General features: G+C 53.5%; 5 protein-coding genes across 5 annotated transcripts; 4 read left to right on the top strand and 1 right to left on the bottom strand.

Moving 5' to 3' along the window:
• Positions 1-4226: 4226 nt before the first annotated feature.
• Positions 4227-5802, top strand: NKG7 (natural killer cell granule protein 7). Its single transcript, XM_052656570.1, has 4 exons — positions 4227-4531; positions 4609-4755; positions 4857-4991; positions 5153-5802. Exons 1-4 carry the CDS (start codon positions 4375-4377, stop codon positions 5209-5211), a joined length of 498 nt encoding a protein of 165 aa, XP_052512530.1. The 5' UTR covers positions 4227-4374; the 3' UTR covers positions 5212-5802.
• A 2156-nt stretch (positions 5803-7958) lies between these two features.
• CLDND2 (claudin domain containing 2) lies at positions 7959-9217 on the top strand. Its single transcript, XM_052656967.1, has 4 exons — positions 7959-8127; positions 8465-8602; positions 8815-8934; positions 9144-9217. Exons 1-4 carry the CDS (start codon positions 7959-7961, stop codon positions 9215-9217), a joined length of 501 nt encoding a protein of 166 aa, XP_052512927.1.
• A 739-nt stretch (positions 9218-9956) lies between these two features.
• On the top strand, positions 9957-22645 carry ETFB (electron transfer flavoprotein subunit beta). The gene is made up of 6 exons (XM_052656146.1): positions 9957-10080; positions 15611-15769; positions 15932-16090; positions 16830-16892; positions 18530-18688; positions 22432-22645. The coding sequence occupies exons 1-6, from the start codon at positions 10024-10026 to the stop codon at positions 22600-22602; spliced, it is 768 nt and encodes a 255-aa protein (XP_052512106.1). The 5' UTR covers positions 9957-10023; the 3' UTR covers positions 22603-22645.
• A 2742-nt stretch (positions 22646-25387) lies between these two features.
• On the top strand, positions 25388-37782 carry VSIG10L (V-set and immunoglobulin domain containing 10 like). The gene is made up of 10 exons (XM_052656628.1): positions 25388-25476; positions 25557-26390; positions 26794-27087; positions 27237-27521; positions 28705-28959; positions 29358-29636; positions 30047-30340; positions 36737-36850; positions 37031-37185; positions 37701-37782. Exons 1-10 carry the CDS (start codon positions 25437-25439, stop codon positions 37758-37760), a joined length of 2610 nt encoding a protein of 869 aa, XP_052512588.1. The 5' UTR covers positions 25388-25436; the 3' UTR covers positions 37761-37782.
• Positions 37783-41457: 3675 nt separating this feature from the next.
• Positions 41458-55915, bottom strand: IGLON5 (IgLON family member 5). The gene is made up of 8 exons (XM_052655982.1): positions 55837-55915; positions 47687-47765; positions 46553-46785; positions 44896-45015; positions 43541-43675; positions 43184-43304; positions 42427-42581; positions 41458-41546 (listed from the first exon to the last, which is right to left on the bottom strand). Exons 1-8 carry the CDS (start codon positions 55913-55915, stop codon positions 41458-41460), a joined length of 1011 nt encoding a protein of 336 aa, XP_052511942.1.
• Positions 55916-67891: the final 11976 nt, after the last annotated feature.

The following is a 67891-nucleotide window of genomic DNA, read 5'->3' as shown; positions in this document are numbered from 1 at the left end:
ATTATGATTGAGAACATCATTGGCCATTGGTGACTGAGTTCAATCTCCAACTTCTCTTTCCTCCCAGGAGGTCAGGTGTTGGGACTGCAAGTTCTGACCCTCTACCGGAGTGCTTGGTCCCCCTGGCAACCAGCTCCCTCCCTTTGGTTAAGGAGGGGTGGTCCCAAAGTCAGCACATTAATACAACATGAGACATCTTGATTGCCCTCAAAATTTAGGAAATTTTAGACTTTAAACATCTGGATGCCAGAAAGTTGAAAGTGAAAGTGTTAGTCGCTCATTGGTACTCGACTCTTTGTCACCCCATGGACTGTAGCTCGCCAGACTCCTCTGTCCATGGGATTTCCCAGGCAAGAATACTGGAGTGGGTAGCCATTCGCTTCTCCAGGGAATCTTCCCAACCCAGAGGCTGAACCCAGGTCTCCCACATTGCAGGCAGATTCTTTACCATCTGAGCCACCAGAACTTACCTCTTTTTTCTGGATGCCAGAAGTGGGGACAAAGACCCCACTTATATATACTTTATATACTTATAAATCACAATATCACAAGAGGATAATAGGATAAATGACAACAGCTGTGGGACTTTCCTGGTGGTGCAGTGGTTAAGACTCTGAGCTTCCAATGCAGGGGGCCTGAGTTCAATCCCTGGTGGGGGAACTAAGATCCCACATGCTGCATAGCATAGCCAAAAAAAAAAAAAAAAAAATCTGTGAAAAAAACAATTTCCTTGCCTACTCATGCCATCTCCAGTTGGTTCTCCCAACTTCCTGTCTCTCCCTGGATGAGCCCCTCCAAGAATAAACACTAGAAGTCTGACCTGCACCTCCTCCTGCAGCTGCCTCTTCATCCATCTTTCATGACCTTGACCTTAACCTTCTCTTCATTCACTCATTCGTTAGTTCACTCAACAAACTCATGCCTACTGCCATGAGATTTACTAATGCTTATCATAAAACAATAAGACTGTTTACAGAGCTAGTTCCAATAATAAGAATATTTATTGCAGCCTATGTTAGGAACTGTTATATTAATAGAGGCTTACTCTCTAGACATATTTATTAGGCCCTCCTCAAATAACAATAATACTGTATTTATAGAGGCTTCCTCTAGTAATTATAGCAATTGAAGTCTTCCTCTTTTCCTCTTTAGAATATATGCTGCCAAAGCAAGCACAAAGTCTTCTTTAGTTATAATTTATTGAAGCCTATTTAAGTAGAAATATTTACTGAGACTTACTCCAGGAATTTATAGGGGCTGAAAGCTATGGTTTTTCCAATAGTTGTGTACGGATGTGAGAGCTGGACCAGAAAGAAAACTAAGTGCTGAAGAATTGATGCTTTCCAACTGTGGTGCTGGAGAAGGCTCTTGAGAGTCCCTTGGACTGCAAGATCAAACCAGTCCATCCTAAAGGAAACCAACCCTGAATATTCATTCGAAAGACTGATGATGAAGCTGAAGCTCCAATACTCTGGCCACCTAATTCTAAGAGCTGACTTATTGGAAAAGATCCTGATGCTGGGAAAGATTGAGGGCAAAAGGAGAAGGAGGGCAACAGTGGATGAGATGGTTAGATGGCATCACTGACTCAATGGACATGAGTTTGAATAAACTCTGGGAGTTGGCGATGGACAGGGAAACCTGGTGTGCAGCAGTTCATGGGGTCACAAAGAGTTGGACATGAGTTAGCAACTGAACAACGACGACTCTAGTAATAACAATAATGTTATAATGTCAGACTTACAGCTCCAACTACTACTTGCCCAACATTCCCACTTGAAGAAGCATGTCAATTTTCACATGTTGGTCTAAAGCTGAGCTCCTGATCTCTCTCACACCCCACATCTGCTCCTACCAACATCTCCCCAAACGAGTGCAGGCTCAGTACACATGGACTTAGTTGCTCCGTGACACATGGGATCTTCCCAGACCAGGGATTGAACTCACATCCCCCACACTGGCAGGTGGATTCCCATTCACTGTGCCACCAGGGTAGTCCTATTTTTAGTCTTTTGAGGAACCTCCATACTGTTCTCCATAGTGGGTGTACCAATTTACATTCCCACCAACAGTGTAAGGGGGTTCCTTTTTCTCTGCACCTTCTGCAGCTTTGTTTTTAGACTTTTAAAGGAATTTTTATTAAAACATGATTCATATCTTGTCCCTGTTGTGCTCTAAGTCCTCCAGTGGCTTGGACCTGGAGGTAGGATGAAGGTAAAAATGGAAGAGTGTGTGGATTGAGGTAGGAATTACTGGGGTTGGGGAGAGGAATGAAGAAGGAAGTAGGGGTGGAACCAGTGTAGGTATAGAAACGAGAAGAGGGTTAAATGTGAGGATGGATTTGGGTTTGGGGATGGGGTTGAGATTGGGGTTGGGTTTGAGATTAAGAAAGTGGTTAGATGGGAGGAGAGGGTTGGGGTTAAACTCAGGGGTTTAATATGGGTTGTGTTTGGGCATCAGGTTGAATGTAGAGTTGGGTTTGGGAACAGGAATGGGGTTATGTTTGGGGTTTGAGATGGGGTTGAATTTGGGGTTGGAGTGGAAATTTGGGATTGAAACTGGGGTTAAGGATGGGATTGAGGGAATTTCCTGGTGGTCCAGTGGTTAGGATTCAGGGACCTGGGTTCAGTCCCTGGTCAGGGAACTAAGATCCTGCAACCCTCAGGGTGCAGCCAAAAAGAAAAGATGAGTTTGGGGTTGGGTTTGGGAATGAGAATGGTGTTGGAGGATAGGAATGGGGCTCAAAATGGGATTGGAGCTGTGGTCAGGATGAGGTTGGGCTTGGGATGGGGTCGAGATCACAGAGGAGGACATTTCCCTGGTGGTCCAGTGGTTAGGACTCTACTCTCACTGCCAGGGGCCCGGGTTCAGTCCCTGATTGGGGAACTAAGATCCCACAAACCATTTAGTGAGGCCAAAAGAGAAAATAGGAGAGAGGTGGTGGGGAGAAAAAGGAAAAACAGAAGATCACAGATGGGTTCCGAGCATGTGATCATCACATGCCCTCAGCCCAGACTTCCTGAAGCCTGTCCAGCTGCTCCTCACAGGAGCCAGGTCCATCACCGCTTTCGAGATGGTGCCCCAGCTGTCCATGACCAGGATCTTCTTCCAGGAGCCTGTCCTCCCAAGCGTGTTCTCAGGAGTGACCAGTTGCCCAAGTGGTGAGGATCTAGATGGGGGCCAAACTCTGCAAACTGGAGTCTCCAGCCAAGGAAGAGGACCGGCCTCCTGCAGCCACTCTCGTTCTCCCCTTCGCCGGCTGTCCTGGGACTGTCGCTCAGTTCCTCTTCGGGACAGCAGTCCTGTTCCAGGTCACTCCTGCTTCACAGAGATAGGGTTAGGGTCTGCGCCTCCCCGCTGGGCCGTGACACCTTCCCCTTGTGCCTGAGGTGGGGCCCTGAGCCTGACGCTGGTTGAGGTGAGGAGAGCCGGAAAGTCTTGCCCTGACATTCTTTACCCATCCCCCCTCTCCCCCTGACCACAGAAACCCCGATCCCGGCGATGAAGCCCACCAGGCTGAACGCCTTACCCTCGGCCGAGCTGTTTGTGAACTCATTTGTATCAGGATGTGGGCACATCTTCCCCTCTGCAAACTTTCAGAACTGTGGTCACTGTCTACCTTCTCCCCCCGGCATAAGCTCCAAGCAAGGAGCCGGGAGTCTGAGTTCAGCACCTGGAGTCTAGGCTTCTAGCACCTTCCTCATGCAGCGCCCAGCATCCTTGCCAACTGCCCCCTCTCTTTTTTCAGAGACCCTAGAATTAGGGGCCCCCACCTCCCAGAACGGAAAATTGCAGAATTACAGGAAAGCATGATGCATTCCCCCCAACTGTCTCGCTCTAGTCACACCTCCCCTCCCATCTAACTCACACCCCAGCCTCACTCACCGCATGCCCCCTCTGCTCACTCCTCTACCCACCCCCCATCTCTTCCTCTCACCTTTTCCAGGAAGCCCCTCTGGTGCGGAGGCCCCCAAGGGCAGCATGTAGAGAGGCTTCTGTGGAGACAGACAAGTTCCAAACCAGTGACAATGCGACATCTTCAGGGCCAACCCCCGCCGCCACCGTCCAGGGCGAGGGAAACCTCAGAGAGGGGCGGGGTTGGGGGGACGGGTGTCGATGCAAGCCAGGAAGGCAGGGTGTGTCACACAGAGCAGCTGCCCGGGACAGGCTGAGACCAAACGGGCCTGACGTTGAGGAGCAAAGACCACCCCCCAGCCGCCCCTAGCTCTTGCTGGTTTCTCTTTCTTGAGACCAGAGGACCCAGGAGTCTGGGGCGGAGGGGGAACAGACTTCCTCCTCTCTCAGAGACCCAGGAGGCTAGATCACCAGCCTTGTCATTGCCACCCGGGACCCAGGAACCCAGACTTCACCCCCATGGAGCCCTGCCGGTCCCTGGCCCTCCTCACCAGCTCCCTGGGCCTGGTGTCCCTCTTAGTGGCTCTGAGCACGAATTTCTGGTTTGCAGCCCAGGGGCCCAAGTCTACATCTCACTCAGGCCTCTGGCCCAGCAAGGATCAAGTCTCAGTAGCAGGTAAGGGCTGGGGGTGTGGTCTTGGTGCGGGGAAAAGCCTGCAGGGACGGGCAGTCAGAGGTCCCATTTCCGAGCAGGCTACATCCACGTGACGCAGAGCTTCTGCATCCTGGCCGTCCTGTGGGGCCTGATCTCCACGGCCTTTCTGGTCATGTCTTGCATCCCTTCGCTGTCTGCCCCCGGACGCGGCCCCATTGTCTCCACCTTCATGGCCTTTGCTGGAGGTGAGGACTCCGTGCTGGGCTTGGGGGGCGGGGAGGAGGGGTGCTGAGGAGGGGGAGCTGCTGCAGGGGGGCTGAGCCGACCCTCATGTCTCCATCCCCAGCCCTGTCCCTGATAGTGGCCATGACGGTCTACACCATTGAGCGGTGGAACCAGCCTGGAAACTCCCAGGTCCAGAGCTTCTTCTCATGGTCCTTCTACCTGGGCTGGGTTTCAACACTCCTCTTTCTCTGTACAGGTGATTGTGATTGCTGCCTGGGGAGTTCTGGGGCTGGCTTGAGGGGCTGGCTGGGGCTGGGGTGGGGGCTGGCTGGGGGAGGGGCGCTGGGGATGGGGCTGGCTGGGGGCTCTGAGGGAGCAGGAGAGGAGCAAGTATCTAACTTCTCTCTGCTACCCCAGGTGGCCTGAGCCTGGGCGCTCACTGCACGACCCACCGGCCTGGCTACGAGGCCATGTGAACCGCAGGATGGCTTTACAGCTCTGTTCTCTGAAGGCATCATCAGGAATCCTGAAAGCAACAGCTGGCTCTCCTTCCAGCCAGCCTGCCCTGACTCCCAGCCTCCACAAGCTTCTTCCTTTGTAGCTTCATTCATTCAACAAAAATTTGCCGGGATCTGGTTATTCAAAGGGTCACGCAGCTACGACATAAACTGATGACATGCCAGCTCCATGGTGGGTGACGCTGGGCACCCAGAGGGGAGTCAGTCCTGCCACCTGCCCTGCCCTTCAGGAGCTCCTACCCAGTGTGGGGACCAGTCTAGGCTCGGACATGGCCCTAGGGCCCTTGTTGTCTCTCTTCTTTGTCCTTCCATCTCTTTTCTTCCCTGTGTCTTTTATTTTTTTTCCTCTTTGGCTGCATGGCATGCAAACTTCCTGGACCAGGGATTGAACCTGCTCCCCCTGGAGTGGAAGCACAGAGTCTTAACCCCTGGGCCAACAGGGAAGTCTTCCTTGTACCTTCCTCCTTTTAGTTCTTGTCTTTTGGCTCCCTCTCTGATTTAGTCACCCTGGCATTCATCCTTAGTCCTTGTTCATTTCACTAATAAATTCACTCCTTCGGCTGGCTTTTCCTGAGTGCATCCTTTCTGCTGGGCCTTCCACCGTAGATGCCGAGGTGAGTCAAACTGGGCCCTGCCTGCCAGGGGCTCCAAGTCCCACGGGGGCAGGCAGAGCCCAGGGCTGGTATTGCAGGAGGACTGGCTGTGTCTGGGGGAGAGGTGGGATGTGGGGGTGAGCTTTCTGGGGAGAATGTGTTTAGGAACTTCTCCAGGGCCGAGGAAAGGTAATGCAGGCAGAGGGACCCCAAAGTGGAGGCGTGGAGAGGCTGGGAGTTCTCACAAGATGGGGAACAGCACTTTGTGGTCCACTGTCGAATGTGAGGGGGTGACAAGAAATGAGGATGGGTGAGAAGTAGCACCTCTAACCCCGCAACTGACTCTCTTGAGGGTGATGGGGAGCTAAGGGTGGAGCAGGGGAGGGACGGCAGCTGGTTTGGGTGCCAGAAAGCCCCCCACTCTGCACCCTCTGGAGGCCAGAAGGGGAGAGAAAAAAGACTGCAATCCAACAGGAGGGACACGAGACATTACAAGGTTGCACTGGGGCCAGGGCATGAGAAGGAAAGGAGGAGCCAGAAAGATTCAGGGTGGGGGGAGGGACTTTCCTGGTGGAGAAGTGGACAGGAATCCGCCTGCCAGTATAGGGGACACAGGTTCGATCCCTGGTCCAGGAAGATTCTACGTGCCTTGGAGCAACTGGGCCCATGAGCCACAAGTACTGAGCCTGCACGCTGTTACTACTGAAGCCCTTGTGCTTAGAATCTGTGCTCTGCTACAAGAGGAGTCACCGCAATGAGAAGCCAGGACACCGCATCAAAGAGTAGCCCCTGCTCGCGACAACTAGAGAAAGACTGAGTATAGCAACAAAGACCCAGTGCAACAGAGAAGTAAATAAATAAATAAAATTATTAAAAAAAAAAAAAGATTCGGAGGCAGGGCAGGAGGAACTGGACTCAGGGATCCAAGGACTTTGTAGGGCAAGGAGCAGGAAGGGGACAAGGATAGTGCCCAAGGGTGTGGTCCAACTAACTGGGTGGGATGCCAGGGGCCTCCCTGGTTTGGTGGAAGATGCTGAGCTCAATTGGGCTTCCCAGGTTGCTCAGTGGTAAAAAAAAAAAAAAAAAAATCTGCCTGCCAGCGCAGGACATGCAGGAAGCTCTGGTTCTTTCCCTGGGTGGGGAAGATCCCCCTGGAGGAGGAAATGGCAACCCACTCCAGTATTCTTGCCTGGAAAGTCCCACGGACAGAGGAGCCTGATGGGCTACAGTCCACGCGCTCAGAGAGAGTCAGATATGACTGAGCCACAGCATGGTCACATGCCAAGCTCAGTGGGGATGTGGTTGAGGGTCAGGGTCTGAGAGATGGTCAGAAGCAGATGAGGACCCAGACTGGAGATAGGGTTTGGGATGCTCTCAGAGCATCAGACATCCCTGGAGCTCACCTGGTAAGAAGATGCAGAATGGAGTTCTCCAGGAGAACTGGCCCTGAGAAGCAGACGGAGGAGGAGGGGCAGGTGGCTGCCTGGGGGCTTGGGAGGGCACAAAGAACTGAGGACCAGGAGAGCTTATGGGGGTCAAGAGAAGGGAAGTTTCTAGAAGGACATGGGCTACCATGTCAAGGCCCTCAGACTCCCTCGGACTTGCCACCTAACACTGACTCTGTCACTTTGCCAGAAGAGCTGCTCCTGTGTGTGTGTGTGTGTACAGCTGGGTGAGTGGTTATCTCTTTAAATGGCTGCTAGGAGAGGGGGGGTTCTGGAATTCTGCCGCATAGAGACATAGTCTCCCTTCTCTCACACCTCTGGGCCCTGTCCAAGGGCCCCGGAGGAGCTGGGGGTGAGTCATTTAGGTGAGTGTGCACAGAGGTGGGGTGTTAGGAAGGCACACCCACTAGAGAACAGAGGTCTCTGGACAGAAGGGAGGTTCCTAAGCTGTGGTGCCTGAGGGGAAGGTGGTCAGTCTTAGGTCTGGGTGGGGCCTGCGAGGGGTCCCCAGAATGAGAAGCCCCAGGCAGGGGTGGAGGAGTAGCCATCTGATGGCTACTCCGTAGCATGATACGGAGGGACATGCAGGAGGGGGTCCCAGGGACCTGGCAGTGAGCAGAGCATGGGTCAGTCTTGCAGGCGTGATCCTTGGCAGCAGTCCCCTGGCATGGGGGTGAAGCGGAGCCTTCAGAGCGGGGGCACCATGCTGGGCTTCTTGGCCAACTCCTTCATCATTCTGTCCACTGCCTCCAACTACTGGATCCGCTACTCCGGGGGCCACAGTGGCCTTTGGCAGGAGTGTAACAAGGGCGTCTGCTCCAACATCCCCTGCGATAGTGAGGCCCGGGGGCCCAGCTGTCAGACCCCAGCCCTCCCACCCCCCGTGAACAGACAGCCCCCAGCATTGACCACAGCTGTCCCCTCACCTGACACCACATCCTGCAGCGCCCCCACCCCCCTGCTCTTTCCACTTCGGCTCCTCCGTGACCGAGGCCACCACGAACCCCCACTTTGGGACCTGCTTCTCTGTTGCAACATTAACCTCCCCTCATGATGTAACTTCCGAGTCCCCATCCAAACCCCTGACTCGGCTCCCAGCCCGGAACCGGCGGTTGGGGGTGATGGGCAGGAGCGGCGCCAGCGGAGGTTGTTGACGAGGTCCTTTCTCCCCAGACACGCTGGCGGTGACCGGGGCGTGCATCGTGCTGGCGGCGGGCTGCGGCATCATGGGCTTGGTGATGGGGCTGCGGCTTCTGTGCAGTGAGGGCTACTCCCGGGGTCAGACCACGTGTGCCGTCTTCCTTATCTCGGGTGAGATGGCATAGGGTGGGCCTGGAAGAGAAAGCCCAGGAGCGGAGCAGGGCTCCGGAGGACAGGCTTCGAGGGGGAGGGGCCAAGGGCGGGGGCGGGATGAAGGGGGCCGGAGGGTGGGCGAGAAGGGCGTGGCCAGGGCGGTGGGCGCGGTCAGGGTGGGGCCTGGGTGCCTCCTGGCCACGCTCACCTAGCGGCGGGGTGGGGCCCAGGCCTGCTTCTGCTGATCGCCCTGACAGTCTACACAGTGAAGAATGCATGGAAAGACGACGTCTTCTATTCCTGGTCCTATTTTTTTGGGTGGCTGGCTTTACCCTTCTCTATTATCGCGGGTAACCTGGACAGCGGAAGAGGGTGGAGAGACTTCCCCGAGGGCCCCGCCCCGCTTCTCGCAGCGTCTTCCCAGCTGCCCTCCCAGGGACTTCCTAACACCCTCCACTCTGGGCCCTTGGAGTCCCAAACCCCAGTCCCCGGGGTCCTCCTGGTCATCTGCGCCAGGACCCACCCTGCTCCACCCGCCCTTCGTTCCCCTTTCTGCCAGGCTTCTGCTTTCTGCTGGCGGACATGATCATGCAGAGCACGGATGCCATCAGTGGTTTCCCCGTGTGCTTATGACCGCAGCTGCCTGGGGACAGAATAAAGGATCGGCTCCCACTGCCAGCCGGCCTCACATGACTTTCTGGGGGACCCGAGGATGCGCACACGGGGGTACTTGGAGGCTCGGGGAGGAAGTAAGGACGCGAACCTACAGGGAAAGTGGAGACTTGGGGGACGCAGAGAGATTCCGACGTGGGTAGGACCAAGGACATGGGTTTTGATGGGAACAGGGACACGGGGGTTGTGGAATCAGGAGGGGACAAGGGGGGGCGTGGAGAGGAGGTAGGGACGCAAACTTGCGCGGAAAGTGGAGGCGGGGGCGGGGGAGGACGGAACGGAGGGAACGCAGAGGTGCGATCGTGGAGGGGATGAGGAATACGAGCGTGGAGAGATCGGAGGGGCCTGCAGACTCAGAGGCTCGGGGACACGAGCACTTCCGCTCTCACCACTCTAGAGAGGGAGAGTAAGAGGTGGGGACCTCAGGGAGGGGCCGACCCCCGAGGGCTTCGGGGGAAAAAAGTTTGGGACACCTCCCTCCCCCTCAAGACCTTTACCCCAGTTCCCGGCCACGCCCCCTTCCTGAAGCTCCTGTCCCTTCCCCTCCGGGTTCCGCCTCCCTCCTCAGGGGCCGCTCCCCATTGGCCCACGTCTGCTGGAGACTCTGCCTCCCGGCCTCCCGATTGGTCCTCTGTCGGGGCGGGGAGGCGGGCGCCGCAGCGGTTGGCGGCGCGTGGCGCAGGCGCAGAGGAGGGCAGAGGGGGCGGGGCGAGCGGTCAGGGAGGCAGAAGGTGAGTTCGGACCCGGCGGGTCGCCGTGGCGGGAAGATGGCGGAGCTGCGCGCGCTCGTGGCTGTCAAGAGAGTCATCGACTTCGCGGTGAAGGTGACCGCCCCCCCCTCCTCTCCCTCCTCCCTGAACCCTGCGGTCGTGTACTTCCGGGGTCACGAGCGCCCACCGTATGAGGGTCTTCTGGTACCTCCCGTGTCTGCCGCTCTCCCAAACGTCCGAGTCACATCTGAGGGCGGAGATCACCGAACGGAGAGGTTCTTAGGTTCCCGTCCTGGTTCATTTAAACCCAGCCCTTCTGGGGTCATGACTCCGTCCCCCTTCCGCCACTCCTATACTCAGTGTCTTGAGAACTGCGTGTGGGCCGAGTTACCGTCTCTGTTTCTTACCTCCTGGAAGAGCCGTGGCCTCTAACGCATGAAGAAACTGAGTCACAGAGAGGCCACTCGGCTGAGAAGGGGCTGAGCCGGGATTCTTAGCCAGGTCCCGCTGACTCCTCACCTCAATTAGTGCCTTTGAACACGAGCCAGGATTTCACTCACTCGGCTGCGCTGCACACTCAAAGGACTGTTGGGCACAGGCAATGTGCTATAATGGAAGTCCTCTGGGAACCCAGAAGCTATCCAGCCCCAGGGCGAGCGAGGAGGCTGTAGCTCGGAAGGAGAAAGGTTTGCTAAAGATGAAAGCCAATCTGACAAGCTGATGGAAATAGCTTACAGCCTCCACGAGATGGGGTAGAGGGCAGGGTCCCTGAGGACCGGGCTTGTCCCCGGGGAAGCTGGTCTGGACAGAGGTAAATCAGACAGACTCCCTCAGACAAAAGCCACTTTGTCTCAATAGTTGGCTTGAACCAGACTGAAGGCAGTGACTGTCCATCCATGTCTGTCCCCACCTCCCCACTCCCGTCAGTACACCTGAGTACACCTCTGTGTCCCCAGCATTGCCCAACACAGGGCCTGGAAGCCTGTCTGCGCATGAAAACTTCTGTGATTGTTGACAGCTCACATTAAGTGGGTCCTTGGTGTGCACTAGACAGGGAGATGAATTGGTTCAGTCCTTTCAATACCGTCTAGATATGAATCCCATTGGACAGGTGGGGACACTGAGGCCCATGGAGGTTCTGTTGGTTGTCGGATCACCTGGCAGGGCAGCAGCAGTCAGGATCTAAAGGTAGCCAGGGCCTCCTCTCATTTCTACCTGACAACCATTTGGCCTAATGACAGCTCTGGCACCATGTGACAGGGGAGTTGCCTCCAACATTTGGGGGGCAAGCTTATTTTGGGGTCCTGCGACCCAATTCTCCTGGTGTGCTCCCTCCTCTGACTGTCCTTTTGGGCTCCCATAGCCTCCCCCAGCGCTAGTCCTAGTCACTGGCCTGAGATACCTGTCTCATCCATCAGACAGGCTCACATTTGACTCAGCTCTAGGTCTCAGCTTGGGCTTCCCTGGTGGCTCAGAAGGTGAAGAATCTGTCTGCAGTGCTAGAGACCCGGGTTCGATCACTGAGTTGGGAAGATCCCCTGGAGAAGGGAATGGCTACCCACTGCAGTATTCTTGCCTGGAGAACTCCATGGACAGAGGAGCCTGGCAGGCTACAGTCCATGGGGTTGCAGAGTCGGACGCGACTGAGTGACTAATGTTTTCTTTGGTCCCAGCACAGGACCTGACACCAGGACATGGGGGCCTCTGGTGTTTGTGCCGAATGCCAAAGTGTAAATTCCTCATATGAATTTCTGTCCTTCCCACCCCGTTCCCCCCCCCCCCACCAAGTGTTGGCTCTGCCTGCCCCTCCCACAGTGCCCCAGGGTGTCTCCCTGGATGTGTTTGTTAATGTTCCTTGTTCAGAAAAAAAGTGATTTAAACAGTGCCAACTCCCTAATCACCCAGCCAAACCTGGAGCACCACCCCAGCTTCCTTCCTTCACCTCCGCAGTCTGTCAGTTCTCAGCCCGGTGCCTTCTGCTCTCTCCATCTCTCTGCCCTGCTCCCTCTTCTCCGGCGGTTCAGGCCTCCTCTTCTACCTGAACCCTCAGTGTCGTCTCCTCCCCAGTTCCCCAGTCTCTCCCCTCCAGTTCATCCCTTCCCAGCCTCGGAGTTGGAGGGGGCTTCGTACACCCAGGGCTGACCCTGTGCCCCCACCATCATCCCAGTTTTCCCAAGCTCCCGGAGGACAAAGTCCCAGTCCCTCAGCCTGGGGCTCAGGCCTCTCAGTGGTCCAGCCCTGGCTCCCTGGCCTTCCATCACCCCTCCTTGGTGCCTCCGCGGCTCCAAGCTGCTCAGACTTTCCCAACAGACCAGACTGCTGGTTGCCTTGTGCCTTTGCCCCTGCTGTGCCTTCTGCCTGGGTGCCTTTCCAGCTCCACCCTCCCACCTCTGCTTCTTATCCCTCCCTAGTCCTGCCTAATTCCCATCTCATCTATTGCAATAGGGCTAAGGGATTCTGTGGTGTCACAACCTCCCGGAAATCCCCCCTCCCCCACCGCCTCATCCCTTTAGGCTACTCTGATGTGTCCTTGGGCCCTCCCACAGCCCCTTGGGCTTGGTCTCAGCCCTTCCCACACTGGATTAATTAAGATCCTCTGTTTGCCCAGATGTCCACACCCCGCCCCCAGATTGGCAGCTTTTGGGGGGGGGGGGGCGTGTGCAAGGCCTGACGCAACTCTGTTTCCAGCATCGCCCTAGCCTCTGAGGCCTTCTGTGGTCACCTGCTCGGCCTCCCTGTGCCTCGGTTGCCCCATCTAGCAAGTGGGGATGGCAGTGGCAGTAACCAGCCTCCTGGGCTCTTTGGATGGTTAAACGAGTTAAGGCTTATAAAGCCCTTGGAAGCTTTGCCTGCCTGTTTCTGTTGAGGGTTAATTTGTTGCACCTTAAAGAGAAAGCCTGGATGCTTCACTGAATCATCTCCCTCAATTTATAAAAACATCTTTATTCAAAAAAAGACCATACAGAGTTTGCAGGCCAACCATTGTTTCCCGACTTAAGTAATTTAAGTAAGCAGTGTTTCTGAAGCCTGGAAACAACTCAAGCTTCAAAGGTCTTCCCTGGAGATGAGCTGGCACAGGTCCCCGCTACCAGAGAACTCACATCTATTTCTCCCTGGGAGTTGGGAGTCTGGGGCTGGGCGTCTTGCCAGGGCTGGAACAGGCTGGGGTGCTCCCTTGGCCCCCGCTGACTCCCCCCAGTGAGGCCTTGTACTGATTTGGGGGGCCACTTTCCTGTTTATAAAGGGGAGACTCCTATGTTGAATTTTTTTTTTTTTTAATGAAAGAAAGGGCTTTGGTGTTTTAGTTTCCATGCTGTTTAGTAAGTGACTGATCAGCGGACAGGTGCCCTTGTGAGCAGGCTGTCATTTAGTCATCCGACAAATACTTACAATGCATTCACCATGTGCCAGGCACTGTGCTAGGCCCAGGGGATATAGACATGACCAAAATGCACATAAATTCCTGTCTTCGTGGAGTTGACATTTTGCTGGAGAGAAGACAGGTCTGACATATGTCATGTGGCAGGGGGTTGGTCATTGTGACAGAAAGAGAAAGATGAGACAGGGAGAGTTGAGAGGGTTGCAGTTTGAGGAAGATGGCCAGGGAAGGCAGAAGGAGGTGAGGGATGGAGCCAACGGCATGTCTGGGGAAATCTTGTGTGATCCACCCAGTAGAGATTCTAGTAGGAAAAGAAGAACAAAATGTGGACTCAGTGCATGGTGTTTGCTCCATGGCTTTTTCTGTAAAGTTAATTGATTAAGTTCTAGAGTCTGTGCCCTATTGTTGGTGCCAAGATGACTTTTCCAAAACTGGGATAGGGTTGTTCTTTTTCTCTTTCTCCCCCTCCTCCTTTTAATGTTACCAGTCCCTGAGGCACAGGCAGACTGGGAGACCCCTTCCCAAATCCCACACTCCCATCTCAGTTCTGTCCTGTGAATGGGAGGAACAGCCACACCTCCGCCAGGCCCAGAGAAACCGGTGCAGGGAAATAGTAAGAGAGAGAATCCCAGTGTCCCCCACTGGGCCATGCTGTCACCCTGGATCTGCTCTGTTCAAGGAAAAGAGAGAGGGAGGTCCTGAGCCAGGTTATGTAGGCTCCCAAGCCAGGCTCCCCTGGGCATCTCTCTCTCAGGCTGGAGCCCAATTCAGTGTCCCCCTCTCTGCTAATGTACCCACTGGAAACCTGAGAGTCCACTCGACTCTTCCCTCTCACCACTCCCCTCCTCCACCCCGGCACTCCGTCAGTTTCACCTCCAAAGACCTCCAGTGCATCCAGTTCCCCATCAGCCCTGTCATGGCTGTCCAAAGCAGTCATTTCTGATTTCAGTGACCGATAGCCACCCAGTCCCCACTTCCGTTCTTGCCATTTTTCCAGTTTTCTCCACCAAGGATCCAGAATGACCTGGTGCAGACTTAAGTTAGATGCACTCACCTCTTTATGCTGTTCTTTGGATCAAGGCCCAGCCCCCTGGCGGGGCCTGCTGGGCCCTGGACAGTCATATTCCTTTCCTGTTGCTCCTGAAACTAGTTACCATAAACTTGTGTGACTCCCAACAACCCAGATTCCTTCTCTTCCAGTTCTGGAGGTCAGATGTCTGCAGTGAGTGGACTGGATTAAGTTCAAGGTGTCAGCAGGGCTGTGTGCCTTCCAGAGGCTCCTGGAGAGAATCTGTCTCTTGCCTTTGCCAGCTCCTAGAGGCCCCCTGCATCCCTTGGCTTGTGGCCCCTTTCTCTGTCTTCAGTCAGTAGCATAGCATTTTCAGTCTCTCTTGGACCCTGACACTCCCTCCCCTCCCTCTTTCACTTATAAGGAATGCTGTGACTCGTTTGGGCCCACCTGGTTCATACCAAGTAACCTCTCTCAGAATCCTGAACGTAAGCACTTTTGCATAAGTCCCTTTTACCACATAGGCTACAGTCACCATGCAGGCGACAGTCACAGGGTTAGGATGTGGGCATCTTGAGGATCATGCCGGTTCAGCCCTTGCCAGCCTCTGCAAGAGCACACTGCATTCCTCTGGCCACACCAGCTCCCTGGGACTCCTCAAACCCCAGGGCCTTTGCACGTGCTCCTCCCACCCCTGACACTTTCCCACACACTTTACCCCCTCAATGCCAGTTCCCCTTCAGGTTCAGCTCAACTGCCACTGACTGAGGGAATCCTCCCCTGATAGCCTCCAACATCAGCCTGGGCTGGGCCCCCCTCGTCCTATCTTACAGCTCCCTGACTCCTCCTCTAGGATTGTCAGGTGGTACAGAAGGAGACTAGAGTGCTTGGGGCCCAGGGCACTGCCGACTGACCACATGACTGTGGGACAGTTATTTCCATTCGGGGCCTTCCCTGGTGGCTCAGGATAAAGAATCCGCCTGCCAAGCAGGAGACACAGGTTCGATCCCTGGATCGGGAAGATTCCCTGGAGAAGGAAACAGCAACCTCCTCCAGTATTCTTGCCTGGAGAATCCCACGGACAAAGGAGCCTGGTGGGCTACAGGCCATAGGGTCGCAAAGAGTTGGACAAGACCGAAGCGATTTAGCAGGCACGCACGCGGTCCCCATCCAGCCTGGGTGGAGCTTGGTGTCTCAGCCCCTGCCTCCTCACCTGCTTCCCTCTGACCTTGCCCCTTCCCCTCCTGGCTGAGCAGATCCGGGTGAAGCCCGACAAGACGGGTGTGGTCACGGATGGCGTGAAGCATTCCATGAACCCCTTCTGTGAAATCGCAGTGGAGGAGGCCGTGCGGCTCAAGGAGAAGAAGCTAGTGAAGGAAATCATTGCCGTCAGCTGCGGGCCTGCCCAGTGCCAGGTGCTCTGGGCCTAGGGAGGGGCTGGGGCCCCACGTCCTGCGTCAGAGGGAGGAGGGGCCAGGGGCTGGACCCCTGGGTCTGAGAGAGGAGGGGCTGGGGGCCTGTGCTCCTGGGTCCCCTTCGGGCTAGAAGCCAAGTCAAGCCCCTTCTTTGCCTGGCAGGAGACAATCCGCACCGCTCTGGCCATGGGTGCAGACCGGGGCATCCACGTGGAGGTGCCTGCTGCAGAAGCGAATCACCTGGGTCCCCTGCAGGTGGCTCGGGTCCTGGCCAAGCTGGCAGAGAAGGAGAAGGTGGACCTGGTGCTGCTGGGAAAGCAGGTAGGTGGCAGAATCATGATTCAAACTGGCTGAAGCCAAAAAGCAAACTTACTAGTTCATGTGAGGAAGCTTCAGGCACAGCTTGATCTAGGTCCCACACGCTATAATCTGTAACTCTGTGTTAGCTTTACTCTCTGTAGCTCCAGGCTCACATCCCAGCAGCCTGAGAACCCCAGCAGAAAGGCAGGAACCTCTATTACAAGGAGTCCAGCAGAACTTTCAGAGCTGACTCTTCATTGGTCTAGCTGAAGTCACGTGCCCGTCCTTGAACTAATCACTGGGGTCGGAGATGAAGCGTTCCCACTGGCCCAGATGCCATCCGTGTGGTTGCTCTGTGTGACCAGAACGGGTGTGCCTAGAGTGACACCACTGGAATATTTAGAGAAGGGGCAAAGACATACCAGGGCCCCTCATGTGCTCCTCAAAAACTAACTGCCTCTCTCGGGGCCTGAGTGAGGGGAAGGGAGCATTGTGGACCAGGAGTCAGCAAATTGGTCCATGGCCACCACTGATTTTATAAATAAAGTTTTACTGAAATGCTACCACATGTGTTTATGTAGACACCTATTGTCTATGGCTGCTTGTGCTCTATAGGGGCAAAGCTGAGTGATCATAAGAGTGTTTATATTTTTTACCTGGCCTGTTATAGAAACGTCTGCCAGCCTCCTTTCTAGAACAAAAGCCCAAATGGTACCTGAGAAACCCCATCATTGTACAATCTTCTCTCTTCTCCACTCAGGCCATCGATGATGACTGTAACCAGACAGGGCAGATGACAGCCGGATTTCTGGACTGGCCACAGGTGAGGCCAGAGTGGGGACCATCTGCTGAAGGCCAGGCCTGGGGGCTCAGAACACAGCCACCTGATCTCTGCCCTTCTGGAGGGAGGCAGGTGTGAAGCTGGACGCCTGCTCCAGTGGGCAGAAGTGGGGTCGCATATGCAAGACTCCAGGCCTCCTCTGGGCCTTCACGTGCTCCTTCCCCGTCCTGCTGCTCCTCAGCCACACCCAGCTTAGCCCTACCCCAGGGCCTTTGCACCTGCTGTTCCCTCAGCCTGGAACGGGGTTCTCTCAGATCACCTCAAGGCTTTTGACTCACCTCCAGATTTCTCCTCAGGTTTCACCTCTTCCGAAAGGCCTACTTGCTCACAATCTATGAAATACGCCCCCTCTCCAACCCCATGAGCCCCATTCCTGCCTAACTGAAATGCAAATGACAGGAGTCATGTAAAATTTTCACGGCCACTTTCAAGAAGTAAAAAAGGCCAGATTTATTTCAAGGTTATTTTAGTTCACATATCAAAAATACTATTCTAACATGTCACAGAGAAAAAATATTGGGCTATTTTACATTCTTTTGGTTTTTGGTATGAGGTTTTTGAAATCCAGTGTGTATTTTATATTTACAGAGTATTTCAATTCAGATGCTCAGTTTCTATCAGAAATATTCAGATTCCTAAAACTCATTGTTGAAAAAGTAGATTCATATGCCCAAGTTGTTCCAAACAGGCTTAAATAACTATCAAATATCCTGCACATATATAGAGTGTACAATTAAGTGAACTTTGATACATGTTACACATACATTACACACCCGTGAAACCATCCCCACAGTTATGATAATGGATCTTGCTTATTGGTCTTAAAATTTAACGAAATAAAATGAAAAATTCCATCCACACCTCAGTGGAACTAACCACATTTCACGTGCTCAGCAGCCACCTGTGGCCAGTGGCCACTGTGTGTTTACTTGGTTACCAGTGGTCTTCACTGCAGGATAAATGCCCCCAAAGCCGGAACCTTATCAGTTATGTTCATGGTGTATCTCCAAGAGCAGGCTCATGGGACATTCCGGGTGAGACCTGAAAGATTTGTCCAGTGAATAAGTGACACAATAGAGAGAACAGATTGGTTAGACAGAGGGTGTAGGTCACATCTGGAAATGGTGATTCAGGACCGAAGGACCCAAGAGCCCTGGGCCACAGGGTGGGCACTATGTGAAGGAGGTGGGGCCCCAGAGGATGTTTTGAGGATCAAGGTACACTTGAGCTTCTGTTGTCAACAGGCCTCAAAGGAGCTCTTGGGGACAGAAAGATGGGTAAATGAGACCATGACACGAGCCTGAACCAGCCTGGACATGTTTTTGAGCCTCTCTCTCTGCCTCAGTTTTCCTCATCTGTAAAGTGGGATAATAGCACTTCCCTCATAGAGTTCTTAGGAGGATCTGATGACTTGATACATTTCAGTCACTTGGAACAGTGTCCCATACTCAACATGTGTTCGTTATCATTGAGAAAGGGAGATCCAGTGGGTAGGTTTAAGATATTAGGAACTATACCCTGAGTCCCATGAAAGACACCCTCCCCTGGATTTTTGAGATCCCTCTCTGTGACTTCCTTAGTTAACCTCCCCTGTGTCCCCCCACGCCGTCCTTCCCCAGGGCACATTCGCCTCCCAGGTGACACTGGAAGGGGACAAGATCAAAGTAGAGCGGGAGATTGATGGGGGCCTGGAGACTCTGCGCTTGAAGTTGCCTGCTGTGGTGACTGCTGACCTGCGGCTCAATGAGCCCCGCTATGCAACATTGCCCAATATCATGGTGAGTACTTAGCAGAGGGGCCACTGGGGGGCTGGGAAGGGGTGGGTGCTGCAGGCCCCATGCCTTACTGGTGGTCAGGTGGGAGGAGAGCAGACCCAGGGGACGTCTCCAAAGGAAGGGGCCACCTGGTGAGTCTGGCTGACAGAGGGTTCAGTTCAGTTCAGTTCAGTTCAGTCGCTCAGTTGTGTCCGACTCTGCAACCCCATAAATTGCAGCACGCCAGGCCTCCCTGTCCATCACCAACTCCCAGAGTTCACTCAAACTCAAGTCCATCGAGTCGGTGATGCCATCCAGTCATGTCATCCTCTGTCGTCCCCTTCTCCTCCTGCCCCCAATCCCTCCCAGCATCAGAGTCTTTTCCAATGAGTCAGCTCTTCGCATGAGGTGGCCAAAGTACTGGAGTTTCAGCTTTAGCATCTTTCCTTCCAAAGAACACCCAGGACTGATCTCCTTTAGGATGGACTGGTTGGATCTCCTTGCAGTCCAAGGGACTCTCAAGAGTCTTTTCCCACACCACAGTTCAAAAGCATCAATTTTTTGGTGCTCAGCTTTCTTCACAGTCCAACTCTCACATCCAAACATGACTACTGGAAAAACCATAGCCTTGACTAGATGGGCCTTTGTTGGCAAAGTAATGTCTCTGCAATCTTGATTCCAGCTTGTGCTTCTTCCAGCCCAGCGTTTCTCATGATGTACTCTGCATATAAGTTAAATAAGCAAGGTGACAATATACAGCCTTGACGTACTCCTTTTCCTATTTGGAACCAGTCTGTTGGTCCATGTCCAGTTCTAACTGTTGCTTCATGACCTGTATACAGGTTTCTCAAGAGGCTAGTCAGGTGGTCTGGTATTCCCATCTCTTTCAGAATTTTCCACAGTTTTTTGTGATCCACACAAAGGCTTTGGCATAGTCAATAAAGCAGAAATAGATGTTTTTCTGGAACTCTCTCGGGGAAGGCAATGGCACCCCACTCCAGTACTCTTGCCTGGAAAATCCCATGGACGGAGGAGGCTGGTACGCTGCAGTCCATGGGCTTGCGAAGAGTCGGACACGACTGAGCGACTTCACTTTCACTTTTCACTTTCATGCATTGGAGAAGGAAATGGCAACCCACTCCAGTGTTCTTGCCTGGAGAATCCCAGGGACGGGGGAGCCTGGTGGGCTGCCGTCTCTGGGGTCGCACAGAATCGGACACGACTGAAGCGACTTAGCAGCAGCAGCAGCAGCAGTAGCAGCTGGAACTCTCTTGCTTTTTCAATGATCCAGCGGGTGTTGGCAATTTGATCTCTGGTTCCTCTGCCTTTTCTTAATCCAGCTTGAACATCTAGAAGTTCACGGTTCATGTATTGCTGAAGCCTGGCTTGGAGAATTTTGAGCATTACTTTACTAGCGTGTGACATGAGTGCAATTGTGTGGTAGTTTGTGCATTCTTTGGCATTGCCTTTCTTTTGGATTGGAATGAAAACTGACCTTTTCCAGTCCTGTGGCCACTGCTGAGTTTTGCAAATTTGCTGGCATATTGAGTGCAGCACTTTCACAGCATCATCTTTCAGGATTTGAAACAGCTCAACTGGAATTCCATCACCTCCACTAGCTTTGTTTGTAGTGATGCTTTCTAAGGCCCACTTGACTTCACATTCCAGGATGTCTGGCTCTAGATTAGTGATCACATCATCATGATTATCCAGGTCGTGAAGATCTTTTTTGTACAGTTCTTCTGTGTATTCTTGCCACCTCTTCTTAATATCTTCTGTTTCTGTTAGGTCCATACCATTTTGTCCTTTATCGAGCCCATCTTTGCATGAAATGTTCCCTTAGTATCTCTAATTTTCTTGAAGAGATCTCTAGTCTTTCCCATTCTGTTGTTTTCCTCTATTTGTTTGCCTTGATCACTGAGGAAGGCTTTCTTATCTCTTCTTGCTATTCTTTGAAACTCTGAATTCAGATGCTTATATCTTTCCATTTCTCCTTTGTTTTTCGCTTCTCTTCTTTTCACAGCTATTTGTAAGGCCTCCTCAGACAGCCATTTTCTTTTTTGCATTTCTTTCCATGGGGATGGTCTTGATCCCTGTCTCCTGTACAATGTCATGAACCTCAATCCATAGTTCATCAGGCACTCTATCTATCAGATCTAGGCCCTTAAATCTATTTCCCACTTCCACTGTATAATCATAAGGAATTTGATTTAGGTCATACCTGAATGGTCTAGTGGTTTTCCCTACTTTCTTCAATTGAAGCCTGAATTTGGCAATAAGGAGTTCATGATCTGAGCCACAGTCAGCTCCTGGTCTTGTTTTTGCTGACTGTATAGAGCTTCTCCATCTTTGGTTGCAAAGAATATAATCAGTCTGATTTCGCTGTTGACCGTCTGGTGATGTCCATGTGTAGAGTCTTCTCTTGTGTTGTTGGAAGAGGGTGTTTGCTATGACCAGTGCGTTTTCTTGGCAGAACTCTATTAGTCTTTGCCCTACTTCATTCTGCATTCCAAGGCCAAATTTGCCTGTTACTCCAGGTGTTTCTTGACTTCCTACTTTTGCGTTCCAGTCCCCTATAATGAAAAGGACATCTTTTTTGGGTGTTAGTTCTTAAAGGTCTTGTAGGTCTTCATAGAACCATTCAACTTCAGCTTCTTCAGTGTTACTGGTTGGGGCATAGACTTGGATAACTGTGATACTGAATGGTTTGCCTTGGAGATGAACAGAGATCATTCTGTCGTTTTTGAGATTGCATCCAAGTACTGCATTTTGGACTCTTTTGTTGACCATGATGGCTACTCCATTTCTTCTAAGGGATTCCTGCCCTTAGACAGAGGGTTCACTGAATCATTTCTGCCAATAGTGAGAGTTCCAGGAGAGGGTGCTGTTTTGGTGAATGGAGCAGGTTTTTGGTCACCTCAGCCAGCAGAAAGGCTTCACTGGCCAATAGGAAGGTTTACCCGTCATTCCAACATATAGGAAAAGTTGATTGTGTAATCTTAGCCAGTTAAATCATCTTGGTTCATCAAGGAGGGTTCCGCTGGTAATCGTTACCAACAGGAAAGAATCATTTAGGCCATCTAGGCCTAACTAGGAAAAGTTCATGGGGTCTCTTGGCAAACATGGTGAAATCACTGTTCATCTAGATTCTAGCATGTGGAGAACATTGTGGGCCATCTCAGCCAATAGGGTGCGTTCAGTGAACCATCTCAGCCAATAGGGAGAGTTCATTGTGTTTTCCCAGCCAAACAGTTCTCCTGTTTGTCATTTACCCAACAAGGAAGGTTCATTGACTCATCATAGCCAATAGGTGAGTTCAGTGAGTTATCTCAGCCAATAGGAAGGTATCAGTGTGTCATCCCAGCCAGTAGAGAGTGTTTCGTAGGTCATTTCATTTAACAGGGAGGGTTCACTGAGTCATCCCAACGAGGGGAGTACAATTGGTCATCTTGGCCAAAGGTCCATTGAGTTATTATTGCCAGAGGATGACTTTTCCCACCCTTTGCAGCCAGTGAAGGACTTCCCATGGTGGTTAACTAAAGGGGGGCTTCCACAATAGGAGGGCTCCCCAGGGCACCCCAGCCAGCAGGAGTTGTCCACACCAAGTGTGGCCCTGTAAGAGGTCACATGTGCCCTGGCCAGTGGGCAGATCCAGAGGGTTCAGCCGATGGGAGTGGTTCTGCAGGTGTGGCACACATGCAAAGGGGCTGCAAGAGGGTGGGCAGGGGTCAGGGCAGCCCTGTGAAATTGTGGCCTCCTGAGTGCAGAAAGCCAAGAAGAAGAAGCTCGAGGTGATTAAGGCAGGGGACCTGGGCGTGGACCTGACCTCCAAGCTCTCCGTGATTAGCGTGGAAGACCCGCCCCAGCGCACGGCTGGTGTCAAGGTGGAGACCACAGAGGACCTGGTGGCCAAACTGAAGGAGATTGGGCGCATCTGAGCCCCTTCCCTGAAACCCAGCAATAAAACCATGACTCTTCCGACGTCTGTCTCCATTAACTCATTCCCCGGGAATCCCTTCTTTGATTCATTCAATGAACATTTATTCACGTCTCCCATGTGCCAGGTCCTGTGCTGGGCAACACTGGGGACCCAAGTGAGTTTTGTCAAGTCCCTGCCTTTGAGGAGCTTCCGTGTTGAAGGAGGGACAGACATGGGTGCCTGGCCTTTGCTGAGACTTGGGTCACCAGAGGGAATGATGCCGGAAGCTCTGGTCCTGGTTGGGCAGACAGGCAAGCAACTGACAATCCAAACCTAGGGTGGGGATGAAGAGCTGAGCTCTGGAGTCAGAGATGGTGATTTTAGAGCCTCACTCTCATACTTACCAGTTGTGAGATCTTGAGTGAGTTACTTCCTGTCTCTGATGTTCAGTTTCCTCATTTGGACAATCAAAACAGGAAGAGCTTGGTACAGTGGTTAAGGGCCTGGTTAACCCAGGTTCAGCTCCCAGCCTGTCCAGTCCCTGGCTCTGGGAGGACCTTTGGCAGACTCCTATTCTCTGAGCCTGGGCTTCTTCCTCCATCAAGTGGAGTCAGTAATGATACCTGTTTTCTGCTTGTTTGTTATGGTATAAGGTGCGTGCCAAGTCGCTTCAGTATTGTCTGACTCTTTGCAACACCATGGACTGTAGCCTGCCAGTCTCTTCTGTCCATGGGATTTCCCAGGCAAGAATACTAGAGTAGGTTGCCATGACCTCCTCCAGGGGATCTCGAACCAGGGATTGAACCCGTCTCCTGCATTGCAGGCGGGTTCTTTGCCACTGAGACACCAGGAAAAACCATCACAGCGTAACAAACCTCTCTAAAACTTGGTGGCATAAACCTACAATTACTTTGCTCATAAATCTGAAGTTTGGGCAGGGTTTGGCAGGGACAGCTTGCCTCTTCACGCAACATCTGTTTGGGTGGCTCTAATGGGAAGTCCTAGATGCCGCAGTCACGTGCCTGGAGCTGTTGGCTTGAGCTGGCTGTTGGCCATGATACCTCTCCATGGGGGTGATTGAGCTTCCTCGCAGCATGGCAGCTGACTCCCAAGAGGGGGTGCCCCACAGGACAGAGAGTGGACAGTGCCAGTCTCAGGGCCTAGATACAGAAACGCCCAGGGCCACTTGCGCTGTATCCTCTCTTGGTCCAGCAGTCCCAGAGCCCACCCAGATCCAAGGGAACGGGGCATAGACTCTATTTCTTAATAGAAGAAGTGTGGCGTTTTTTGCCATTTTGAAGCTACAAAACCTACCCCATGGGATTTTGAAGGGTTAATTGCAATAGCACCATACCATGATGTGCAGAAACCATACCTGATGTGCAGAAAACGCTCACTCTGCATTATGGCCATTATTATCATTAGCATGGGGTTGGGGGGAAGCTCTCAGGAGGAGTGAGCAGCCTGACCGTCACAGACTAAGCTCTTCCCTCTGCCTGGGCAACCTCCAGCAGGTCCCCTCACATCTCTGAGCCACAGTATCCTGGTTCATAAACACTCAGCTCATAGAGCGATTAGAAGGGGCTCTAGCCGGTAATGCCGGAGAAGCATTTTGCACAGTTCCTGGCCCATGATAAGTGGGTAATTATTATTTTGGTTCCTCATAAGGTGAGACTTGAGGGACAAGTTGTGGTTTAGCTAGGTGGGAGGGGGTAGGGGACTGAGCCAGAACATTCCAGGCAGAGGAAACTGTCCAGGCCAAGGCTGGGAGGGAAGAGATGGGCTGAAGAATGGCGGAGTGTTCAAAGAGTAAGTGCTGGAGGGGAAAAGGAGTGGGTGGCTCTACGTGATGCAGGCCCTGGATGTTTGGATGAGGAACTTGGTTGTCTTCCCAGGGCAGGTGCTGGGGAGCTATAGGAGGGCTGTGAGGGTTGGCCGAGGGGCGGGGGGGAGCAGCTCTGGGGTTAGACTCGACCATCTGGGGATCCATGGGTTGGAGGGAGGAGGTTAGGCAAGGGGTTAGAGAGAGGAGTCAGGGCCTGTGCTGGGGTCATGCCAGTAGAAAGGAAGGGATGGAGCAGAGAGATTCAGGGGGCCAAGGGGGTGGTATGGGATCTGGAGATTGACACCAGTGAGGGGAAGAGAGGCAGGAGGAAGGCTTCCAGCATCCCTCTAGAAGGTGGAGCTGAATGGAGATGGAGAACGCCGGAGGGTGGGGTTAGAGGAAAGATCCTAAGTTTAGTGGGACAGAGAGTGTGACTAGGGGTCTAGGGGTCAAGGAGACACAGCTCTGGGTGGGTCTCAGGAGATTTGATTGGGTGGAAAACAGCAAAAAGGGCAAAAAGGGACCAGGGAGAGCAGAGGAGGAGCAGGATCAGACCAGGGGTATTTGAGGCCTGGCAGGACAGAGTGGACTGGAGGCCAGGAGGCTGCAGGGGAAGAAGACCACAGCCATTAAGAGGGGGGCTCTCTGAAAGCACACCTCACCCTCCTCCAGGCAGTCTTCCTGGCTTCACCTCCCCTACTCCTCTCCACAAGCTTGCTACTAAGTTACCAGCTGGGATTCCACTCTCACCATCTACCCTGCCCCAACCCCCAAGCCCCGGCAAGTGGGGAGTGCAGGGGTCAGGTTAGGCACCCCGCCCCAAGCTGGGGGCTAGTTGATGAGGACAAATTGGGTGGGGTCGGTGGCTCAGCCACCAGATCTGGGTGGGGGATCCTGGCACCTCCCACTACATCTGTCTTTCTTCCCCGCCCAGGAAGCTACCAGTCCTGTCAGACTTGTCCAGCCCCAGAGGGATCAGTGCAGGCCCTGGGTCTTGCTCCAGTATCCTTGCGGGTGCGGCCAGCACCATGGACACCTCACAGGCTCTGCAGCTCCTCCTGCTCCTGGGTAAGCCCCCAGCTCAGCCAGTTCCCCACCAGCCCCCTTTTCTGCAGCCCAGCAACACCCTCCCCTTTTCTCCTCTGCAGCCTCCGGAGTAGAGGTCCTTGCCTTCCAAGCCTCTTCTGAAATTCAGAGAACCAGTCTCTCCTCAGACCCAGAAAGCTCTTCCCAGGGCCCGGGTGTGAAAGTTCCTTCCACCAATCTCCCCAGCTGGAAATTCCCAGATCAGACGACAGGCTCAAAAGTCTCCACGGATACCCCACTTTCCGAATGGTCTCCCAAGGGGCTGAATTTGAACGATTCCTTTGAGTCCAATATTTCTGCTCAGAGGGAAAATCTGAATCTGGAACCCTTCTCTGGAATCCCTAGTTCCAATGTATCTCTTGACACTTCGGGTTTGGAAGTTGCTGCCCCAAGCCGGGAGCCTTCCTTGTCTGTTAAAACCCCAGCTTCCGGCATTTCTGCTCACTTCCCTGATACTAAAGTCTCTGTGGAGGCCCCAGCTTCAAAATACTCCCCTAAGGATGGGGATCTTGAGTTCTCTGCCCAGAGCCTGGGTTCTAAAGTGTCCTCAGAGGCCCATGCGGGGACAAGCTTCCCCCCTCAGGCAGGGGAGCCTCTTGCAGTCCTGGTGGGGAGCACCATCCAGCTCCGGCTGGTTCCAGTCCCCAGCCCTGGCCCCTCACCCCCTCTGGTGGTTTGGCGCCGAGGTTCCAAGGTGTTAGCAGCGGGGGCCCTGGGAGCAGGGGCCCCTCTGACTAGCCTGGACCCCACTTACCGAGACCGCCTACGATTTGACCAGGCCCAAGGGGGCCTGGAGCTCACCTCTGCTCAGCTGAAGGATGCTGGGGTCTACACAGCGGAGGTCATCCGGGCTGGGGTCTCCCGGCAGATCCGGGAGTTCACGGTGGGTGTATATGGTAAGTGGGCTCTGAACTCCAGATTGCTGACTGCAGGGGCCTGCTGGTGGGCAGGTTACCACTGTTCTGCGGCTGTGTCCTCCGTAGAGCAGGGGGTTCCTAGACAAGCGAGAGGACTCCTGGGCTGGGAAGAGGCAGAAGAGGAGCTGGGGGTCAAGGCTGATGCTTGAGGGAAGCTGGACCTGGGGACCAAAACTCCTGGGGGCCACTGACTCCTGAGTTCCGGAGAGGAGAGAGTTGGGCACTCAGTCTGTGAGAAGAGGATTCCTGCGGCTAAGAGGAGGGCTTAGATGGGGACTGAGCTGGGCCAGGTCCTGGGTGTAAGAGGTGGCAGGGACCGGGTCTCAGACCTAAGGGCAGCAGGGGCTGAGAGCCTAGTCCTGAGCCTGTGCCCCCTCCCCAGAACCCCTGCCCAAGCTGTCCATGCAGCCCAAGGCTCCGGAGACCCAGGAAGGAGCAGCGGAGCTCCGGCTGCGCTGCATGGGGTGGGGACCGGGTCGCGGGGAGCTGAGCTGGACACGAGACGGACACGCCCTGGATACAGTGGAGTCTGCGGGAGCAGAGCCACTGCGGATCCGCGCAGAGGGTGACCAGCTTCTCATCGAGCGTCCGGTGCGCAGCGACCACGCCCGGTACACCTGCCGCGTCCACAGCCCCTTCGGCCACACAGAGGCCGCGGCCGACGTCAGTGTTTTCTGTGAGTAGGGGGACGGCCTCCAGTCGGGGACACGGATCTGAGGGCTTAGGCTCCTGGAGTCCCTAGGGAGGATGTCCCGTCTTCGGAAATCCTGGAGCGGCCCCAGATGACCCTGACCTTCGCGGTTTCAACCCCCTTCCTCTGCCTAGATGGCCCGGATGTGCCGGTCATCACTGTTTCCTCGAACCGCGATGCCAACCCCGCCCAGTATGTCACCGCGGGCAGCAACGTGACCCTGAGCTGCACCGCCGCCTCGCGGCCACCGGCCGACATCACCTGGAGTCTGGCCGACCCCACCGAAGCCGCCGTGCCCGCCGGCCCGCGCCTCCTGCTGCCCGCGGTCCAGCCCGGCCACGCCGGCGCCTACGCCTGTATCGCCAGGAACCCGCGCACCAGCAGCCGCCGCCGCTCGCTGCTGAATCTCACGGTGGCGGGTGAGCAAGGCTGAGCAGGATGCGGGGGCGGGGCCACCATGGAGGGGCGGGGATGCCCGGGAGAAGGGGCGGTACCAGCGAGCGGGGCCGGCAGGGAGGGGCGGAGATCTCTGTAGAGGAGCAGGGGTGCCCAGCAGAAGGAGAGGAGAAAGGATGGCGAGGAGAAGGGCCTGGGTCATCACCGAGAGGGCGGGGACTTCTGGGCAAGGGGCAATCTACAAATCAAGCAGCGGATGTAAATCGCAAAAGACCCTGATGCTGGAAAAGGTTGAAGGTAGGAGGAGAAGGGAGCAACAGAGGATGAGATGGTTGGATGGCATCACCGACTCAATGGACATGAGTTTGAACAAACTCCGGGAGATAGTGAAGGACAGGAAAGCCTGGTGAGCCGCGGTGCATGGGCCCGCAAAGAGTCGGACACGACTGAGCGACTGAACAACAAAGTAAATGACAAAAAGCAGTACTCTCGCCTGGAAAATCCCATGGACGGAGGAGCCTGGTGGGCCGCAGTCCATGGGGTCGCGAAGAGTCTGACACGACTGAGCGACTTCACTTTCACTTTTCACTTTAGTGCATTGGAGAAGGAAATGGCAGCCCACTCCAGTGTTCTTGCCTGGAGAATCCCAGGGACAGGGAAGCCTGGTGGGCTGCCGTCTATGGGGTCGCACAGTCAGACACAACTGAAGCGACTTAGTAGCAGCACCAGCAGGAGATAGGAAAGGGCCTAAGTTGCTTGGGCCAGTAACTCGGATCAGGAAAAGAAGTTACCTGGGAAAGGGGACGGAGTCACAAGAGGAAGGGGCGAATTCATTCTAGAAAGGGACAGGATCATTTTAGAAAAGGGACAGGGCCCAGTAGGAAGGGCAGGGGTGTCAACAAAAGGGAAGGGTCAAAGAGGGGGCCGAGACCCAGGTGGAAGCGGTGGAGCTAGAAAAGGGGGCGGGGCTACGAGCGGAAGGAAAAGAATCAGAGTGGCAAGATGAAGCTTCCTTAGGAAATCCGGGACAGGTAGTGGGGCTATCCACTTAGCCCTGGAGTTGCCGGAAAGCGAGAGGGGTTTACAGGAGAATGGGCGGGGTCAGTGCCTACTGGGCGGGGTCAGGTGAAGAAGAGGAGTGAAGGGGCTGGGGGCAGAACGGACACAGAGCCGACTGACCCCTTGATCTCTCCCTTTCCTCCACAGATCTGCCCCCTGGGTCCCCTCAGTGCTCAGTCGAAGGGGGTCCTGGCGATCGCAGCCTCCGCTTCCGATGCTCGTGGCCCGGCGGGGCCCCTGCCGCCTCCCTGAAGTTCCAGGGTCTCCCGGAAGGCGTCCAGGAGGGACTGGCGTCCTCTGTGCTCCAGGCAGTGGTCCCCGCCCACCCCCGGCTCAGCGGCGTCTCCGTCACCTGCCTTGCTCGCCACCTGGTGACCACGCGCACGTGCACTGTCACCCCGGGTGAGAGCCTGTGGGATTGCCTTACTGTTTCCCCCGAGGAGGAGCGGGTACTGCTTTGGTCCTTCAGGACTCAAGGGAGGGGGATTTCCTCTGTTTTTAACCCTACAGATGTTCGAAGGTTTTCTCTATACCTCAAGCAGGGGCCGGTCCAAAATATCTTTCCTGGACCCACCAAGAGAACTGACACTTTCCCACGTGTTCAGAGCAACAAATGGTTGAGAATAATATGACCTGGTCTGTTGCACGTACTTCATAAGTCCTCGTTAAGAAAGACGAATGAATGAGGGAGAGAGTGAAAGGGCAGATCTTCCTCTTGTGGCTAAGGTACCCTATTAGATTCACCAACAGGCGCAGGACTCCTTCTTTGACTTTCTTACTCGGGTTTCTTCCGCCTGCAGAGGCCCCCCGAAAGGTCCTGCTTCACCCGATCGTAGAGGAGACACGGTCCGGAGGGGCACAGGTAGCGCTGCAGGCGTCTGGCTGTCCCCCACCTTCCCGAGCATCCTGGGCCCGGGAAGGGCGGCCCCTGGCCCCAGGAGGCGGGGGACGCCTGCGGCTCACCGAGGATGGGCGGAGACTTCTCATTGGCAACTTCAGCCTGGATCGGGACCTGGGAAATTACTCCGTGTTGTGCAGTGGGGCGCTGGGTGCTGGGGCCGACAAGATCACCCTCATTGGTGAGTCCCACCTTTTCCCAGAACCTCTCTTCTCCCAAACCCAGGAGACTGGGATTCCAGCCAGTTCCTCCCTCAGACCTAGGGCTCCAGACCCCCAGCCCCTCCTCCCTCAGACACAGAAATCTTGGTCCTGGGCCTCCTCCAACCCCAGACCCTAGGATTCCCACCCCCATTTCCCTGATCCCTCAGGGAATCATGGACCCCAGTCACTTCTTCCAGGGAACCCTCAGACGCTTGCTTCTTCAGACCCAAGAGTCCAGGCCCCCAGTCTCTTCCTTTCTTAGGTCCAGGAGTTGGGGTCTCCAGACCCTCTGCTTCTAGGACTTAGGAGTCCAGGTCTGTGATCCCTGTTCCTCTCCCTCTTGGACCGGTGGATCCAGCTTCCACCTTGACCCCCCTCACCCCCCCAGGACCGTCCATCTCCTCGTGGAGGCTGCAGAGAACCCGGGACGCAGCAGTGCTGACTTGGGATGTGGAGCGCGGGGCCCTGATCAGCCGTTTCCAGATCCAGGCACAGGTGGAGGGCCCTGACCCGGGCAGAGCCATTGCCTCGGACTGGGTCTCCCTGCTCATCCTGGGGCCTCGGGAACGTTCAGCTGTGGTGCCCCTCCCTCTTCAGAATCCCAGGACCTGGGTCTTTCGTATCCTGCCCACCCTGGGGGGCCAGCCAGGGATGCCCTCCCAAAGCCAGATCTACCGGGCCGGTGAGTTGGAGCCTTTCTCCTGGACTTCCCCATCTCAAGTCTCTTTAAGTTGGATCTTCCTTCTTTCTCTGAGTTAGTTTCCTGGGGTTGCCATGATTAGGTACCTTGAATTGTGTGGCTGGAAACAACAGAAATGTATTCTCTGCCAACTCTGGAAGCCAGGAGTCTGTGCAGGGTCAGGCTGCCTCTGAGATTGTTGAGTTGTTTTTTGTTTTTGTTTTTCCTGTACTGTGTTCCTTGCGGTGCATGGGCTTCTCTTGTGGAACCTGGGCTCTAGAGCGTGTGTGCTTTTCTTTAGTTGTGACCCACAGAGCTTAGCTGCCTGTGGCCTGTAGAATCTTATCTCCTCTGACCAGGGATCGAACCGCACATCCGATCTGAATAAGGCAGATTCTTTTTTTTAATTAATTTTAAAATTTTGACTGCACTGGGGCTTCATTGAAGCCCACAGGCTTAGTTGCCCCAAAGCACGTTGTATCTTAGTTCCCCAGTGAGGGAGCAAACCCACATCCCATGCATTGGAAGGCAGATTCTTAACCGCAGGACCCCAGGGAAGTCCCTGCCTCTGAGATTCTACGAAGAATCCTCACTTGCCTCCTTCTAGCTTCTGATATGGAGAAGGCAATGGCACCCCACTCCAGTACTCTTGCCTGGAAAATCCCATGGACGGAGGAGGCTGGTGGGCTGCAGTCCATGGTGTCACTAAGAGTTGGACACCACTGAGCGACTTCACTTTCACTTTTCACTTTCATGCATTGGAGAAGGAAATGGCAACCCACTCCACTATTCTTGCCTGGAGAATCCCAGGGATGGGGGAGCCTGGTGGGCTGCTGTCTCTGTGGTCACACAGAGTTGGACACGACTGAAGCGACTTAGCAGCAGCAGCAGCAGCAGCAGCTTCTGATAAAGCGAAAGTGAAAGTCCCTCAGTCATGTCCGACTCTTTGCGACCCCATGGACTATATACTCCATGGAATTTTCCAGGCCAGAATACTGGAGTGGGTACCATTCCCTTCGCCAGGGGATCTTCCCAACCCAGAGATCAGACCCAGGTCTCCCGTATTGCCAGCAGATTCTTTACCAGCTGAGCCACCAGGGACCCTCTATCTTCTGATAGTGACTCTTAATCCTTGACATTACTCCAGCCTCTGCTTCTAGCCTCTCACAGTCTCTTCCTCCTCCCTGTATGTGTCTCTGTCTTCCTGTAAGGACACAAGTCATATACGATGAGGACCCACCCTCATGATCTCATCTTGACTTGATTGGTTGAATTGTGCTCCCCCCTGCAAAAGATACAGTAGCCCCTTTATCCTCAGTTTTTATTTCCAAAGTTTCAGTTACCAGGGGTCAGCCGTGGTCTTAAAGTATTCAATGGAAAATCTCAGAAATAAATGATTCATAATAGGTTTCTCAAGAGGCAGGTCAGGTAGTCTGGTATTCCCATCTGTTTCAGAATTTTCCACAGTTTATTGTGATCCACACAGTCAAAGGCTTTGGCACAGTCAATAAAGCAGAAATAGATGTTTTTCTGGAACTCTCTTGCTTTTTCCATGATCCAGCGGGTGTTGGCAATTTGATCTCTGGGTCCTCTGCCTTTTCTAAAACCAGCTTGAGCATCTTGAAGTTCATGGTTCACATATTGCTGAAGCCTGGCTTGGAGAATTTTGAGCATTACTTTACTAGCATGTGAGATGAGTGCAATTGTGCAGTAGTTTGAGCATTCTTTGGCATTGCCTTTCTTTGGGATTCGAATGAAAACTGTCCTTTTCCAGTCCTGTGGCCACTGCTGAGTTTTCCAAATTTGCTGGCATATTGAGTGCAGCACTTTCACAGAATCATCTTTCAGGATTTGAAATAGCTCAACTGGAATTCCATCATCTCCACTAGCTTTGTTCATAGTGATGCTTTCTAAGGCCCATTTGACTTCACATTCCAGGATGTCTGGCTCTAGGTGAGTGATCACACCTTCGTGATTATCTTGGTCGTGAAGATCTTTTTTGTACAGTTCTTCTGTGTATTCTTGCCACCTCTTCTTAATATTTTCTGCTTCTATTAGGTCCATACCATTTCTGTCCTTTATCAAGCCCATCTTTGCATGAAATGTTGCCTTAGTATCCTTAATTTTCTTGAAGAGATCTCTAGTCTTTCCCATTCTGTTGTTTTCCTCTATTTGTTTGCCTTGATCACTGAGGAAGGCTTTCTTATCTCTCCTTGCTATTCTTTGGAACTCTGCATTCAGATGTTTATATCTTTCCTTTTCTCCTTTGCTTTTCTCTTCTCTTCTTTTCACAGCTATTTGTAAGGCCTCCCCAGACAGCCATTTTGCTTTTTTGCATTTCTTTCCATGGGGATGGTCTTGATCCCTGTCTCCTGTACAGTGTCACGAACCTCAATCCATAGTTCATCAGGCACTCTGTCTGTCAGATCTAGTCCCTTAAATCTATTTCCCACTTCCACTGTATAATCATAAGGAATTTGATTTAGGTCATACCTGAATGGTCTAGTGGTTTTCCCTACTTTCTTCAATTTAAGTCTGAATTTGGCAATGAGGAGTTCATGATCTGAGCCACAGTCAGCTCCTGGTCTTGTTTTTGCTGACTGTATAGAGCTTCTCCATCTTTGGTTGCAAAGAATATAATCAGTCTGATTTCAGTTTTGACCATCTGGTGATGTCCATGTGTAGAGTCTTCTCTTGTGTTGTTGGAAGAGGGTGTTTGCTATGACCAGCGTGTTCTCTTGGTAAAACTCTATTAGTCTTTGCCCTACTTCATTCTGCATTCCAAGGCCAAATTTGCCTGTTACCCCAGGTGTTTCTTGGATTCTGAAAGAGATGGGAATACCAGACCACCTGACCTGCCTCTTGAGAAACCTATATGCAGGTCAGGAAGCAACAGTTAGAACTGGACATGGAACAACAGACTGGTTCCAAATAAGAAAAGGAGTACGTCAAGGCTATATATTATCACCCTGCTTATTTAACTTATATGCAGAGTACATCATGAGAAACACTGAGCTGGATGAAGCACAAGCTGGAATCAAGATTGCTGGGAGAAATATCAATGACCTCAGATATGCAGATGACACCACCCTTATGGCAGAAAGTGAAGAGGAACTAAAAAACCTCTTGATGAAAGTGAAAGAGGAGAGTGAAAAAGTTGGCTTCAAGCTCAACATTCAGAAAATGAAGATCATGGCATCTGGTCCCATCACTTTATTGGAAATAGATGGGGAAATAGTGGAAACAGTGTCAGACTTTATCTTTTTGGGCTCCAAAATTACTGCAGATGGTGACTGCAGCCATGAAATTAAAAGACACTTACTCCTTGGAAGGAAAGTTATGACCAACCTAGATAGCATATTGAAAAGCAGAAACATTACTTTGCCAACAAAGGTCCATCTAGTCAAGGCTATGGTTTTTCCAGTGGTCATGTATGGATGTGGGAGTGGGACTGTGAAGAAAGCTGAGCGCCAAAGAATTGATGCTTTTGAACTGTGGTGTGGGAAAAGACTCTTGAGAGTCCCTTGGACTGCAAGGAGATCCAACCAGTCCATTCTAAAGATCAGTCCTGGGTGTTCTTTGGGAGGACTGATGCTAAAGCTGAAGCTCCAATATTTTGGCCACTTCATGCTAAGAGTTGACTCACTGGAAAAGACTTTGATACTGGGAGGGATTGGGGGCAGGAGGAGAAGGGGACAACAGAGGATGAGATGGCTGGATGGCATCACCGACTCGATGGACATGAGTTTGAGTGAACTCTGGGAGGTGGTGATGGACAGAGAGGCCTGGCGCTGCAGCAATTCATGGGGTCGCAAAGAGTTGGACACAATTGAGCGACTGAACTGAACTGAACTGAAGTTTTAAATTGCATGCCTGAGTAGCGCGATGAGATCTCACGCCGTCCACTCCATCTCACCTGGGAAGTGAGTCATCCCTTTGTCCAGCTTATCCTGCCTGTTAGTTACTTTGAAACTGTCTCAGTTGTCAGATCAGCTGTCAAGGTATGTCAGGGCTTGTGTTCAGGAAACCCTTATTTCACTTATTAATGACCCCAAAGGGCCAGAGTAGTGATGCTGGGAAAAATGTAGATACATAGCTGTGTGACCTTATTTGGAAATGAAGTCTTTGCATATTCAAGATGTTGACTTGATTACATCCGCAAAGACTGTATTTCCAAGTAAAGTCACGTTCACGGGTACTATTATCTTTTGGGGGAGGAGACAATTAATAACACTCTCCAACTTCCTTTTCAAAATTTTTATTGATTTAGTTAGCTGCATCAGTCTTAGTTGCAACACACGGGACCTTCTTTGCATTGTGCAGGATCTTTCATGGCAGTGCGCAGACTCTCTAGCTGTGAAGCGTGGGGGTTTCAGTAGTTGCAAATACTCTGAGCTTCTAAGTACTGGATGCGTCCTTCCTTAGCTCTCTTCTCCACCTATATTTCTCCCCAGTGTGGCCTTTCCACTCTCACTGCCTTAAATATCATCAATACTCAGATGACGCTCAAATATCTGATCTCCAGCCCAGACCTCTGAACTGCAGACTTGAAAAGCCACCTCCCTACTTGTCATCTTCACTTTGAATGTCCAACTGACATTTCAGACTTTACATGTCCAAAATAAACCTCTTGATGTTTCTCCAAACTATACCCTGCCCACCCAGCTCCTGTCAACTCTCCAGTCTTTCTGTCCTGGAAAATGGTACCACCCACATGCTGACATCACCTGTAATATCCCAAATATCTCCAGAGTCCCATCACTTCCTTCCAAAATGCTTTTTTTTTTTGAGTTTTAAATTTTTTATTTTTTAAACCATGAAAGTATAATAATACCTTTACAGGAGACTTCGAAAATACAGAACAAAGTTACACGTAGTTCAACTGTATGTTGCAATTATTTTCTAAGTAGATAAATTAAGATATTTAGCTGAACTTTCAATATCACACTCAAAAATTAATAGAATGTATAGACAGAAAAGTAGAAGGATATAGAGGATCTGAAAAGCACTATGAGCCAATCCAACATAATTAAAATTTATACAATTTTCACACAAGAGCAGGGTACAAATTCTATTCCAAAATGCTTTCTTAATCATCTGCTTCTTTCCATCTTCACTTCTACACTCTGGTCAGGCACCACAGTCCTCTCTTGCCTGGACTGCAGTAGCCATTTTCTTGGTGTCTTTATGCCCCCTCTTGCCAGCCTACAACCCATCCTCCAAGTAGATGCCAAAGTTATGCAAATCAGACCATGTTGCTGCTGCCGTGCTTAAAAGCCTTTCATGCCCAGGCTCTGGCCCCTCTTAATCCCTCTAACCTCAACCCTTACCTCTTCCACCTTCATTCCATATCCTCCACCCACACTGGCCTTCATTGAACACAGATAACTCTTTCCTGCTTCTGAGTCTGCATTTTCTGTTCCCTCTGCTTGGAACACCCTTGTCCCCCTGTTTAGCATGCCTGGCTCCCTATTCCCCAGGTCTTTGCTCAAATGTTACTTCCTCGAGGACCTTCCCTCACCAACTTTTCTAAATGTCACCTCCTCTTCCATTAGTTCTATCTTTTGTTGTTGTTCAGTGGCTAAGTCATGTCTGACGCAACAGCATGGACTACAGCATGCCAGACTCCCATCCTTCACTATCCCCAGGAGTTTGCTCAAGTTCATGTCCATTGTATTGGTTGATGCCATCCATCCATCTCATCCTCTGCCACCCCCTTCTCCTTTTGCCTTCAATCTTTCCCAGTATCAGGGTCTTTCCCGATGAGTAGGCTCTTCGTATCAGGTAGCCAAAGGATTAGCACTTTAGTTTCAGCAGCAGTCCTTCCAATGCATAGTCAGTGTTGATTTCCTTTAGAATTGACTGGTTTGATCTCCTTGAAGTACAAGGGACTCTCAAGAGTCTTCTCTAGCACAATTTAGAAGCATCAATGCTTTGGCACTCAGCCTTCTTTCTGGTCCAGTTCTCACATCTGTGCATGACAACTAGAAAAACCAGAGCTTTGACTGTAGGGACCTTTGCCAGCAAAATGATGTGTCTGCTTTTGCTCCGGAAAGCAGAGACATCAAAAGCAAATTTCCCTCATAGCACATTTATTTTTTCTTCTGAACACAATCTGTAATTATGTTATCTGTTTACACATTTGTTTCTGATTTCCCTCCTAATATTAATATCAACCCACAGGAAAGCGGGTATCTTGGTTTGCTCACCAATGGATCTTCACCACCTGACAGAATGCCAGACACACTACAGTCATTCAGGAAACGTTTAGTGAACTGAGGGTGTAAGGGGTCTTAGATTCCTGGGTTCTGATGAGCGGAGGGTTGAGGCAGAAGGCTCAGGAAACAGGTCCAGCTTTGGTTCCTTTCCCCTTACTCCCTTTCTCTTGGTTTCTTCCAGGTCCCACCCTGGGCCCCGGGGCCATCGCTGGCATCGTTCTGGGGTCCCTACTAGGCCTGGCACTCCTGGCAGCTCTTCTCCTCCTGTGCATCTGCTGTCTGTGCCGCTTTCGAAGTAAGTGGGGAACCCACCCCTGGAAAGAGTCCCACTGGTTCAGCCTCTGAACCAATCAGCAGCAGTTACCTCCAGTCCATTTAATCCACCTTCAGCCCAGCTTCCTTTGCCATTGACTGAATGGGCATGTGGGTACAGCCAATCAAGTGTTCCTATTTCTCTTCCTCTTCCCTTGCCCAGGAGAGGTGCATAAGAAAAAGAAGCAACCCGGCACCTGGACCCCTGTAGTCCCGCAACCGGAAAAGAAGGTGCAGAGCTTGACCCCAGTGCACACCCCACAGCCTCTGCCCCTCAAAGTACCACTGGAGAACCCTAGCCCAATCAGGGCCCACCCAGTGAGTATGGGTGCCCCAGGGTCCTAGAATGGGGGTGAAAATTTTTATGTTTTAGTCAGGCAGAGGAGATGGTCAGAATTCTCTTCCTCCAGCTTTTTTTGTTGGTTCAGAAAGTTGATAGATTTTCCCTCTTTTTTTTTTTTGATACACAGAAGTTGGACAGGACTTTCCATTATATATATATATATATATATATATATATATATATATATATATGCATATATATATATATATGCATGAAATTCCAATTTTCCCAAAATGCCTTCATTCATTTCCATAAAAATTGGGAAACTTCCATTTTCTCTCTGAAGTGGGATAGAACATCTCTTCCCCATAAACTTTGAGTTGTTGTACGCCTTATTTCTCCCAAGGGTGACTAGACCTTTTTCCCCCCTTGCAAATGGAGGGAACTCAGCTAATTTTGGAATGGTGCGAGCTAGCACTGGGAAAGGGTGAGTTATGTCACATCCAGGGTAACTCTTGTGGTTGTTCCCCGTCCCTCTTCTTTCTTCTAGGCCACCGGCATGCCTCCAGGTGGGGACCCCAAAACCGTTCGGACGGCTACACAGGTGTGAGCCGGCCCAGTGGCTCGCTCTGTGCAGGACTTTGGGGGCGGGACTTCCTGTTTCGCATTCGTAGCAGTCAGGGACTTCCTGTCCCACTGTGATTGATGGTTTGACCTGGAAAATGGGACTTCCCGTCTCCCTCTCTCAGCGCCCAGGAAGATTCTCCCTGTATTCATGCAACTAAGGAGATGGGACTCCACGGCTGGGAGGGACTCCTGCTAACCGAACAGTGTGGTTTGTACATCCTTCAAGCGGGCAAGGATCTGTGGCGGCCGGGCAGGGCGTGCTGTGCGGCTGGGAGCTGGAGAGGGTGCCCTGCCTCATTCTCTGGAAAGGTCTTCCTATATCGATGTTTGCCTCCTCCAGGCTACGCCCCATCCAGTTCCCAGAATCTTCATCTCAAATCAGATCACATACCTCTTCTCGTTAAGCCCTTCTAGGGCTGCCCATTGCCCTTCAGATATTGTCCAAGCTCCTCATTGGGACCTTTGAAGCCTTGTGGTATGGCCTCTGTTGGCCTCTCTAACCTCCCCTTCCAGAAATTTCACCCCTGCTTCTCTTCTTCATACTTTAGTTTGCCTCCAGGCCTTTGCTTCTAGAGTTTACTGCACCTGGAGCAGGATTCTTTGCTCTGCATCATTAATATTTCAAGTATAAAGGGAAATGTTACCATCTTAGAGGACCCTTCTCTAACCCGTGACCCAAACCTGTCTTGGCTATGAATTAGGTCCTAGAGGCTCTGAACTTCCTGCTTCTTGTATGTAAATATGTAGTTACTTGTTTAACCTCTGACTTCCTCTCTAAACTGAGAGTTACACAAAGGTAGAGACCATGTCGTTATCACCAGCATTTAACACAGAGTTTGGCACAAAAACATCCATAAGTATTTGTCATCTGATCAAATGTCTGGGGCCAGTGAAATTCAGGGCTTGTTGCTGCTCTCCCCAGCAGGATGACTTCCTTTTCCAATTGAGTTTCTCACTGGAAATGTAAAGAGTGCATCAATGAAGATTATTTTGGCTATAAGTAATAAAGTAAATGAGGGAAAGAAATATGGAGGTAGGTAGTTTCAGTGTGGCTCAACAACTCAGTGACATCATCAAGTATTTGGTTTCTTTGTGTCCTTCTGCTTTGCCACCCTCAGTGTGTTAGCATATTGTCTCAAGTAACAAGATGGCTGCTGCAGCTCCAGGCATCACATCTTCACACAACTGTATCTAATGACAAAAGGAAGGGAGCAGGGTTCCTTTCCTCACATGAATGAGGTGAAAATTTCCTGGAAGCCTGATAGCAAACTTCCCTTAAGTCTCATTGACCAAAAGCTGGCCATATCACTGTGAGGGAGGCTGGGAAACCAAGTGTCTCAGTCTGTGTCATGGAAGGTGGGCAAAGATGAAATTGTAAACAAATAAATTAAAGCATAGGCAACAATATCTGTCTCAGGGGAAGAAAGGATGTGAGCCATTCTGGCTAAAGTTTGGTGTGAAAGAGGCCTTGGGAAAATAGAGACCTTGGAGCTTTTTAGAAAGGTGATGGCTGGAGTCCTGGAACCTCTACATCTCTTCTGTGTCAGTGAGAATTTTCATTTCTTTTGTAATCACTAGAAATTGAAAACCTAACTTGAGTTGGTTTAAACATACATTGGACTGTATTGCTTATGTAAGTGAAGGTAGGCACCAGGTAAATTTTGATCCAGTTGTTCAAATGATGTCATCAAGGACTCAGTTTCTCTAGACTTTCCACTCTGCATTCCATGGTGTTTCTATCACTCGCAGGCTCCATGTATTGTCTTCCCCACCAGTGCTATCCCCATAGACCCAAGATCTCTCCATGTGATGGAGAATGGACATCCTGCAGATCTTGACTTCATACCATTGAGCCACATTATCCCAACAGAAGAGCAGCTCTTCCTGGGAAATCCACACTGCTCTGGTGTTCCTTCTCTCATTAGCCTGGCTGGGCCATGTGCCCACCTCTGAACCAGTCACAGTAGGAAACGGGCTATGCCCAGTAGCTTCAGCCAATCAGGGGCCACCTCTGTAAATAGGTCAATTCCAAATCTACCAAAGAGAAAGGGGAGGGCGGAAGTGACGCTGGGGAGGCACCACCAATGACCAGGAGTCTGCACTCCACTCACCCATATGCTTACTGACGTTGACACTAGCAGGCGGAGACTTTGGAAAAAGGCGTTTATTGGTGTGGCGGTCTCAACACTCCCCATGAATCGGAACACACGGCTCCCAGGGCCCCCCCGCCCCCCTCCCTGGCACCCTCCCCCTCCCCTCCCTGTCCCCTGGACCCTGGGAATGGAAGACAATGTGGGATGGGGCCCCCATCTGAGGTACAGTCACTGCCCCTTGCCCCCCCTGCCCCTGCTCTGCCCTCTCTCGTCCTCCCAAGCTCCTGCTGGGTGGTATAGTTTGGGGTGGGTGTTCATAAGAGGGTCTCCCGGGAGCTGGAGTTGGTAACATCTCGGTCTGGGCTGGGGACGTCTGTGTGATGCCGCTCTCTTCCCCCACTTTGTGGGATGTGGTGTGCCAGCGTGGGGTATGCCTACAATCCAAGCTGAAGTTACAGCCTTGGAGCGCCTTTCTGACATAATTGCTCATCTTCGGGGGAACCACAGCTGGTCACCGGCTACAGGACAGCTGGAGCCAGGGGGCTATTGCTGGTCACAGTCGCTGGTGTGTGTGTGTGTGTGTGTGTGTGTGTGTGAGGGTGGTCAGGTCAGCCTTTGGGAGGGTCAGTTGGTGGAGAGGCCAGGCAGTGGTGGACGAGCAAGCTCACACCTGTGGGCCGGCCGTAGGGGCGCTGCAGGCGGCCGAAGGGAGTGGGGGAGGGCTAGGGCAAAGCACTGAGACAGGCAGGTGACAGCAGGCACCGGCCTGACAGTTGGATGGAAGCACCGATCGGCCCGGGAGAGGGCCAGAAAGTCCAGGGCGGGGAGGGACAGGGGAAGCGGGAAGGTCTCAGGCCGCTGAGCCGGTGATGGGGCCTCTGGCTCCAGGCAGGTGGTTGGTTGACAGCAGGGAGGCCCAGAGCCAAAGTGGAGATCCCGCACCTGCTCGCAGAGGTTGAGTGACAGCTTGCCAGGCAAGTCTGATGCCCCTCCCACTTCCAACCTGCCCGGGAGACAGCCTTTCAGCAGGGAGGGGAGGGGGCGGGGTACGTGCATATACTGGGAAAGCGGGAGCCTGGAAAACCTCCCCTCACAGCTTCCAGCACGAAGACCCCATACCTACCTCCAGCCAGAGGTGAGAGACAGCGGGGATGGGGGCAGTGGATGTCGGTGGGGGGGGGGGGGGGGTGCCCAGGAGGGAAGAGTGCTGAGCCCCCTTCCCCACCCACCCACCCGTCATCCATACACACACACACACACATGCACACACACGCTCACACCTACCACACACGCGCGATCCAGTTGACAGCCTGAGCTAAGAGAGGGGTGTGGGGGTGGCCAGGGGTGGGTCAATCGGAAAGGTGAACGGTGGCGAGAATGGCTGTAGAAAGATGCATAATTTTGCGTTATCCCTCACAGTGATGGGTTCTCTATAGATCTTCCCTCCTCCTCTTCCTTTTCCTCTTCTTCCTCAGCGGCCGAGAGCTCCTCCGCCCCTCGAGACCCACGGCGCTTGCTCCCCCTGCTCCTCTCGCTCTCGGCCTCAGCCTCCCCTCGCAGGGGGACACCAGCGGCACTGAGTTCTTCCTACATCCTCCACCACAGCCAGCCCAGGGCGGAGAGGAGGGTCAGGGGCCCTGGGGGCCTCGGGGCCGAGTTTTCCAGGGATCCTGGGCCTGGGGAAAGAGAGAGGGTCAAGGGAGGAGGCCTGGAGTGGGAAGACCCCAAGCGTGTGTCTCCTGGGTGTCTTGCTTCTGAGGGTCTTGTCTGAGGCCGCCTCCTAAGGGCCTTTCTGGGTTTTCACTCAGGGACCCTGCCCACCCCACACTGTTTTAATCTAATCATCTGGCTCATCTCTGTCCCCGCACCCGCTCCCCCAGCCCACCCCACTGCAAAGCTCCTTGGTAGATCTTGGCAGGGCTAGATTCTTTTGACCATTCAGGTCTCATTTCAAAGGTTGCTTCCTCCAGAAAGCCTTCTCTGATGCATTTGTCTACTGCTACCATCCCCAGTTCTATTGTTTATTTTCTTGATAGTCCTTATCAATATGCAAAATTGTTTTTTGCTTATGTATTTGTTGACTTTTCATTTTATTTGTGTACTTTATTGCTTTACTACTACTGCTACTAGCTGTACCAGTCCCTAGACAAAAGTGAAGGTGTTAGTCGCTCAGTTGTGTCCGACTCTTTGCTGTCCCATGGACTGCAGCCCGCCAGGCTCCTCTGTACATGGGATTTCCTAGCCAAGAACACTGGAGTGGGTAGCCATTCCCTTCTCCAGGGGAATCTTCCCAACCCAGGGATCGAACCCAGGTCTCCTGCATTGCAGGCATATTCTTTATCGTCTGAGCCACCAGACCTTGCCTCTTTTGTGCCTTGTCCCCAGCATCCAGTTCCCTCCCTTAGTGGGTACTCAATGAACACCGGTCTTGGGCTCTTTCCTAAGCTAGGGGTCAGTCGAGGGGCGGTTCTGCATCTCTACCTCCCTGGCCACGCCCATTCAGGTCGGCCCCGCCCAAGCCCCGGCCCCGCCCCTTCCGCTCCTCGGGGGACGCACGCAGGAGCCGCATGGAGGCGCTGGATGTTCCCAGCCGGTTGGCTGCGCGGCACGTGTAGTTGCCGTAATGCCGGGCGCTCACGTTGGCGAAGAGAAGCATTGAGCGGGTGCGCTCCGTCTGTACCTTCAGGCCCTCGGCCGTGCCACTGCTCAGCCTGCCGGGGATCCGGGTCAGGGACCAGACCGCAGGACCCTGGGCCGGGACCCCCTCCGGACAAAAAGCCCAGCCCCCTGACTATGAGACTCCCCGATTCCCTGTAGATCCTACATTCTGTCCCCCATCCCAGCGACCCCTAGCCTCTGGTTCTAACTCCCTGTGGAACCCGGGCCACTCCCACCGATGCCCCTCTCCAGGCACCCAGACCCTCACCTCCAACCTCTAGGGATTCCCAGGCCCTGCTAAACCTCAGATCCAGTGGTCCCCTAACCCTAAAGCTGGTGGGGTCCCCTAAAACCCTGATGCTGACAAGTCTCAGCATCACCCCCACCCCAGATCTTCTTCCTGAATAGTCGGAGGAGGCCAGGTTCCATCATTCATTATCCCAGGACCTAAATTTCCAGTAAGCCACTGCAGTTGCCCTGGGGCCCAGAGGTCCCCAACACCTAGAACCCGGACACCACCCCCAACACCCCCTAGTTCCCAGGACCCAGAACTCTGCTCCCTCTGCCCCCTCCCCGAGTCCCAAAGGACCGAGGACCCCACCACCACCACCACCACCACCACCACCACCACGGCCCGCCCCAGTGCCATCCTCACAGTCTGTCATCCTTGTACCACTGGAAATCCGCAGGAGGCACCGCCATGGCTTCGCAGCGGAGGAGGGCGGCCCGGCCCACGGCCGTGCGGGCGCTGGTCACGTCGGTGATGGTTGGAGGATCTGGCGAGGGACAGGGTCAGCGAATTTTCCCTGCCCGTGCGGACGAAAGGGTCTCACCCCCCAGCCCCTCCTTCCTCCTTCCTGGGAGTTCTCGAGCCCCCTCCTCTTAGACCCCTTCCTCCCTCAGACCCTCCCCCTTCCTCCTCTCGCACACTCTTCATCCCCAGGGACCCAGGGCCCGCCCCACTTTTGTGCCCCGTGCCGGCGGGGTGGAGGGGGAGTGGGGGGCGGCTCACAGTTGACTGTGACCAGCACGCGGCGGCTATCCGGTGCAGAGTTAACCCCGTTGTGAGTCACGCACTCGTATTCCCCAGCCTGGCCCCGCTGGATGTCGGAAATCTCCAGGATCTCGCCTTCGGAGGTGAAACCGTCTGTGGGGGAAGGGGAGGGGAGGGGGCGGGGCCGGACACAAACACTTAACACGGGACAACACGGGCACAACACGGACAAACATCAGCGGGGCGGACAGGCGCAGGGCCTGGAGTGCTGGGGTCAGTGCGGGGTGGGGGTTGCTGCGGTGGGACAGGGAGTGAGGAGCTGGGACTTAGTAACTAGAACCCAGTGGGGAGGGTGCCAGGAGCTCCTGGGGCTCAGAAAGATCCAGAAAACAGACCCAGCGAGGGAGGATCCAGGATTCTGGGGTCTAGTCCTTGGGGCCCAGGGAATCAGGAGCTGGTGACTGGAATCAGCAATCCAGGTATTGGGGGTCTTAGAACAGCGCGCCCGCTCAGAAGACCCTTTGGGACTCACAGCGTTCGGGGATCCAGGAACTCAAGACCAGAACTGTGGGGCTCAGATGAAGTGGCAGGGGAGGATCCAGGGATCCGAGACCTAGTTATTGCGTTCTGGGGTCCCAAGAAATCTAGGGGCTGGCATATTTGGTCTCCCAAGACCCAGTGAGTGAGGATCTAGGGGTCTGGGAAATGGTGGTGGAAATCCAAGTAAAGGGGACAGTGTGCAATGTCTAGGATCTGGAATTTCCCATTCAGATCCCTCTGGGGGCTGCCGTGCTTCTCAGCTGTACCTTGGGATCACTTGAAGGGCTTGTTAGGACAGATTGTGGTGGTGATAGGGGGAGGGGTGGTTCTGACTCATGCCTTTCTGGCAAGTCTCCAGGTGATGCTCCTGCTGTGAGTCTGGGGACCATACTAAGAGAACCGCTGGCCTGAGGCATCCGGCAGAGATTCAGTAATGTGAACAGGAGACGGGAACGTGGGCAGGGGCTGTGGCGCTAACCTGGCTCCGGTCATCTAGTGGATGGGAGTCTGAGTCCAGGAGAATCCTGTGAGCTGGTAGGGAAGAGACTGGGGCTGCTGGAGTCGGGGATGGGGGGCAAGCTGGGATCTAGCAGGTGGGTGGAGGAAACAGCCCCAGCCAGGGAGGGCACGTGGGTAGGCCCTAAGGCTCTGGGGTCCGTTGGAGAAATAACAGGACCAAGTAGGAGGGGTAAATCCGGTCATGACAAAGCTTCTGGGGGGATCAAAGGAGGTGGGAGTGGGAGGTTCTGGGTATCTAGCTAGGAACATGAGGAGCTTTGGGCCCAGCCTGTGGAGTGGGGGAAGGGACTTTCAGCCAGGGGTGGGGTCCTCACCTCGGAGCTGCCTCCAGGTGACCGTGGGCTCCGGCCGCCCCACAGCCAGGCAAAGCAGGTTCACGTTGCTCCCCTCATTCACTGTCACGGGCGAAGAGATATTCACGATGCGGGCAGGGACTGCAGACCGGAGGGAAGGTCAGTGAGAGGCCCTGTGGGTTCCCAGGACCCAGGATCTAGGCCTGGTCCCTCCTCCCTCAGACCAGGAGTCCAGACCCCTAGCCCCTCCTCCCTCAGACCCAGGGGTTCAGCTGATATTCCTGTCTCTCTGTAAGAATTCCTCTGTTTCCACTCCCCTCTGGATCTGGCCCCTTCTCCAGTCGCTGGTCTTGTGTCTTCCTCACTTACTCAGTCTCTCTCCACCTTCCTTCTCACGTGGTTTCTATCTTCTATCTTTGGGTCTGAATTCCTCCCTTCCCATCTCTATTTGTATTGATTAGTACTATTATTCTCAGCTAATTTGTTTAGCTAATGCTTGTATGGTGCCTACTGAGTGTAAGCTTACCCTGTTTTAAGTATTTCACAAATATGAACCCATGAAACCCTCACTACTCCCCTCTGGGTGCATGCATTCTTGCTCAGTCGCTTCAGTCCTGTCTGACTCTTTGTGACCCCGTGGACTGTAGCCCGCCAGGCTCCTCTGCCCAGGGAATTGTCCAGGCAAGAATGCTGGAGTAGGTTGCCATGCCCTCCTCCAGGGGATCTTCCTGACCCAGGGATCGAACTCGACTCCCTCATCGCAGGCGAATTCTTTACCAACGGAGCCACCACGGAAGCCAGATGTTGCTCTGTTCATCAATTCTAACACATGGGGGCGTTCCCCGCCTCGACCCCGCCCCCTATGAACATTTCTCCAATCAGGGTGGCCTTATGAAGGACTCCAGTGTTTAACTGGCAGGTTACCCTCCCACCCCGTTTCTAGCAAGCAGAATAAAGTAAAGGTGTCCCTTCCAAAGGATGACGTCTTGAATTTGATATATGACAGCGTCATCTCGGTTTTGCAGATGAGGAGTCTGAACGTCCGGCTCGCTTTGGGTGCCTCAGCCCCTGGGTGGCAGCGGCAAGGTTGGAACCGGAGGATTTGGGTCCCAGGTCAGGGCTTGTCAAGAGCAGGGCTGAGCCGTCCCTGGCTTCCTGTCTCTCCACGTGCTCGCTGCCTTCCAGACCACCTCTGATGCCATGGGTCTCTCCAGCCTCCCGTCCCCCGCCATGGGTCTCTCCACCCCCACCTCTCCCGCTCTGAGCATCCAGCCTCCGCACGTGCTGTTCTTTTTCCTGAAGGTCTCAGCTCAGACGTGATGTCTGGGAAACTGCCTCTCCTCGGAAAGACACCTCCAGAAGGGCAGGGCCAGCCTGCCTGGCTCCTCTCTGTCCCTGGCCTGTGGAGCAGTGCCTGCACGCAGCAGGTGCTCAAGAAACAGGGCTGAGCCAACGAACGCGGGGTTTTCCTTCAAGTGCCCCCCAGCCCGCGTATCTCTCCTGCCCTGGAGGTTGTCTCTGACTTTCTCTCCCTCTGCCTGGCTGGAATCCGTGAGGGCAGGGAGTGTGTCTGTCTTCCCTGGATGTCCCTGGGATTGACGAGGACACGAGTGTCCCCTCTCCCCAGCGCCCATCCCCGGCTCCCCCTCCCCCGCCAGGGCCCCGGCGGAAGGCTCACCGTGGACGATGAGGTAGACCTGAGTGGTGTACGGCTGGTGGCGGGTCTGGAAGGAGCAGGTGTAGAGGCCCTCGTCGCCCAGCCCCACCTGGGTGATGAGGATGGAGAACTCCTCGGGAGTGTTGGTGAGCAGCCGCACCCTCGGGTCGCTGGTCCAGCGGTCGTTGCCCGCATACAGGATGTTGGAGCGGTTCAGCCAGGCTACTCGGGTCACATGCTCATCAATGAAGCAGCTGGAGGGGAGGACGAGGGGAGGGCAGTTCTTCTCTCCCCCATCCTCGCCTGGCCCTCCAGGGTCCCCCCTGTCAAGGGGGCTTGGAGGTGGAGAGAGGAAGGCTCGCTGCATCTCCAGTTCCCACAGCAGTCCTGGGAGGCAGCTGTGACTGTGCCCACTTTACAGGTGGGCAAACAGCCTCAGAGAGGGATAGTTGTGAGCCCAAGTGCACAATGGGATGACAGCTGATGTTTACTGAGTGACTGCTGTGTGTCAGAGACCCAAAAAGAGGGGGACAGACACCCCGGGGGAGAGGGACAGAGATACAGAATGACAAGGGACCCAGAGAGAGGGGGACAGACACTCAGAGAGAGCGACAGATGGGGGGACAGACCCACAGGAGGGCAGAGAGCTGGGGGAGGGTAACACCAGTTCTGATTAAACAGTCAGTGTGCTAAGCTCTCTAAGCTCAGCGTGTGGTGTTGTTGTTTAGTTCCTAAGTGGTGTCTGACTTTTTCGTGACTTTATGGACTGCAGCCTGCCAGGCTCTTCCATCCGTGGAATTTCCCAGGTAAGAATACTGGAGCAGGTTGCCATTCCCTTCTCCAGGGGATCTTCCAGACCCAGGGATTGAACCCGGGTCTCCTGAATTGGCAGGTGGTTTCTTTACCACTGAGCCACCAGGGAAGCCCCCAGGGTGTATGTACAGACTCTTGCATCCTCCAACAACCCAGGTGGTGGTCACCGCTGCTCCACCCATTTGACAGATGGGCATACGGAGGCCCAGGGTGGAGTCGGGCCCAGAGTCTGGGCCCTGATGGCCTCTGTCCCGAGGAGGGGGGAGGTATGGGTGGAGCCTGCGGGTCAGGACAGTTCCCCTCTAAGGAGGGCGAAGGGGCAGCACTTCTGCGTCCCCCTACCTGAGTGTGGCGTTGTCACCTTCACACACCGTGTAGTTGTCAGCAGGAGAGCTGAACTCCAGACTCTGAGACAGCAGTCCTGCGGAAGGGAGGGTAGCTCAGCTGGGCAGGACCGTGCACATGTGTACACACACACACACACACACACAGACACACACACACACACCCTGGCAGACACACACTTCCCACACCCACTGGCACACACATTCATTGATGTTTCCAGAGACACTCACCACAGACACACGCAACGTACCTTCCGACATGCCCATGCTGACCCAGACAGGCTGGGACACACAAACCTACACACCTCCCAAGACACTGGGACAACACAATCACAGCACATAAACACATGTATATGCACACAGACACAGGTACATCAAAGCTCAAGTATACACTCACAGATGCTGTGTACAGATGTGTGCACACACAGAGACACATGCACACTCATAAACACAGAAATGCACATGTGCAGGTAGAGACACACAAAGCTGTGCACACACACACAGAGACATGTGTAAACACGGCACACACATACATGTTCAAGTGAACACACACAGATTCAAGAGTATACACACACATATCCACATACACAGAGGCACATACATATTCACAGACCCACAAGTACACACTCATATACACAGATGTATGTACAGATGTAACAGACAGGTACACACATGTACACACATTAACTCAGAAATACATGGAAAGACAGGCTGCAGGCAGACACTCAACACCCACACGTGTGCACACAGACACCCAGACACACAAACGCCAGCACACACACAAACACGGGTGTGTGCGAATATCCACGGGCACACATCTATCACAGACACCCAGGACACCCTCTGGCGTGGTGTAGCGATCCCCGTGTGCACACAGACTGCCCCGTGTGCCCGGGCCCAGCGGGGCACTCTGGCAGGCGCATGCCCACTCCTGCCTGCCCGCTCCAGTGCCCCGGTGCTTGGCAGAACCCCCGCCCCCACCCATTCATCTCTCCGTGGACTGTGGCCAGAGGCTGGACCGGGGCCAGGGAGTGGGGGCTGGGCCCGCGGAGGCAGCGGATGGAGACAGCACCAGGCGGGGGAGAGGAAGAGGCCGGGTGACCTTGGACGCCAGGGGAGGCTCTACCCAGCTCAGGGCTGCCCCGGCACCCGCCCCGGAATGAGGAACTGATTAATCTGATGAATTAATTGCCCGCACCACCCTGATGACTCCCGGAGGCCCTCTCCATCTGCAGCCCCTCTGGACGCAGCTGGGGCAGAGCCAGGGTGGTGGGCTCACCAGGCCCCGGGATTTGGGGCCTGGGTCCTGCAGCCCTCACCCCCAGCTCACCCGCGCTTGAGCTGCTCTGGTCATTTGGTGAGCCCTGGAGAGAGGGAAGGGACTCACCAGCCCTGAGCCTGGCGGAGAGGATGTGCAAGGATAGCCCTAGGAAGAGGAAGGGGCAGCCAGGGGACAGACAGACAGACACACACAGTCACCAGGGCCCCGGGAAAGAGTCAGCCCCAGGGACAGGAAAAAGTCCCACCCACGACAAGCGGGTCCACTGAGGGACAGAGGCATACACACTTAGGCTGAGGCACACAGCCTGGGACACTCCCCCGGGAGAAGGTCAGTTAGAAGAGACAGCTCTTTCCCAGAAGCACGCCAGTCGGCCATCAGCCATGACACCCTGACCAGCCCCCCCAGACATAACCAGATGCACATGGTTACACACATGTAGCCCAACACACGCAGGTGCCAAGTCTACACACAGTTACAGCCCTGCCCAAAGACTCTCTCTCTCTCCCTCTCTCTCTCTCTCTCTCTCTCTCTCACACACACACACACACACACACACACAGGCTTCATCGGTCACAGTGACCTCCCAGCTGGAGGGCTATGCTCATCCCCACCCCCGACCCTGGACAGTCGTGCATGAAGCTACAGCCTGAAACAGCGACACACGGATGGAGGCTCTCAAATACAAAGCAACTGCCCTGGGCCAAGAATTGGGCACATGCAGCCATGCTGTCACCTACAATCAGATCACACACAGCCATGCACACACACACGCGCATATGCACACCCCATAGATCTGTCACACTCCTGGGCACACACATCCCAGACCAAGCTTGTGCCATTTCAGCACCGTTGACATCGGGGGCCGGATGATTCTTCATCATGGGGCTGTCCTATGCAGTGTAGAATGTTTGAGGGCATCCCGGCTTTGACCCCCCAGATGCCAGGAGCTCCCTCACCCTAACCAAAAATGCTGGCGTCGTTAGATGCCTCCTGGGAGCCAAAATCACCCTGCCCTCCCCGCCGGCCACTTCCCCAGCCCTCTGATAGCAACTGTCCCAGGTTCAAGGAGGCCTGCCCCAGGCCCGGGGGGAATTGAAGAAGGAGCTGTCCAAGGTGCCCCCGAAGCCTCAGGGTAGAACCAAGGGCTTCTGAGCTCAGCCTCAGGCCCTGGGGTAGGGTGCGGACCTCACAGGAGAGGGCAGGATCTTAATCACATATCCCAGGAGACAAATAGACAGACAGACAGACACACACTGTTTGCCAGAGGGATCTTTCCAACACTCAGAGGGCCTCCAGGACGAAGTCCCCGCCCCTCAGCCTGGCATCCAGGGCCCTGACATCTCTGTCTCCTGCCTCCTTTCCCCTAGTGCGACCCAAGTCTGCATTCCCCATTTTTCTTCCCCCTCTCTCCCTCCCACTATTCCCCATCAAAACACTTCTCCTTCTCCAGGCACCTGGTATATGGGGCCTCTCGGAGGAGAGACGGCCCATCCGAGCCCACACAGCCTCTAGCTCTTTTCCCAGGGCTCCGTGTATCAGAGGCGTCTGCCTCCCCCACCTGCTCCTCCAGGGCAAGGCCCGGCTCAGACCATCTGCGTCCCCAGCACGCCCAGCTGGGCCCTGGCTGAGGGCAGTCTCAGGAGATGAGTGATGAAGTTATCTCAAGTGGGTCTTGTATGCCTGGTCTGTGTGTCTATAAATTTGGATGTCTGCCCGTCTGTCTCTTGCAGTTCCCAGACTCCAGGCTCAGGAGGACCCTGTGTGCTGTGTGACCTTGAGTAAGTCCCTTCCCCTCTCTGTGTGTCAGTAAATGGAGGAGAGGGTCAGGTTAGCCATCCCACCACCCTGTCTGTCACTGGGCCCAGCCCCACCATCTGTCTGAGTCCCATTCACTGTCCCTCCCTCTTAGTCTCAATCACTTGGACTGTCTCGCTCTGCTTTTCTCACCAGATGGGAGCCTCTCAGGGTGGGGCCTGGGCTCCTCACCTGCAGCATCACCCTATGCACAGTCTGACCCATAGGTGGCCTCAAGACATGTTTAATAGCTAAATAAATAAGCCAGTGCACATGAGGTCCCCTTTGTAGGAATTCTGCTTGGAAAACACTGAATCCCTACTCTTTCTAGTCCTCTTTTGTTTTCCCACAATGCCTGCACTACCTCCCTTAGAGCTCAGATCACACTGTGGTGACTGTCTGTGTCTCTCTCCCCTATCAGACTATAAGTTTCTTGAGGGCAGAGCCTGAGTCTGACTCAGGTTTGTGTCCCCAGGATCTCCCAGCACCAGGCCTGGCCTGGAAGGCCTTGGGAAAAATTTGTTGAATGAGTGAATGTAAATGGATGCCTGCAACATGCTGTGCCAACTCTTGAACTCTTATGCATTCTTCAAAACCCCAGCTCAAATGCCCCCTCCTCCAGAAGTACTTCCCTGACTGTACAAGGTGGACAGTTCCCACTGTCTCTATTGAGTACCCTCTGATTCAGCTGTTACAGCATCCACGTGTTTTCCCTTCCTGACCAGGAGTTCTCTGAAGGCCTCCCCCGAATTGGACTTAGAGAACTGTTGGTAGGGGGGCTGGATATCTCTAGAGATTGGATAAGAAAGCCCTGAGGAGCCTGGGCTGATAGATCAAATGTCTGTCCCATCATTTCCTGACTGGATGACCCCCGGCCAGTCTGAGCCTCAGTTTCCTCAACTGTAGAAAGGAGAAAAATGGTATTTCTTCCCTCAGCAGGCTTTTTGTCAGGGATTCCATGAGAACATGCAAGCAAAATGTTTAACTCAGCGCTTAGCAGGCAGAAATGCTTGCTGCTCTTAACAGCACCTTCTTTTTAAAGAAACATCTACTGCTATCCCAGGTTTGGTGTCGGTCCCCTGGGGGTGGGGGAAGGGCAGGGCGGTTATAGGTTGTAGGTTGCTCTATGCCCAGCACCCACCCTTGAGTCTGGGACTCAGCATCTGTTCTGCTACTACTAAGCAAGCATAACCAGCCTGCTAAATGAATGGACTGGGGAGCCTGGCTGCCTAGGTTCAAATCCCAGCTGCACCACCGAGCTGCACAAGTTACTTCCTATACCAGGGACTCAGTTTTCCCACCTCTAAATGGGGCCCATCAGGGACCATCATCATGCCTCACTCACTGGCTTGAGGGGGAGAGGATGAAAGGTCACCCAAGCAGGTTCCTGTTAGTTAAGCACCTGCAAACAGCTCTACTTGTGTTGGCTGGTGGGATGGTTATGGGGCAGGGAGCAGCCTGGCGGTGGATCCAATTGTGATGGGAGGGACCATGTGGGTCTCTGCCATTCCAGACAGGTGACTCTCATGTGCTGTGCTGTGCTGTGCTAGGTCACTTCAGTCATGTCCAACTCTTTGCAACCCTAGGGACTGTAGCCCGCCGGGCTCCTCTGTCCATGGGATTCTCCAGGCAAGAATACTGCAGTGGATAGCCATGCCTTCCTCCAGGGAATCTTCCCGAACCAGGGATTGAACCAGTGTTTCTTAAGTGTCCCGCATTGGCAGGTGGGTTCTTTACCCACTGAGCCACCTGGGAAGCCCAAGAAAAGGCTAGTCTAACTGCCACTGAAGAGCCCCCAGACCCCTCTCCCTCTTGGCTGACCTCCCAAATCTTCCTTATCACTGATGTCCAGTGTCTTTAGGCTGAGCCTAGAGCCCTGGAACTTTCCATGTGCTGGCCATTTCTTTCCACTGGTCCCTTGTGGCTCAGCTGGTAAAGAATCCGCCTGCAATGCAGGAGACCTGGGTTCGAACCCTGGGTTGGGAAGATTCCCTAGAGAAGGGAAAGGCTATCCACTCCAGTATTCTGGCCTGGAGAATTCCATGGACTATATAGTCCATGGGGTCACAAAGAATCGGACACAACTGAGCGACTTTCACTTTCACTTTCCCACTGCAGGGCCTTTGCTTCTGCTCTTCCCAAGGAATCTTTCCAAGGCTGACTCCTCCCCTCCTTTCAGTCAGAACTCCACTCAGCGGCTCAGATGTTACCTGAGCTCCCAAGGCCAACTCGTCTGCCTGCCGAGTCATGCTCATTTCCTCTGTGCTCATCACGCTCTAAAATCACCTGTTTACTTTGTATGTTTGGTTTTAGTTGGTGGATCTCTCTCCATCCCACTAGGATGTAAGCTCCAGGAGGTCAGGGACTCCACTGCTGTGTTTATAGATCCCCAGTGTTTAGAACAGTGTCTGTGTACCTAGTAAATATGTGTTAAATGAGTTAACAAGGCAGCGCCCACAGTCTAGACAAACTGGGTGCTTGGGGGACCCCCTAGAGAAGGGTCCGCATGCCTGTGTTCACCCTTCCCCTGCTTCATTTAATACGGCAAAGGAACCACCCCCAAATCGCCAGCTGCAGCTACTTTTCTAAGTGGATGTGTGGATGCGTGTGTGTGTTGGCATAAAGAATTTAGAGGGGAAAAAAGTAAAGACAGAGCAATATCTACAGATGCCAGGGAGGTAGAGTTGAGTGGAAAAAAGCCAGTTGCAGAGAAATGGCTTTACTTTGTTTCTGTCTTGGGAGAAACAGCAACAAACTAACCAATCCTTTACAGACGCTGAACTCTGCCTGTCTGACCGTGCAAGTGAGAGGCTACTGGGGAGGCTGAGGATCCTGGCTCTCTCTTGAGACTGGAACATGGCGGGGGTGGGGACGTGGCGGGGTTTGCTTTTATGCATTCTTGTAGTGGATGGCTCACTGGTATGCTCTCCTCCTGTAATCTGGAAACCATCAAATGAATAAAAGAGAGGAGGAGATGCAATCTGGCATGACTTCCACCGGCTTTTTCTCAGCCTCAGCCGTCAAGCAGTGGTGGGTAGGTGGGGCTGTCTTTCCAACCCTCTAATCCTGTCTCAGCTCACCTGCCAGCCACTCTGCCCTCTGTCCCTCTGGTTGAAGTCCCTGGTAGGGAACAAACGGCCCAGAGGTGGGAATGGACTTGACCTAGGTCACAGACCATCTCCTGGTTCCACTGAGCTCCCAGCCCTGCACGTGTGAACAACAGTTATTTCTAGGGTTCTGAAGAGTCAAAGTAGAAGGCAAATGGAAAGTGATCTTGAGAGTAAAGGAAATGAGAGAGGGAAATGGAGAGGTGAAGGGAGAAGGTCAGAGACATTTCAAAGGACAAGGAGGAGAATGAGTGACCCGGGATGGGACATGAGTTCCCAGAAGTGGATGAGGATCAAGGCACCATGTGAGGGGCTGGAAAGAGACAGAGAGACACACACAGGGTGTGACGGGGACAAGCAGTTCCAGAGGCCGAGCGGGCCAGGTGTGGAATTGTGCTGAACCCAGCAGCGATGGAGAGCCAGCGACCCAGCCACGGAGACCAACGGGATGTCACCCCAAGCCAGGAAGCCTCCAGAAATGGCCAAGACGTGAGAGAGACCGAGAGAGACAAGCGACAGAGACAGAGAGACACAGACAGGCAGGCAGAAAGTCAGACAGGGATTCAGACGGGCCAGGTGGGAGGGGCACCCAGACGCTTTGCACCAGGGAGGGGGTGATCCCCGCCACCCACCCCGCCCCGCCCCAGCCGCCAGCATCCCGTGTGACTCCGGCTGTCTGCAGGTGCGGCTCCGGGTCGGACGGGGTGACGGGTGTTTACGTGGCTGTGCCTGACGGGCGTTGTGTGGGTGGGAGCCGGAGAGCCGCTGTCTCGCAGCTGTCTCGCGGAGACTGTCGGAGGTTCTAGGATGTTCCCGACTATGTGTCGCTGCCTCTGTGATTCTGGGTCAGGGCAGGGCCTGAGGGTGATTCTCCAGAAGCACTAAATGAACCCCGGGCCCTGCCTCCAGCCTCCTAGCTCTCCCCTCCCCTCCTTAGGGGGTCATCTCTTGGACCACCCCCAGGTCGCCTGCCTGCTGGGAGATACAAGGTCCAGCTATACATCTTCTAAACAGAGACTGCCAAGTTCACCAGCCCCCAGCCTCTCCCGTACCGTTCTTCCCTTCCAGCTCTACAAAAGACCAGCCCCCAGCCCGCCCCCGCTCCCCGCCCCCCGCCTCGCCTCAACTAGGAAGACTGATACTAATCCTTGACCCCGGATTAACCCTTCCCTTCCCGCGGTCCTCAGTCACCCTCCGTCCTGCCCCAAACCCAAATATTCAGCCAGGGCTTTCCACATCTGGAGTCCCCAGCCCAGCACCCCAACTTCTTGGATCTCCAGCCCCATCTCCCCTTACACATAAATGCAACCCTCCAATACTAACACTTTCTCCCAACCTAGACGACCCAGCTGGGGAATTTCTGTCCTTTCCCAGCTGAGAGACCAGCCCCACCCCCTTCTTCGCCGCCCGGGACGGAGGTCTCTGGACACCTCTGCCCCCATCTCTTACTGACCCTGGGAACCTGGGAAGACATCATCCCCTCAACCTTTCCCCTGAAACGCCGACCCTAGCCCGCAGGCCGGGACCCCCAGGGGACCCTCGCAGGCAAAGATGAAGACCCCCGACGGGGCATCTCTCTGCCTACTCCCCACCAACTCAGTTCAGAGATCCTGCCCGGGGACCCTTACTTAGCGTCAGATTTCCCCACCACGATCCCGAGCCGCAGACTCCCGCCCCCAGGCCGGGACCAGGTGTCCGCGACCCTCTCGCCGACCGGGAGAAGCAGACCTCCGCCCCTAGGCCCAGGCTCGGGCCCCAGGACGCGGACCCCTGCCCCCGGGCTTGGAGCCAGACGTCTGAGGACCCCTCTCCCAGCCAGAGGATGCTGCCCCCGCCCCCCCGGCCCAGACCTCGGCGTCCGGGGGCCTCCTCCTCCCCGCCCGGGGATGCTCTATCCCCCGCCCCCAATCCCCGCCCGGGACCCTGAAGTCCCGCTCGAGCCCCCCGCCCCCGGCGCTGCGGTACCTCGGCTGATGACGGCCAGGCCGGCCAGGGCGGCGGCGGCGAGAAGCCGGAGCCGGGCCCCGGGCACGGGGGGGGGCATCGCGGCAGCGGCGGCGCGAAGGGGGAGGGGAAAGGGGGGGCCGGTCCGGGGCGCGCGAGGCCTGGGGGGAGAGGGGGAAGGGGGAGGGGGACCCCGCCTGCGGCTGCACCGGCCCGGGGGGCGGCGGGGGCGGGGGGAGGGGGCTGGGGGGGCGCGACGAGGCGGCCGGAGCTGCTGCAGACCCGGGGAGGGGGCGGCGCTGACGGGCAGGAAGGCCGACCAATCAGGGCAGGCGGGGGGCCGGGGAGGCGGGGCCGAGGGGGGGTGCTTGTTGGAGGGAGAGGCCTTTGTTACTGCGGCCCGGCCCCTACCCCCTCCAGCCCCTGCCGTCCCCGCGGCTTCCCTGCCTCGGATCCCTAGGACCCCGGGCCGGGACACTCTCCCTGGAGGCTACCTTCCTCTTGCTTCAGGCCCCAGCCTCCTCCTCCCGCAGACCCAGAAATCCCGGCTCCCCAGACCCTGGAGACTGGTCCCCCGGTCCTCGCTGCCCCTAGACCCAGGAACCAGAGTCCCCAGTGCCCTCCAGCACCCAGACCCAGGAATTCTGGTCCCAGCCTCCTTCTCCCCTAGCCCCAGGAGTCCGGGCTCCCAGCACCCCCAGACCCTGGAGTCTGGTTCCCCAGTCCTCACTGCCCCCCATAGCCAGGAACCAGAGCCCCCCAAAGCCCTCTCCAACCCAGACCCAGAAATCCTGGCCCCAGCCCCAGGAGTGCCAACACCCAACCCCTCCAGACCCAGGAGTCTGCTCCCCCAGTCTCCCTTCCCCTAGACCCAGGAACCAGAGTCCCCAGTGCTCTCCCCCACCCAGATCCAGGAATCCTGATCCCCAGCCCCCTTCTCTCCTAGCCCCTCAGCAGTCCGGGCTCCCAGGCCCCTCAGACCCTGGAATCTGGTCCCCTAGTCATCAGGGCCCCCAGGCCCAGGAATTGGACCCCCAGTCCCCATCTTCTTGTGGGACAGAGTTCTGCTTCTCTGTCTACTTTCATGAATAACAGTGACTCTGGGGTGAAATCTCCTTTGGTTCCCCACCCTTCTCCCCATCCCTCATTCCCAGGATAACAAGGGAATGGGGAGAGACGGGGGACCTGACCTTGGGAGGTGGTGATTCAGTGTTTAGGAATGAAAAAGCCCCACTGCTCATTTCTTCACTTCCTTGGCTGTATGACCTTGGACCAGTCCCTTCTCTTCCCAGAATCTCGGTGTCTTCCCTGTGAGATGGAATCATCTCTATATCTCAAGGTTACTGAGAAGAACGAGAGAGATCCTGGGAGGTGCCAGCTCTCCCCGGTGCCCCAACAGCCTGTAGTTAGTGCTTTCCTCCTGGTTCCACTATGCATCCATTTACTAGGTGCAGCCCTCTCTCCTGTCCACCAGATGAGGTGTCCTGGTCCCTGTCCTCCCTACAGGCTCTGAGGCAAGAGAACCACCCCTGAGCCTACTGCCTGTCTGGGGCACTTGGAGGCAGGAGTTACTGAAGTCACCCTCTAGGGGCTATTTTACCGCAAAAGCAGGAAAAGTGAAAGTGTAAATCGCTCAGTCGTGTCCAATCCCAGTTCTCCAGGCAAGAATACTGGAGTGGGTTGCCATTCTCTTCTCCCAGGAACCTTCCAGTCCTCTCTTCCTCCCTGATCCCCCCACATCCACTCTGTTTGCAGAAGCAGCTGGCTCGGCCTCCAAAATGGACTTCTGCTGTGTCCTCTTCTCCCCACTCTGCCCTGCTCTGAGCTGTCACCTCTCCCCTGGATGGCTGCTCTGATGGCAGCAGCCAATGCCCTGGTCTCCTGGCCTCCACCTTGGTCTCCACCCTCAGATCAACAAGCACAGAACACACAAACCGCCTGATGCTACTGCCCTGCCTCACTCGCTCACTCAGCTCCAGCTGCTCTGCCATTCATTCTGCTGCTTGAACAAGCCCAACCATCTCCTACCAACCCCAGGGCCTTTGCACTTGCTGTTTCCTCTGCTGAAAGGCTCTTCTCATCAAATTGGCACAAGACTCTTTCTTATCATTCAGGTCTCACCCTTAAGAAGCCTTGGTTGATCCTGCTATCCAAAGAAACCCTTGCTCCCAATGCAACCACTCTCCGCCACACCGGTTTTGTTTTTCTCCCTGGCCTTTGCCATTCCTTTATGTCATGTGTTCACTTGTTATTTCCAGTCACTTCCCTTCCTCGCTCCCATCTCCCAGTTCCAGAATGTAAGCTTTGCTAAGGCAGGGTTTTGTGGTTTTGTTTCTTTGAGGTATAGTTGATTTACAATATTATATTAGTTTCAAGTGTACAACATAGTGATTCAAAGTTTTTATAGGTTATATCCATTTAAAGTTATAAAATATTGGTTATATTCCCTGTGCTGAACAATATAATCTTGTGGCTTATTTCTTTTATACACAGTAATTTATATCTCTTAATCCTCCACCCCATCTTGCCTCTCCCCTCTTCCCTCCCCTACTTCCCACAAGAAACCACTAGAGAACCACTTGTTCTCTATATCTGTGAGTCTGTTTCTGTTTTGTTATATTCATCTGTTTGTTTTATTTTTTAGGCTTCACATATACAATATTTGTCTTTCTCTGTCTGACTTATTTCACTAAGTGCAATACCCTCCAGGTCCATCCATGTTGTTGCAATAGGCAAAATTTCATTCTTTCTATATGGCTGAGGAGTATTCATATATATATATGATTGTTCTATCTTTACTTTTTTGAGGCATCTTCAGACTTCCCAAGGTGGCTGCCCCAGTTTACATTCCGCCCCCAATAGTGTGAAAGTGTTCTCTTTTCTCCACACCCTCTTCAGCATTTATTATTTGTAGATTTTTTTAAAAAATGATGGTCGTTCTGACTACTGACTTTTATTATTATTCATGGAGTGTCACTCTTGTGCTAGGGGTTTCACAGTTAAGACATGAAGCTCCCTGAAGATGATGCTTAGAAGGCCCAGGGATATGGAAGATGCTCCATTTCAGCCCTAACAAGCGAAATAAAAATTATGATGGCCTCAGGTACCACCTTTTCATCCATCAAATGGGCAAAGTTCAAAGGACCCAGGAACACACCAGGTTGACGATGACAGTTGTTGACAAGAGTGAAATCAGTCCCCTTTCTATGGAGGGCAAGTTGGCATTACCCTCGAAAACTATGTACATGACCCCTTGACCTTGAAAGTCCACTTCCAGAATTTTCTCCTGCAAAAGTACTCTTGTAAACGCCCAGCAGCTAAGGGACTGAATCATCAATGTAGTGTTGTCTGCAGTGCTCAGAGGACAAACTAAATCCTCCATGAGAGACTGGTTTGATAACATTACTGCATTGATGGGCAGCTGTTAAAAGACTGAGGTTGATGACCAGACTGTGTGGAATTCTGTAAGGAAAGGGAAACAAAGTACATGATGCGAAGATGTAACACACACGTTTGTATGTGCATCCTATTCTTCTAGAATAGGCCATTTTTTTAAGTTGTTTTTTTTTTTAAATGAGGATCATTTTTAAAAAGTCTTTATTGAATTTGTTACAATATTGCTTCTGTTGTTTTTTATGTTTTGTTTTTTTGGGCCATGAGGCATGTGGGATTTTAGCTCCCTGACCAGGGGTCAAACCTGAGTCCCCTGCATGGGAAGAAGTCTTAACCACTGGTCTAGCAGGGAGGAAGTCCCTAGAATATAGGCTATCTTAATCTTGGTATCACTGATATTTGGGGGCTGGGTGAGTCTTTGTGATGGGGGCCCCCTGTGTGTTTCAGGGCCCCCTTCTGCCGAAGTCCTGACAACCCAGAGAAGGGTAACCTGGCTCCCAGTGGAGATCCATCCCTCTGGGAGGAAACACCAGGCACCAGAACAACCTTTGTCTATGGCAGGGGCGGGGGTGGATAGGGTTGGGGGCAGGGCTGCACTCCAGATGAAAAGAAGGGACCCTGATGCGGTCTGCTCCCAGGGCAGCCAGGAGAGGGCAGATGCCTCTCGGGCTATGAGCCCCTGGGAAGGATCCTCCCCTTTTCTGAACCTGAGCATCCTCATCCTCAAGGGTAAGGGTGGGGGACCAGCTCCCATCTCACAAGACTGCTGTGTGACGGCAGGGAGGCTTCTGAACCTCTCTGGCCCTCAGTTCACTCCTCTGGGAAAGGGGCACAGTGACTGGGGCGCAGTGACTGGGGCACAGGGCTGCTGGGTTGAATGAATGACGGCTGAGGGTGTGGAAGGCACTCTGCCCTGGTTGGCATCATTGTCACAGTTGCTGCTATTACCTCCTGAAGGGACAGAGGAGGTTCATGCAAACCTGCCTCCCCATGTTCTCCTCTTTCTCTCCCTCCGGGCATCTCCCCTTCATCCTTCTGTCTCTGGTTTATGTCCCTGTCTCCGCCTCCTTGTCTTCCTCCACCACGGTCACCATCCAGCTCTCTCTCTCCTCCTCCTCTTCTGTCTCTCCCTCACTGTTTCTCAGTCCTTCCTTCTGTCACTCATCTAGCAAATGTTTTCCCAAGCCCCCCGGGTGCCACACTCTGTGCTGAGCACTGCAGGGACCTGGAGATGAGACAGGCCTCTCCCAGTCCAGACGGGGACCCAAATCAACCCGGGGCATGGCAAGGTATTGCTGGGGCTCAGAGGTGGGCACTGAACAGCCTACACCACCAAGACCATTATCCCTCAGAGAAAGATGCACTAGTCCCCATCTGGGCTGACTCACCTGCATCTCCTGCACTCCCAGCTGGCCTCAGGACAGGTGTGCAGTGAAGGGTTAACTCAGCAGGCCTGAGTTGTCCAAACTCTGCCCACCCCGAACAGAGGACTGGCTCTTTATTGGCTCCTAGGAGGGAACCTCTAAGCCCTTGGAATGTCTGGATAGGAGTATCTTTGTTTATCTGGGGACCTCAGGTCACACCAGATATTCTGTGCTAACAGTGTGATTTATGGAGGACACCTTGGGTCATGTGCTATCAGCTTGACCTCCTGGGAAGGGTGGTGATGCTGGAAACTAAGGGCTACATAACCAACCTCCAATAAAACCCTGAACATCAAGGCTCAGGTGAGCCCCTGGTTGATGACATTCTGTGCGTGTTGTCACATATTGCTGCTGGGAGATCACGCAGACTCCCAACTCTGCTGGGACAGGACCACTGGGGGCTCCTGCCTCTTTGGGACTCTGCCTTGTGTGCTATTTTTCCCGTGGTTAGTTTTCATCTCTATCTTTTGGCTTCAATAAACCATAGCTATGAGTATAACAGCTTTGCCAAATCCTTTCAGTGCATCTTGAAACCCAGTGAACATCAGCAAATGTCTGCTCAGAAGGTGGTGAGTGGTAGGCTCCTGGGGGCCCTCTTCATGGCCCCCCCAAGCCATGAACTTCATGACTACACTTCAGGCTTCTAACTTTTTTTTTTTTTTTTAACATTTATTTGGCTGCTCAGGGTCTTAGTTGCAGCATGTGGGATCTAGTTCCCTGACCAGAGACTGAACCTGGTCCCCCCTGCATTGGGAGTGTGGAGTCCTAGCCACTGGACCACCAGGGCAGTCTAAGCACTTGATTCTTATCCTGGTTCAGAGAGGCTGTGCCTGGCCCCATGGCACCCAGCGTGGGATTGGAGCCCTGTCTGTCTGACCCCTTAGCATCCTCTCCTGTCTCTCCCTTGACTTTGGAGGAAGAGGTCCACCTCATAACCTCTTCTTGGAAGATGATCAACTTTCCAACCTTGTCTGGATTCATGGAGCTGCTGTGGCCCTCCTCACCATGCCACCCACTCATGGGAACATCCCACTTTTCCTGAACTTGATCTCCATATCTCCACGATGCCCTAACTGGTGGGGTATGGGGTCTGTAAAGTCCAACTCAAGGGTGTTGCCACGTGTGTTCTTAAGATGAGAAAAACAACTTTTGAGGAAAACAATTTTGTTTTCCCCAGCTGCTGCCTGGCCATTTTACCGTTATGATAACCCTGCTCACATCCGGAGTCTGAACGTTAGATAAGGACTTGAGTGTAGGCTGCTCGCTGTAAGTTCACGCGTTGTTTTTCCCTGGACACCTTTTAAAATAACCACATAGAGTCGGGCCAGAACCAGTTAGTGACCTAGTGCCCTGGCCCCAATCGTCTTGGGAGTAACAGGCGCTCCTAACTTGCCATCTGGGGCTCGCAGGTGCCCTGGGACGGAGACTCCCCCCTCCCGGCTCAACCGCGCCCCCTCACGTCTGGGATCTGCAAGTTACCATAAATCCTGAGCCGCTACTCGCTGTGTGCAGGTGATACTGAAACCGCCCCTTCCCCAAAGTGGGAGCTGGATGCTGAGCGAGCCGCCTGCCAGGCCCGCGTGTCTGTGGCTCCTGCCTCCTCTTTCAGCAGGTCACAAGCTGCGTATGCTCAGCGCAATACCCCAGCTTTGGCTTCTGCACCCCGTTGTTCCTAGAGGGTGGGCGGAGTCAGCCAGGCCTCAGCCTCTCTTGATTCTCCCAAGAGCGGGTTGGGTAAAGGCGGAGGCCTGTGTGCAGGGAGCCTCACACAGGCCCAGGTGGTGGCACTTTGCCTGGCTCATTTCTCCCTGTCGACTGCCCCCTGCCAAGACACGCTGCTTGCCTTGCCCCCGGCTGGAGCGCACCAGCCCCCAGCGCTGCGCGTTTACGACGATCCTGTCGCTTCCCGTGCCTGGACGGCCATCACCTCTCCCGGGTCCAGTGGCAGGACCTGGATCTGAACCATCTCCGTGTCCCCACTCCAGGGCCTGGCACACGGGAGGCCTCCAGCGACGTTTGCGGAAGCACGAGTGAATGACCTCCTGAATCTCCACCTGAAGCCAGTCCACGTCCCACCAGCCCCGAGCTTCTTCCTGGCGCCTGGGGCTTCTGTTTGCCCTTTGCAGGTGTTGGCATTCTGGAGGCAGGCGGTGGGTTTAGAGAAAGGGAGTCCCACCCCTCCACGTCTGTGCTTCTGATCAAATTGACAAATGAGAGGCCCACCTATGGCTTCTCTTGTTTTTTTTTTTAAATGTATTTATATTTAATTTTATTAATGATTGTTATTTGGTCGCGTAGCATGTGAGATCTTAGTTCCCTGAGGAGGGATCAAACCAGTGCCCTTGGCAGTGGAAGCCCAGAATCTTAACCACTGAACAGCCAAGGAAGTCCCCACGCTGGTTTTTTGATTGCTAACATGTTTGGATCCAGAATCCAGAAATGTCTCTCTGAAACCTGGATCTCTGGATTCCTCTGAGGGGAAAAAAAAATCAGAAGGTCTGGCAATAGAGATGTCATTCCTGGTCTGTGTGGGAGGATGGGGGGAGGCATGGGACGGAGATGTCTGCTGCAAAGCGCCCCTTTTGGCGGAGGGCACCCCCTTGCCTGCCAGCCGCATGCCCCCTCCCCCCACCCCCCACAGGGCCCCAGGCACTGGTTTTGTTTGTTTTGTTACCTGTCTGGTTCTTGCGGCCTTGAGTTTGCCACCTCTGCGCTGGAGCCTCATTAGCTCAGGGGAAAGTGACCAGCGAGTGGGACAGCTGCTCCGGAGCCCCAGGGCCCTGGGACCCAGGCGTCCTGAGCAGGGCACGGTCTTGCTGTGTGGCCTGGGGAGCTGTGAGTCTGTTTCCCTGTTTGCCGTGTAGGGGGTGGGGAGGATCCCCAGTGTCCCTGCAGAGAGAGACTTTTAGGGTCTCACTTCTGCGGGTCTCTGTGTCTCTGCAGAATGCTGGGGCTGGACTTGGTTGTGGTGGTCACTGTCAGTCCGGTCTACAGGGTGGCATGTGGTTGCTGCCACAGTAACGGTCCAGGGCTCCAGTGTTTCACCTGTGCTCCTGGGTGCACCCTGGGTGACAGAGGCCAGCCCAGACCTCGCTCCTCCAGGGCAGGGAGAAGGCTTGTCCCCAGGGCCTGACGGGAGGCCTCAGGCATGTCTGTCCAGTGAACGCAAGTGCGGAGTGGGGCCTCTGCTCACAGGACCTGAGATGCAGCTGCTGCTCCTGCCCTGCGGCTGCTGGGTCTTGGCAGCTGTGAGCCATGTTCTTCATCTGCCCTGGAGTCTGTACTTCCTCGGTCTTCTTTCTCTCTCACGAGCCCTAGACTGTGCGAGAACCAGATCCTGGGTTCCCTCTGCTGTGGGCAAGCCCGTTCCCCTCTCGACGTCTCCCACAAACAGAGGGACCCAACTGGCTCCTTGAAGCCTCCTTCACGGGCTGAACTGTGTCCCTTCTCCCCACCCTGCTCGGTATGTTGAAGCACTAACCCTCAGCGCCTCAGAGTTGCTTTTGGAGACAGGGCCTTTAAAGAGATAATTAAGGTAAAATGAGGCCACATGGGTGGGCCCTCGTCCAGTAGGACTGGTGTCCTCATTAAGAGGAGATTAGGACACACACATGCACAGAGAGATGGCCACGTGAGCACGCAGAGGGGAAGATGGCTGTCTGCAAGCCAGGAGAGAGGCCTCAGGAGGACTCGGCTCTGCTCATGCCTTAATCTTGGACTCATGGGTTCCAGGATGGTGAAAAAAAATTTTTCTGTTGTTTAAGCTCACCAGGCTGTGGTGCTTTGTTCTGGCCGTGCAAGCAGGCTCACACCCCCACCCCTCCCACCCTTCTAGATTTTACTGTCCTTTCCTGGCAAGGTGGTGGCTGCTAGTGGGTGAGCCTGCCTGCTCCACGGGTCTGGGGCTGGGCTGGCACCCTCTAGGGTCATCACCATCTGTGGCAAAGAGGGGCTCAGCTGCTGGAAGGGGACCTCGGCTTGAAGAAGCAGACAGATGCTCAGACAAGGCTGAGCCCTGGTTATCCCTGCTGGTGCCCACACATCAAAATGAGCTGGCCTGTTCTCCCTGAGTGTAGACCCTCTGGGCTCCGGTGCTAGCGATGTGGTTTCCAACTCCAGGGGTCCTGGAAGTCCTTCTTTCTAACCAGCGCCCACCAGGGGCCTCCGAGTGCAGCGGCCCAGCCCAGGGACTTACCTGCTACAGAAGCAGGCGAGGGTTCAGCTGCAGACTCCTGGGGTGTTTTCGGCTCCTCCAGCATCTCTGGTTTCTCGGGGATCAGGGCCTCACTGGCCTTAGGAATGTGACTCTCCTCCCACCACTTAAGCATCTTCATTCTAAGGCAGTGAGCCCCAAGGTTAATGCTGTGCTGAGTACCCACTGGTTCCCAGAAGGAGGCCTGGGCTGGGGTTAGAGGACCATGTTTCCCTCTGTTTGCTGGTTCTGTGACCAGCACTCTCTTCCCCTCGTCAAATGGGGATACAAGTTCCTATTTGCTTAGCCTGGACCCTCTTACCAGCCTTCTTGATGGGCTCTTTCCCTCCAGCCCCCCTGCCTCCCCTGCCTCTCCCCTCCATCACCCTTCCACAGCACCCTGCCTGCAAAGACCAAAACCTAGATCGATGCCACCATCTACTTTTTCTTTCCTATGACCACTGCTGGGAGGAAATATCACAGGGCAATGGCGCCTGGTGCCAATAAAAACAGTGAATAGTCTCCAGTCATTGCTGGGCCTTTACAGCTGCTTACCAAGTGTTTTCCTTGTCCTTGTACAGACCCCAACTATTCTTCTCAGTGGCTGTTCTAACCACACCTAACACCATCCCTCCTCTCAATTCTCTACCCCTCATTCTGGCTTCCACCCACATCATTTCCAGCAGGTGGCTTTGCGGTATTCCTTCTCCCTAACAAGGAGCCATTGAGTAGAAGGCTACCCAATCAAAATGTCACCTCAAAATGAACAAGAAAAGAAGAGCTGCTCTTGGGTCTTGAGAGTAAGGACAACTGGTTGGCTTAGACAATGTCATTTCAGTGGCGTGGTGCTAGAGAGCAGATTGAAGTGGATTCAAGAATGTAGGAGTGATGAGAATCAGGAAGTGGGTGTAAGCTAGTCTCTCTCTCAAAAAAAAAAAAAAAACAAAAAACAACACTGGATGGTCCCTAGAAGGAGCTTGTGGGGCTGAGGTGGGAGAGATTTGGACATGCTTATATAATTCAGAGAAAGAGCCAACGAAGGAAGAGTGATTGAGTGTTTGAGAGACAGAAGGCATGATCAATGAAGTGTGCAGGAGATGGATTCCCAAGGCAGAGGAGGGAGTGCTAACCTTGGACAGGAAGAGAGATGCCTTTCTCTGAAAAAGGCGAGGAGTAAATCATCAGTGCCGATGGTAATAACGCCATAGGTTTGGGGAGCTGCTTTTTTCCTGTGAAGTTAGGGAAACCTTATTGCTAAGAGTGAGAAGGGAGGAGATAAGAAACTTAGGCGGAGGAAGGAAATCCTTTGTAGTACTGACAAAGAAAGGGCTGACTCGAGGTAGGCTGAGGGATTTCTGGGCCATACTGATGCTCCCTCCAGAGGGATAAAGGAGATACTGAAGGGGCAGGCTTCCCTTAGTATCTTACTTGTGCAGGATGCTCTAACCTAGCACTTGTTTACTTTGCTTACAAAATACAGGAGACAGGGTAAGACGGGGAAAAAAGAGAGAGAGAAGGAGGTTTAAAACATGTTAAATGAGAACCCTGGGACTGCTCTGGTGGTTCAGTGGTTAAGAATCTTCTCTGCAGTGCAGGGGATGCAGATTCAATCCCTGAAGTGGGAACATAAGATTCCACATGCTGTGGAGAAATTTAGTCCGTATCCTGCAACTGCCGAGCCCGAGCCAGTAGCTTCTATGGAGAGTCTGTATGCCTCAATAAAAGACCCTGCATACTGCATTAAAGATCCGACACCACCAAATAGATAAATAAATATGTATATATTTAAAACCCCCAAAACAATATGAGAACCCCAATCTGAAAGGAAATGCCAGAGGCAATCTGTGAAAGATGTTTGAGAATTTTCTAAAATTGATAAAAGACACCAAAGCAAACTTGGACTGCAAGGAGATCGAACCAGTCAATCCTAAGGGTAATCAACCCTGACTATTCCTTGGAAGGACTGAAATGCTGCAGCTGAGGCTTCAGTAGTTAGGCCACCTGACGCGAAGAGCCAACTCACTGGAAAAGACCCTGATGCTGGGAAAAATTGAAAGCAAAAGGAGAAAGGGGCAGCAGAGGATGAGATGGTTAGATAGCATCAAAAAGACTTGGACATGATTTAGCCACTGAACAACAACAACATGAAAACCCCAGAGTTCCCCAAAATTAACTTCTATATTTAGCATCAGCATTTTATATTTAACATGTTTGGTTGCCTTATGACCATCAGAATTTTTCCATGCCTGCCTGTCTGTAGTTTGCTTTCTGATATTTGTGGCTTGCCTCAGCACACACACATACACACACACACATATATATATATAGTTATTGTTTAGTCGCTCAGTCGTGTCTGACTCTTTTGTGACCCATGGACTGTAGCCCACAAGGCTCCTCTGTCCATGGGATTTCCCAGACAAGAATATTGGAGTGGTTGCCATTTCCTTCTCCAGGGGATCTTCCCGACCCAGGGATTAAACCCATGTCTCCTGCATTGCAGGCAGATTCTTTACCACTGAGCCACCTGGGAAGCCTATGTGTATATATACCTGTACAATATATTGTATTTATATAAACGCTGCATTCAACAAGTGTAGAATGCATACTCTATTGAAGTCCACATGGAATATTTATTTATAAACACTAAGCAAAAATTCTGCCACAAGGAAATGAACAACTGAAATCATGCATACCATATTCTTTGAACTTACTGGATTTAAATAGGAATAAAGAAAAGAGGATTTTTAGAAAATAGTGATGTGTCTTAAAAAAAAAAAACCTCATGGGTGAAAAAAAAATGTTAACAGAAATTAGAGGTATTTAACTAAATTAAAATAAAAGACTTTCTATTAAAATTTGTGAGACCCAACTAAAGTCATGCATAGAGGGAAATTTATAGCCTTTAAATGGAAAACTGGAAAAGAAGATGGCTGATGTAAGAGTCTGTATCAAGAGGGAGGACGAAGCTGAAAGAATCATAAGGAAGGAAATAAAGTGAACGAAGTGCTTTACATGCAGTAATGTAGTAAAGTAGGACTACAAGTACTACGAATGTAGTGCTTTATTG

Source organism: Budorcas taxicolor, chromosome 18 (genome assembly GCF_023091745.1).
Source record: "Budorcas taxicolor isolate Tak-1 chromosome 18, Takin1.1, whole genome shotgun sequence".
In the NCBI taxonomy this organism is placed as follows: domain Eukaryota; kingdom Metazoa; phylum Chordata; class Mammalia; order Artiodactyla; family Bovidae; genus Budorcas; species Budorcas taxicolor.
Note: the sequence above shows the minus strand (reverse complement) of the source record. Positions and strands in the feature narration are given on the sequence as shown.

Coding starts and splice junctions, on each gene's coding strand:
- ETFB (XM_052656146.1), top strand. CDS start 10,024: ATGGCGGAGCTGCGCGCGCTCGTGGCTGTCAAGAGAGTCATCGACTTC. Junction 15,770..15,931: donor GCGGGCCTGCCCAGTGCCAG/GTGCTCTGGGCC, acceptor TTTGCCTGGCAG/GAGACAATCCGCACCGCTCT. Junction 16,091..16,829: donor TGGTGCTGCTGGGAAAGCAG/GTAGGTGGCAGA, acceptor TTCTCCACTCAG/GCCATCGATGATGACTGTAA.
- VSIG10L (XM_052656628.1), top strand. CDS start 25,437: ATGGACACCTCACAGGCTCTGCAGCTCCTCCTGCTCCTGG. Junction 30,341..36,736: donor AAGCCAGATCTACCGGGCCG/GTGAGTTGGAGC, acceptor GGTTTCTTCCAG/GTCCCACCCTGGGCCCCGGG. Junction 37,186..37,700: donor GCCCAATCAGGGCCCACCCA/GTGAGTATGGGT, acceptor TCTTTCTTCTAG/GCCACCGGCATGCCTCCAGG.
- IGLON5 (XM_052655982.1), bottom strand. CDS start 55,915: ATGCCCCCCCCCGTGCCCGGGGCCCGGCTCCGGCTTCTCGCCGCCGCC. Junction 47,766..55,836: donor CCTGGCCGTCATCAGCCGAG/GTACCGCAGCGC, acceptor TCCCTTCCGCAG/GACTGCTGTCTCAGAGTCTG. Junction 43,676..44,895: donor CACCTGGAGGCAGCTCCGAG/GTGAGGACCCCA, acceptor CTTCCCCCACAG/ACGGTTTCACCTCCGAAGGC.
- NKG7 (XM_052656570.1), top strand. CDS start 4,375: ATGGAGCCCTGCCGGTCCCTGGCCCTCCTCACCAGCTCCCTGGGCCTG. Junction 4,756..4,856: donor CTTCATGGCCTTTGCTGGAG/GTGAGGACTCCG, acceptor CTCCATCCCCAG/CCCTGTCCCTGATAGTGGCC. Junction 4,992..5,152: donor ACTCCTCTTTCTCTGTACAG/GTGATTGTGATT, acceptor CTGCTACCCCAG/GTGGCCTGAGCCTGGGCGCT.
- CLDND2 (XM_052656967.1), top strand. CDS start 7,959: ATGGGGGTGAAGCGGAGCCTTCAGAGCGGGGGCACCATGCTGGGCTTC. Junction 8,128..8,464: donor CTCCAACATCCCCTGCGATA/GTGAGGCCCGGG, acceptor CTTTCTCCCCAG/ACACGCTGGCGGTGACCGGG. Junction 8,935..9,143: donor ACCCTTCTCTATTATCGCGG/GTAACCTGGACA, acceptor CCTTTCTGCCAG/GCTTCTGCTTTCTGCTGGCG.